The sequence below is a fragment of the Procambarus clarkii genome, chromosome 50 (genome assembly GCF_040958095.1).
Source record: "Procambarus clarkii isolate CNS0578487 chromosome 50, FALCON_Pclarkii_2.0, whole genome shotgun sequence".
NCBI classification, from domain to species: domain Eukaryota; kingdom Metazoa; phylum Arthropoda; class Malacostraca; order Decapoda; family Cambaridae; genus Procambarus; species Procambarus clarkii.
The window spans coordinates 32,053,041-32,125,129 of NC_091199.1; the positions used below are offsets into that span (position 1 = coordinate 32,053,041).

A 72,089-nucleotide genomic window follows, 5' to 3' on the forward strand; every position below is an offset into this window, starting at 1 on the left:
CCGCCATAGATTTCTCTCGACACGCTGACACAGATGTGGCAGAGCCGTGGCGTCTCCAGGCTCAGCGGCACGTGATCCTGTAGGCGATGAGGGGCAGCGCCCCGCAGCTCTACGCAACAAGGCTACGTCACGCAAGGCTCAACATGTAGTAGTGTGGACGCAGGAATTGTCACTGGGGTCTCGCGGTTGGAGATCCCGTGGATATGTAAGAGGAGACGTTGAACGTGGGATGAAATGTGAACTATTACACTAACATAATTCAGGAGGCCTGGTCAGAGCCGGACCGCGGGGACGTTGATCCTCGAGAGGTAAAAGGGAGATAAGGTAGTCAGTTCTGAGAGCTCTTAACACCCGCAAATAACACGCGGGACCGCAAAGGTCCATTTGATTTATGCTTGGGTGTCTGAATTGAGGATGATGAGAGGTTTGAACAGAGTTTTAGTGCATGTCTCTAGGCATGCAAGGTGCCGCTCACAAACCTACCTGGTGCTCCCTTGCCCAACCTGGTGCTCTGTGCTCAATCCCCAAAATCTCGGCAGTTGAAGCCCCCATACGCAGGTGTGAACCATGTCTGTTGAACGCACGTGGTTCACAGATAGTGGCTTCGTTAGTGTGTGTTAACTCCTGTCTCTACAGTCCATGGCTAGGCTCTAATGTTTGATATCATTGTACTTCGGGAGTGTCCCTACAGGTTATTGGTGTGCTGATTCTTTGTGATCTAGTGACCTTGGTGTTCACTATGTAACTGAGCCAGGATGACTATATCCCTGGAAACACAAACCGAAACTATCTCTATTTTCCGCTTGATACAACTTGTAATAAAGTTGTTAAATCTTGGCTTAACGTGTTTATGACGTATTAGAACGTTGTTACAACTTGCTATATTGGTTATTATAACTGGTTAGGAGGTGTTAAAACTTGTTCGAACGTTGTACCAACGTCGTAGTTTCGGTGTGTGTTTGGCGGGATAACACATAGACGACATACGAGGACAGGATAGAAGTTGGAATAGAGGGATCGAACGCCGACCTGTAAGAGGCGATTCTGTCTGAAATTTTAGAAAAAGTGTGTGATTTGATTGATTATACCGGTGTGAAATATTTGTTTATAATAAGTTGATATTAATATTCCACGTACATGTCAAGGTGCCACGTCAAGGTGACCACATGCTGTTTAGTAAGCTGTGTAATGGCTTTAAGTCGTCCGGTGCATGGTCGACAGCATCTCTGCATGCAACCCGTTCTCGCAAATTTAATAAGTCAATATTGACTTATTAAATATGTGCATAGGTGACATACTTAACATAATAGATACCCTTAAAAAGATTCATAGAAAACACCGACCTTACCTAACCTTGTTAGTATCTTAAGATAAGCATCTTATTGCTTCGTATTTACAATTATTACCTAACCTATAATAGGTATAGGTTAAGTAATAATTGTAATTACGAAGCAATAAGATGCTTATATTAATATACTAACAAGGTTAGGTAAGGTCGGTGTTTTCTATGAATCTTTTTAGGGGTATCTGTTATGTTTAGTATATCACCTATGCACGTAGTTAATAAGTCAATATTGACTTTACGAATTTGCGAGAACGGGTTGCTGCATGTTATTGCTTCAAGTTATTCTTGTGTTGAGAGTCCAGCCAATGACGGCAGGAGACGGAGGAGAAGGGTTGGTTGGTGGATGGTGTGTGTGTGTGTGTGTGTGTGGAGGCATCCTCCTGCTTTCTTATTATCTAATCTATACAATTAGGCTGCGCGGCGGGGTCACAGGCACTGGCAGTGTGTTTCACAGCGCTATCTCCAACAGTCTTCTGTATCTGTTTGTTCCGTGTCCTGACACTCCTACATCCCCCTCTCCCTCATTCCCACCCCGCATTACTCTCATCCAACCCCCTCCACCCACACCCTACTCCATCCCGCACTCACTCGTCTGGATATATATATGTATCGTATTGTATCTAGTATTTTATAGATATTTGTAGGCCATTTATCAGTGTGTACTTGTTCACCTTGTGAACTTTCTCGTTTATTTTTATTTTTCTTCTGTTCTTGCTACTTGTTTCATCTGAATGTTGAGCCAGTTAGACCTTTTTTGTCCCATCGACTTGAGTCGTGACTTGTTTGAAGTTTTGTAATGTAGGCTGTGTGTGTGTGTGTGTGTGTGTGTGTGTGTGTGTGTGTGTGTGTGTGTGTGTGTGTGTGTGTGTGTGTGTGTGTGTGTGTGTGTACTCACCTAGTTGTGCTTGCGGGGGTTGAGCTCTGGCTCTTTGGTCCCGCCTCTCTACTGTCAATCAACTGATGTACAGATTCCAGAGCCTATTGGGCTCTATCATATCTACATTTGAAACTGTGTATGGAGTCAGCCTCCACCACATCACTGCCTAATGCATTCCACCTGTTAACTACCCTGACACTGGAAAAGTTCTTTCTAACGTCCCTGTGGCTCATTTGGGTACTCAGTCTCCACCTGTGTCCCCTTGTTCCCATACCTCCCGTGTTACAATTTATCTTTATCTTTACCCTAGTCAATTCCTCTGAGAATTTTATAGGTGGTAATCATGTCTTCCCTCAACTCTTCTGTCTTCGTGTCCTGAGGTTCAGTTCTAGTAATCAGTAATGTGTGTGGGCGCGCGCGCGGGGACATGCGTGCCCACTGTCGACCCAAATATAACTTGAATCTAATTCTATAATTGTAGATAGACGACCTTTGCAATCTAGTTCATTGCATATTCCTACTAAGCCTATTCTTACACCAAGAGAGGAGGCTGTTGTATCTCATATCTTTGTCTCATAATTCACATTGTCGAGGACAGGTAGCCTTTAACTTAGGCTTATCGAGCCCTTTATAAACAACTATTGACTTTCCCCAAACAAATTCAACCCCCACAACAGTTGCATAACTCCCGGGTACCTATTTTCTTGCTAGGCGAATAAAAGCATTGTGAAAATACCAATTTTTGTTCTGTTCTGTCCTACACAGGGATTGAACCCTCGTCCCTCGGTTGTGAACTGAGAGGGTAGACCACTGTGCTATAATACCCATTTACATCTTAACCTTCCACCCCCTCACCCGCACTCTAGTTCTGTTGGTATTGGGTGTAAACATCTCACTATGCTGCTTGCAACTGTGTTCCCAGTAGCTGAATCTAAAACAACAGGTTCTGATCTTGACCAGGCTTATGGTGTGGTGCTTGTGTGTGTTTACTATTTGTATCTGCAGAATCGAGTTACTAGCTCTTGGACCCCGCCTTTTTAACAATCGGTTGTCTAATGTACTGACTCCCGGCCTATTTTCTTCTATGGTATCTAATACTTCTCTCTCGCGTACATATCCCCCAGGATGTAGCCAGTAGCAGCTGCCCAACTCCCAGGTAGCCATTTGCTGCAAGGTGAAGAGGCATCAGGGAAAAGAAACTGCCAATTTGTTTCTGCTTCGACCGAGAATCGAACCCGGGCCTTTAGGACTACGATCCCAGAGAGTCGTCTGCGAGGACCTCGAGTATGCATGCAGTATATGCGTGTGTGTGTACTATTTATGAATATATAAAACACCTTCGGCCTCACACGCATGGGGGGGTCCACAGTTCAAGTCTCCTACAGCCCAGGTGAATGGTGTGAATATATGTAATTTTGAGGATGCATGTGTTGGTGCTACACCACCACCACAACACAACACACGGGTGCACTGTCACAGCCACTTTCACCCTCCTCTGGTCTTTGTGAATACATTGGTCCCGTCACTCAATATTCCCAGTGTGACACAGTACAACTTTCTACAAACGTGGTAGGCGAGGGTTCACGCGGGCGATTGCTCTCTTGTTTATGATTGTGCACGGAGAGGAATTGTTCTTGGGTCTTCACCTTCACAGTGCAGTATAGGCCTATGCAAATTACTGGTAGTTTGTTATCTTGTAATTGTTAGTAATCAACGTGTAACTGTGTACTGGAGTGAACGATATGGAAGAAAATGCAAGATTGAACCTGTGAAGAGCAGAGGTGCCATAGGCACAATCAGAGAGCACTGTATAAACATCAGGGGTCCGCGGTTGTTCAACGTCCTCCCAGCGAGCATAAGAAATATTGCCGGAACAACCGTGGACATCTTCAAGAGAAAACTGGACGGTTTTCTAAGAGAAGTTCCGGATCAGCCGGGCTGTGGTGGGTACGTGGCCCTGCGGGCCGCTCCAAGCAACAGCCTGGTGGACCAAACTCTCACAAGTCGAGCCTGGCCTCGGGCCGGGCTTGGGGAGTAGAAGAACTCCCAGAACCCCATCAACCAGGTAATCAACCAGGTGCACGAAGGCAGACACGTGTGTCCTCCACAACTACATAAGTCAAGGTTGAAGTGCTTGCAGGTCATTTGGCTTCCTTAGGGCTGGTACAGTTCTCCTCCCCCCCCCCCTTCTACAGGCCAACTACTGGTGACCTCCCCAGGATGCAACCCCACAATAGTTACCTAACTCCCGGATACCTGTTTGCTGCTAGGGGAACAGTGACATCAGATGAAAGGAAACTTGTCCAACTGTTTACATATTGAAGAAAGAACATTAAATATTAAAGAGAGATTGTGGGAACAGCCGTGGACATCTTCAAGAGGAAACTAGCGAGTTTTCTTCAAGAAGTGCCGGACCAACCGGGCTGTGGTGGATATGTGCACCTGCGGGCCGCTACAAGCAACAGCCTGTTGGACCTAGCTCTCAAGTCTCGCCTGGGTGTCAAACCCAAGATCCTTGGTTGTGAGCCGAGGACATTGACTGCTGCGCTACTGGTCCAATGTGGCACTATTCTCGTGAATAGTGGCACTCCCTCGTGCCACTAGCCCAGGCGGATGGAAGTGGTTTCCTTTGACGTGAGACACTCCTAACCCTTCCGCTGCGGAGGACGCACGCGAGCGTTATCAGGATTTTCCCGGGAGAGCGCTGACCGCGCCCGTGAGCTCCGAGACCCAGTCCCTACAAGATCACAATATCTAAGAGTAACACCATTGTAGCATCCAACGTTCAACCAATGATACTGTGCCCCCCTGGAGGCGTAAAGAACATTATAGATAAAGTTGACAAATGTTTTATCACATTGTCAAGGAATACAGCTTGTGTGGTTGTGCCCGTGAATGCTGGATATGTCTGGAGGAGATCTTGGCGTTAACTGGATGAACTTGGGACGTTGATGGGTGTCCAGTTAAAGCTTCTGCCAAGAAAATCAGTTCACCCTCTAGACTCCCACAGCCACGGTTAGGAAGGATATTCACGTTTACTCCGTGTTCTTAGCAAACTCTTTAATTATCTATAATGACAATACTATTTTTCATGAGTGAATATTTGACGAATACATGGACTTTTGAGCGAAGAAAAGTGCATTATTTGAGAGCGGAAGTGCTAATTACTCTTGACACCCTGTTTCCTGGGGATGTGTAACAAAAAGGAGGCCTGGTCGAGGACCGAGCCGCCGGGACGCAAGGCCCCGAAATCATCTCAAGATAACTCCCCCCCCCCCCCCACACGCTGACACAGGCCCATTTGGACCAGCGGAACATGCATTCCTTAACCCCCCCCCCTTCCCCACGAATTTGTTAGAACGCAAATCGAAAGTATTGTAGCTTGATTTGTTTTCGTTAATTTACATACGTTGCAGGTTGCTAATCAGTGTGGCGAGAGACGTCCTCAGGATGTTGCACAAAAGTATCACAGACTAAAATGAGAAGCCATAACTTAAACCTACCAGACAGATGTATTGCCTAATTCAATTTAACAATACTAATATGCAACAAATTTCAAAGAAAGGCAAGAGAGTGGCGCGAAGTTTGCCCAAAGGGGAGGTGGAAATTGTCACAGTACACACTCACTCGCTCTCACTCATTCACTCACACTCACACTCACTCGGGTGTAATGTAAGCTAAAGTATGGCGGTAATGTCATGGTGGCGACGCAGCGCTGTCTCCTCCAGGTTACACAATGGTGAATGGCAGCGCAAAAAACGTTATTGGTGCGAAGACTGGTTTGTTGCGTGGCCTAACCCCCCTCTCCACCTTCCCCCTCTCCACCTTCCCCCTCTCCACCTTCCCCCTCTCCACCTTCCCCCTCTCCACCTTCCCCCTCTCCACCTTCCCCCTCTCCACCTTCCCTCTCTCCACCTTCCTCGCCTTCCCTCTCTCCGCTTCTTCTTACCTTTTAACCTTCCTCAATGTGCTATCTTCCTGGCTCCCTATCATCATCTTCCAGTTGGCCCCGGCTACCACCACCAGGCTAGACGTTACAGACCCGCTGCTCATTGCTGCCTCTTGTCTCTGCTGCTGGCTGGCTTTAACAGGGTCCACTTGTGATAACTTGGTCCAACAGGCTGTTGCTTGGAGCGGCCCGCAGGCCTACATACTCGCTACATCCCGGCTGGACCGGCACTTCTTGCGTGTGTTTATCTAATTGCTTCTTAAGAATATCCACTTTTGTTCCGACAATATTTCTTATACTTGCTGGAAGAGTATAAACAGCCGACCACCCCCTGATGTTTATACAGTGTTCTCTGTGCCTAAATCGCCTCTACTCCTCACTAGTTTTATTCTGCATTTCCTTCCCTAACTTTCGCTTCAGTATGTTATTTTACTGTGCAAATTTGGAACCTGACCTTCCAGTATCTTATATGATATTTCTCTCGTCTCCTTTCCAGAGACGGAGAGGGCTTTGAGACGGTGCCAGTAATTTAGGTGCTTTATCGTGTCTGTGCGTGCCGTATATGCGCTCCCTATTGTTTACGAAATTTCTCCTGCTCTGAAATGGGAAGCGAGTACCGAGCAGTATTCAAAGCGGGACAGCACCAGCGATATAAGTGGTAACATTGCGGGTGGGATCCCAGGGTGTGAACGTTCTCATAATCCATCCCATCATTTTCCTGGCTGCCGCTATATTTGCTGGGTTATGCTCACTGAACATCAGGTCGTCAGACCTCATACTTCCCACATATTTTACATGCTGTTTTACTTTCGTCAGGAAGTCTGAATTGTCTTGTGCTACCCTGACGCCTGACAGCTGGGTGGACAGCGCTTCGGATTCGTAGGCCCTAGGTTCCGGGTTCGATTCCCGGTGGAGGCGGAGACAAATGGGCAAAATGTTTCTTTCACCCTGGTGCCCCGGTTACCTAGCAGTAAATAGGTACCTGGTAGTTAGACAGCTGCTATGGGCTGCTTCCTGGGGGGGGGGGGGTTGTAACAAAAAGGAGGCCTGGTCGAGGACCGGGCCGCGGGGACGCTAAGCCCCGGAAGCACCTCAAGGCAAGGTATGTTTGCAACAGGTGTCTCCAGATGAAGGTGGGTGCATCTTGCTCGGAAGCTGAGTGATAGGGTGAGGGGGATCTAGTCTGTAGGCGCAAATACCTCAGAGTGTTGAGCACATCAGCCTTGATATTTACTATTCTTTTTCCGGGGGAGTGACGTTTAGCTTTTCCCTGGGGTGAGTGGCACCTAGTTTTTTTTTCCCCGGGGGGGGGGGGGGGGGGGAGTTTCTTTCCCGGTGAGAGGTGGAGCGGAAGTGGTGTGACCCAAAACTTTCTGCTTTGGGTCCATTTCATTTGCAAAATTTATTTTCATTTTTGTTTAAATACCAATAATGCAATTTTTGGCCGTAGTGCATATGAGCGAAAAGCGACGTAATTTGTAAGAGGACGGGCTGCTCCATGGGTGTGTGCGTGTTGTGGTGGGGGGGGAGGTGTCACGTGGTTACCGAGCCGCGGGTGGTGTCAGGTGACAGTGTCAAGTGATTGGTTGGTCTCTTGTGTAACCGTCCACTACCACCACCAACACCACCATTAAAACAAACTAAAAATACCTGTGAGTGGAAAGACCTCCATAGAGCATGTAGAACGTCTGCCTTGTTCAACTTGTCACTTGTACCCAGACGCAGACTTATAATGTGTCTTAAGTGTGTCTCAAGACACACTTAAGGTGGTGTCCGTATCTCGTACTTCAGATTCTGCATCTCCGCCTCCTCAGCTGTGGTTTTCATCCCGAATTTCCCTCTGCCGCGAGTATCCATGACTTGGTGTTACGTATCGTCTCCCTCGTCCACCTGCCTTTCGTCCATAATGATCCAGGCTAAGACATCATTCTACCAGTGTATAGATGCACTGACTTCTTCTGTCGTTCTTTTCTCAGACACATTGTCACGATGCTGTTGTCTGACAGCTCTAACTTGTAGATGTGTCTTCTGTATGATGGTCTCCTTCAGCAGACAAGACTCGAACGTGAAAGGAAGTTAACAGGAACTTGAATTCCCTTTCCTTGATAATTTAGCATTGAGGCGGGAGTTGAAGATGATGTCTGACGAAATGACGAAAAATGTATCTTGGGTTGTCGATCTTCAGTAAGCTTAGGGTATAATATAAAATAATATACACATAGAAAATATTAGAGGGGTCAGGTCCCAAATTTACACAGTAAAATAGCAACGTACTGGAGTGAACGATTTGGAAGAAAATGCAGAATAGAATCAGTGAAGAGCAGGGGTGCCATAGACACAATCAGAGAACACTGTATAAACATCAGAGGTCCGCGGTTATTCAACATCCTCCCAGCGAGCATAAGAAATATTGCCAGAACAACCGTGGACATTTTCAAGAGAAAACAAGATACTTTTCCTCAATAAGTGCCGGACCAACCGGGGCTGTGGCGGGTATGTGGGCCTGCGGACCGCTCCAAGCAACATCCTGTTGAACCAAGCTCAAACCTGGCCTCGGGCCGGGCTTGGGAAGTAGAACAACTCACAGAACCCCATCAAGAAGGCATCAAGCAGGCAGGCGCAAATACCTCAGAATTTTGAGCACATCAGCGTTGATATTTACTATTCTTTTTCCGGGGAGTGGCGTTTAGGCCTTCTGCAGTTACCTTTGTTCTCATGTTTAACTTTTCCTCGGGATTAGTGGGGGCCTCCCTCCCCCCCTTATGAGTGTCTTTACCGGTGAGAGGTGAAGCGGAAGTGGTGTGACCTAAAACTTGCTGCTTTGGGTCCATTTCATTTGGAAAATTAATTTTAATTATTTGGAAAATTCCAATAGTTTTCCACTCTTTGTGTCATTGATGAAAGTTCCGTCTCCCTTGCCCCCCAAGGCCTCTTGGGTGGACTCTGGAACACTCTGGTTTGGTGGTGGTTGGTTTAAGGCCTGTCAACCACACACACCGGTTGTTAATGCAATAATTTACTGACCAATCAGCAAGCATACATTTGTCCAGGACATGTTTAAGGACAAAAGTAAACTGCGTGTGTGTATATACCAAGAAGCAGGAATATTCTACTTCTTGGTATACACGTCTTGGTGTATGTGTTCCTATATACACCGTGGTGAAGGCAATCTGGTTTTCCGATATCTTCCCCCCACCCCCCACCCTCATAAACTGCTTACGTAATGACCCGAGTCACCTGACTACAACAGGGCTGGGTAAATGACCTATGACTTGCGACCTAACGACCTGCCTAGAATGGCTTTAATTACCCATTGCTTAGCTAGATGATGGCTTTAAACTACCCATTCCTTAGCTAGACGATGGCTTTAAACTACCCATTCCTTAGCTAGATGATGACTTTAAACTACCCATTCTTTAGCTAGATGGTGGCTTTAAACTACCCATTCTTTAGCTAGATGATGGCTTTAAACTACCCATTGCTTAACTAGATGATGCCTGAACTATCACCATGTTGAATGACAACTTGATGACCCCACTCGATAATGGTGAGCTCATTGGGTGTTGAGCAGTTGCTAGCCCACAAGCCGTCCGGGAGATCCATCTCATTTTCCTGAAATGAATGTACATGTAGTAACTATTTGACCGCAAGTACAAACATGTAGTGGTGGACCACCAGAAAGTTGACTTCTATTATTGCATTTGGACAAACCGGAAACTTTCTTTTAACCGCGACATACATAGATACAAGACCTAACCTGGCAAACCTTGGCCTTTATACACGCTGACGTAGGACTAATATAATGCATATGTGGTATACTAGGTCTAGGAACATTTAAACATTTGGTTTTAGTTTTTCTTTCGGACTCTGTCAAATTAATAGTACAAAAAGTGGTGTACCGGTGGACCGGTAAACACCTACCTAATGGTGCTTTAGCTCAAATAGTTACTTTTCTATCATTTCGGGAGGACGGGTTGTGTTCATGTCTCCATCACGACTTTTCCAGCGTCTGAACTGAAATGCTTTCACTTGACTATAATTTACGGAGGCCGATGTTCATTAGTTCGTGAAGCGCCCAAGCTGAAGTGCTTTAAAACCCACGAATGTACCCCATTCTTGACGTTGGTATTAATAGGTAACCAATTGATTTAAAGTGTGAAGGTCGAGCTGGCGAGCAATGGTCGTCCATTTATAATTGTGACTCGTAGGGTGGGGTAAGGGGGAGGGGGGTGCTGGTCTGGGGCTTCCAGTAGAGATTTTGTGGCTGCTCAGGGACCGGGCCGCGGGGACGTTGAGCCTTGAAATCAACGCAAGATAATTGCTATATAAAGCACACAGTAACTACAGCGGCATATGCCATGCTGACCAGTGTCCACTAAGCATTCAGAAATTTCGACATAACTTTTAGGTCCCCCCCCCCATATACAACCTATGAGATACCAATTCTTGAGTATGCAGCTCCAGCATGGAACCCTCGCATGCAAAAGCTCAAGATAAAACTAGAAAAGTTCGATATACATTCATTAAGGTTTATTTCAGAGCAGGAGAGCCTGAAGTACGGGGAAAGACCGAATCAATTGAATATAGAGGTGGCAGCATATTGGGAGACATGGTAGCAACGTACAAGATTCCAAGAATTGACAAAAAGTAGATAAAAGAAGCATTGCTTAAAGTTAGGAGCAGCAGAATGAGGAGTATGGATTGAAATCCCACACACAGATGTCTATAACAACTTATTCAGTGTTAATGGCTTGCAGTGGCCAATGTAGAATTATTTCCTGGCCGTGCAATTATTTCCGACATCTTCAACTAGTTCCGGCGCCTTCAATTATCTCTGGCGCCTACAATTATCTCTGGCGCCTACAATTATCTCTGGCGCCTACAATTATCTCCTGTTCCTACGATTGTTATTGTTGTGTTGCAGGTTTAATGGCGGGAAAATCTACACGTACATCGGGGAGGTGTGCGTCTCGGTCAACCCCTACAGGACGGTCACCTTCTACGGCAAGGACTATGTCAACCAGTACAAAGGTAAGTCACCCCTGTTAGGGGTGGAAGGGAAGGGGGTGGGGAAAGATAGGCGAGTTTTTTACCACAGACGTGGCCATACATTTACATTGGTTAATCAGCATATTTTTTTTTGTCTGTCTGTCATGGTTAGGGTTAGAGATCTGTTAAAATATATAGTTCAGTGCGAGTGGGAGGTATGCTGGATAAGGAAGTGGATAGGTATACATAGTTGGATAGGAAAGTGGGTAGATAGGTTGGATAGGGTTCGAGTAGGTCTACAAAACACATACAGGTTCTTCTCAACTGTAAAAGTTAATGCAACAATTAATTTCGGAAAAGATAGTGCTCTCGGAAAAGAGTTAAATTAAAAGCCACTTGAGTTTTCATAATTGTATTGCTGAGCCTGGCCTCAGGCCGGGCTTGAGTAGAAAAACAACTCCCAAAATTCCCTCCAGGGTATACTATGTTAGCTGTGGGCGTGTATTGCCTGTGGACGATATACATAGTGGTTCTATCGTAGCCTTCCCTGGTCAATACCTGGGCCAAGGTTTATCAAGCACTTACGAAAATTTTGCATCTTTCCCTTAATCATAGCGGCTTTGTTTATATTTATGAAACGGTATACGAGCTCCGAAGTAATACGAGATTGTTACAACAATAATAACCTTGAGTCGTGAAATTCCAAGCTTGTTAACTGCTTAATGGTTGTAAACAAAACGGGCATAATTAAGGAGAGCTATACAGGTATCGCCAGGGGTTGGGTCAGTCCTTGATGAATCCCGGGCCTGGCCTGTGAGGTTACTGGTCTTCATATACTGCGTGGTGGTGGTGGTGGCAGCGGCGAGGGGCACCCAACACTGCCACAAACTTCTCAAGTTCTCTCTTGCAAGATCTTACCGTAGTTCTTGTTAGGAGGCACTATAGTTACTGAAAGTGAAAGGTGCCCGAGAAGGATGGACAAATATAACTAAACACGAGGGTTATGTAATAGAATCGGTGCCTTAAGACGGAATAAGTTAAAGATAAAACAGGTAGTTTTTCCTAATGTACTTGTAATGCAAAGCACAGCTAATTAGAGGACTTTATGCGTACTGTAGGCTAATAGTTTTGAACCATCTGTAACAAGATCTATACGGGTAACTCTTGCAGTGGCCTATAATGAACACTAGACTCATGGTAATCCATTTTAGGATCCAGGTAGTACCAGGGTTCGTTCTCGACGCACACTCGAGAATTCCGGGTTCGAATCCCGGCTGGGACAGAAATGGCTGGGCACATTTCCTGTCTTCAATGCATCTGTTCACCTAGAAGTAAGGAGGTACTCAGGAGTTAGTCAGCTTATTGTAGGGTTGCATCCTGGGCGAGGTTAGTAATTTAGCCTTGGGGGAGGGGGGGGGTCTTTGATATAAGCCAAACGTGTATGAAAACACTCAGGCTTCCTGTCCCCTAACACAATGAACTATTAATATTATTATTTTGACTCGCCAGGTCGGGAGATCTTCGAGCGACCGCCGCACATCTTCGCCATCGCGGACGCGGCGTACAAGGCCATGAAGCGACGGGGCAAGGACACCTGCATAGTTATCTCTGGCGAGTCGGGCTCCGGCAAGACCGAGGCCTCCAAGATCATCATGAGATATATTGCTGCCGTTACCAATGTTGCCGGCCAGCAGGAGGTGGAGAGGTGAGAAAGGGAAGGAGACTGGCTTAAGGAAATTTAGGATATGGCTTGACCTAAGTACAAGAAACGGTTAAGACCATAGGAATTTGTAAGTGTTTTTAATATGCTGAGATATGACAGCCTTTCTTGATCAGTTATGATCAAAACATATCCTGTTAAGTTTAGGTATAATGTACACATTATACCTAATGCATTATCAAGCATTATCCTTTTGTATAATGTACACATTATGCAGTACATATATATTTTAAGTGTTCTTGGTTAAATCCCATCTTTGCCCTTATTTTAATTAAACAATACACTTGTCTATTGCTGTTGATTAAATTCATTAATCTACATTCATTTATTTTAGAGTGAAGAATGTTCTCCTGCAGTCGAATGCCATCCTTGAAGCGTTTGGTAATGCTAAAACCAACAGAAATGACAACTCGTCCCGATTTGGAAAATACATGGACATTAACTTTGACTTCAAGGGTGACCCAGTCGGCGGCCATGTCCAAAACTATCTTCTAGAGAAGTCTAGGGTTGTCTTACAGCAGCAAGGAGAGAGGAATTTTCACTCCTTTTATCAGGTAAGATATTTTTTGTCTCGCCTTTAATAATTATGTGAATACATGCAGTACATTTCAAAGATATGAATCGACATAATCGACTTGATAATGGTCCAGGACGGACTGAAACATTGTCGTCTATTCAGTTTCTAGTGTGTGGTTTGGTCAACACTTTCAAAGTACTCTTCTATAAAACACCAAATGCTAACCCTGTGTTTGCTTATATCTATACTGCTTTCCTACCTGCCAGCCAGCCTTTTACTGTGCCTGGTTTACTCATAAGTTCTTGGAACTTTAGGCAGGAGGAGGTATGGGGGGGGGGGTGTTTATGGTATAAAAGCATAAGAAACTGTAGTAGAAGAGTTGGCCCATTCAAGGCAACTTTTATTTACACCCACCCAAACTTATTCATATGCATGTCTAACTTTCACCTGAAACAATCCAGTCATACCATTTGTTAAATAAATCAACAATTATATTGCCTAATAAAATTTTACCTAGATTCTTTCTGTATCAAAATTTATCCAATTTGTATTCATTGTCTTGTGTTCTATTTGGGTTTATATATATAACACCTTATTAATATCCTCATTGTTACACCTCTTCATCCATTTGTATACTGTACTTCAACTATGGTACTTTCCAGAGAATTAATATCTTCATAAGAAAAGGTTTCTAATTCCTGGAATTAATTGTCATCCTTCTCTGTACTCGTTCAAGTGAATTTATGTACATTCTTTAGCATAGCTACAAAAACTAAACTACATATATTAAGACTTGGAAAATATGATTATCATATTTTCCAAGTTTTGGGATATTTGGGAAGAAATTTGGCTTAAATGGGCATGAATACTGCATATTGGAATGGAAAATGTTTGTACAGTAATTTGCATTTTTGTAAATGGGCTTAAATTGTGTTGTAAAGTTTGCAATTAGTAGTTGTACTAGTGATATAATTGGACAACATAAGAGTTTATCGTCTTTTACTAAAATGTCATGGTCATTAAGGTCTTTTGTCAACTATCTTTTCACATGTGACAGTCATAGGAAAGTATGTTAGTTGTATTGTGAGAAACATGTACCAAACCGTGTATTGTTTTCTATCAACTTGTGCAGGTTCTTTTCGGAGCAACAGATTCGGAGTTGTCACGCCTGAAACTGAAACGGGATGTCAATGCATATCACTTCATCCGTCAAGGTGGTACTCCCAGGGTAGACTCCATCGCTGACAAGGCTGACTACAAGACTTGCCAACAAGCATTTAAGACGTTAGGGTTCACACCTGACCAAATTGATGCTATTTGGCGAATCGTTAGCGCAATTTTACACTTGGTATGTATTGCTGGGCAAGTCTGAAAATGCAAGTCAGCATTTATGTTACTGTTTAAAGCCTTTTATCATCACTACCGCTGTTATTATTATTAACTAATATAATTCCTATTATCCACTCTCATGGGGCTGAGTGAGGTCCACCCCATAGAAAAAAGGAAGTAATGTACTGTAGCTAAAGATGGTCATAGATGTTGCAAAATAATGCTTGTTCATTCAAAATTTCTAACCTATATTGTATAGTTTTATGGATGAGCAAATACCATCACACTCCAACGCTCGACCATAACATGACCCATCATGTTTTGTATGACCAAGAGTGGCCTGACATTGCTCTTTGTGCAATGTTTTTCAACCTCATTCATTGTAATAAGCAATTTGCTTGCATACAGTACAGACATGCATTGTTGTATTTGTGTATGATTAGTGTTTGTACTTTTAAATTAATGTAATTACCTATGCTGTATTTTTTACTAGGTCAAATAGTTTTGGAGAACATAGTATAACATTTCATTAATAATTTGTTCTTTGTTGAAAGTTTCTTTGTTATTAAAGCTAACCTTACCTGGATCTTACTTGGAGGAGGTTCTAGGAATTCTTTTACACCCTGTGCCCAGCCTCGGGTGAGGCTCGACTTGAGACCTTGATCCAGTTGACTGTTGCTTGGAGCGACTCGCCGGCCGCTCCAAGCAACACTACAACATGGCGGTGGACCAACCGCTCCACTACAATGGTGGTTGGTCCAGCATATCTTGCCGGAAACTGTCTAATTTGATTATGCTACTTGAAACTACTGTTCTTCAAAACCATGAAACACTCCTAGTGAGAAATACAGCAAAGATAAATGATTACTTTAAATTGTATTAATAATTGTAATTCAATTATAGAAATCCAACAATATTATACCTGCATACATAAACTGTATGCACACACAAGTATACTGTGGTACAGAGCACCACTTGGTTTACGAACTTTAGTTATCCGAAACTTCCAGTTTCCCGATTGGGGTTGGGGAGTCATGTTACACGAACTAAGTTCGGGTAGAAAGTAGTCCGCCAAGCTTCATGCCGGCCGGGGTTGGGGTTATCCTACACGAACCAAGTTCGGGTAAGGAAGCGGTCAGACAAGCGTCGTGCCGGCCCGTGGTGGTGGGTGGGGGGGTGGGAGATGGTTAACTCAGTTTGCTCACTGACCGTTTCGGGCGCCGCCTGCTACCCTGTGACGTCACAGACTCACGGTCTATTGTTCCCATTGTTTGAATTTGTCACGAGACTGGAGTGTTCATTCCGTGACTTTGTTTTACATATCAGCACAATCAAGGAACATCCGTGCACCATATCGACTCCAAATGCACGCATTGTATCAGTGAAAGCATCTACAAGCGGGTTACATAAAAGAAAGAGGTCATGCAGTGATGACATTTGAGAAGAAAGTTGAAATAATTAAGAAGGTGGAGAGTGGTGTCCCGAGAAGTGTCGTGTGCGCTGAATATGGCATTAGTAAAAGTACTGTTTCTGGGGGGAGCCCCGTCGGCTCCCCGGACCTTTACCGGCTGATATGCTAATGTCAGACTTTGGCATCAGTCATGTGTATGGATTTCTAGGGCCTACCGTGGACCACGAGCCAGAACCTGGCCCCCTCAGAGAGGCAAGGGGAGCAATGGCCTATAGAAACCTCCGTGTGGTTGGAAGCATTCTATGTCTGCCATCGACCGGGTCAAGCATCCAGAAAGGTAAGCATTCCAAAACAAACCCCTATTCTGGTGAAAATTGCTACCTAAGCCGACCTAGTGGATACAACTCTTCAACAGAAAACAAGGAAACTAGTATGACGTCATACGTCACCGCGCCGCTGTCTGCGCAGCTCCCCCCTCCCCGGGAGGGGGAAGGGGAAGCCCCAGACCTCCCACGCCGGCTATCCACCCATCAGTTCTTCGGCTGATGCTATAGGCAATGGTTATGTGCTCCGGCTCCAGTGGTTGTTTCAGCACTGTACCTAGAGTGTGGTGTCTGTTTTCAAGGTGGTGCGTGAGCTGGGAGTGATTCTTCAGTACTCGGGCTGCGTGCGCCTAGGGTTCCCTTCCCTAGGTGCCCTGTAAGTACAGCCCTTGGGGCTTGGGGCCACCTTCCACAAGTTCCTTGGGTCCTGCCCCTACTTGGCCTTTTACTGCTTGGTTTTCGGCCGCTCTTTGTGTGCTCGGGTGTTCTGTCTCCCTTGTTCGCCTTAGAGTAAGGAGCAGTGTTTGCACTGGTGGGGCGCGGGGTACTGTGCAGCTTGTCTTTACCAATCATAGCGGCCGGCTCTGTTCCGCTTGGGTACGCTGTCCTCTTGCGGGGTTTTCTTTTTCTTTTTGTTTATCTACCTGGTGGGGGGGGGGGGTCTGCCTTCGATCTTGCCCCTTGTGTCCCTTGTGTTCTGAGTATTTTCTGGTGGTACCCCCTGCTAGGTCCCCGTGAGTGTACACGTCCCGGGGGTTCAGCTCTTAGAAAGTTGTTTGGTAGCTTTGGGTGCCGGTTAGCAGTACACTGCCTGGGATTACCTGAGCGCGAGTCCTCCTAAAGTAAACGCTCGGGACCCTGGGAAACCCCTGGGGGCGCGCGGGTCCGATGGATGTGACCACAGAGTCCCCCCCTCGCTTCCAGCGAGTTTGAGGGTTGCTCTCAACTTTTGTCTCTGGGTGACTCTCTGTTTTGCCTCCATCTGCTGCCTGTGGGGTCGGTGACACCTTTGACCCGGAGTCCTGCGAGTTTGGTTGCTCGTTGTGGCTCGGTTCCCCAGTTGTGCTAACAAAGCGGGTGCGGGCAGCAGGGGCGTTGCACTTGAGCCTTGGGGGTGGCAACGTTCTCGTGGTTTCCTCCCCGGGAGCCCCGGGGCTGCCCCGTTGTAGTTCGTTTTGGGACTTGGGGGTGTTGGTTGCTTCGGTTCCATCCACGCCCCCTTGTCTTTCCCCTGGTTCACCCTTCCTGCCTGCATCCGGTTCCTTACCGTCTGTAGGTTCGGAAAAAGAAAACCCCGCAAGAGGACAGCGTACCCAAGCGGAACAGAGCCGGCCGCTATGATTGGTAAAGACAAGCTGCACAGTACCCTGCGCCCCACCAGTGCAAAAACTGCCCCTTACTCTAAGGCGAACAAGGGAGACAGAACACCCGAGCACACAAAGAGCGGCCGAAAACCAAGCAGTAAACGACCAAGCAGGAGCAGGACCCAAGGAACTTGTGGAAGGTGGCCCCACGCCCCAAGGGCAGTACTTACAGGGCACCTAGGGAAGGGAACCCTAGGCGCATGCAGCCCGAGTACTGAAGAATCACTCCCGGCTCACGCACCACCTAGAAAACAGACACCACACTCTAGGTACAGTGCTGAAACAACCACTGGAGCCGGAGCACATAACCATTGCCTATAGCATCAGCCGAAGAACTGATGGGTGGATAGCCGGCGTGGGAGGTCTGGGGCTCCCCCTTGCCCCTCCCGGGGAGGGGGGAGCTGCACAGACAGCGGCGCGGTGACGTATGACGTCATACTAGTTTCCTTGTTTTCTGTTGAAGAGTTCTATCCACTAGTTCGGCTTTAGGTAGCAATTTTCACCAGAATAGGGGTTTGTTTTGGAATGCTTACCTTTCTGGATGCTTGACCCGGTCGATGGCAGACATAGAATGCTTCCAACCTCCTCTAATCTTACGTCTTACGTCCTCTAATTACTCAACACAAAGCTGCTATTAGGACAATATCCAATTCTGGCCCCAGACATCACTCGGTACCCCTACTTAAATCTCTGAATATGTTAGACATTAAGTCACTGCACATTCTCTCATGTGTATTATACATATATAAAACGCTAAACTATAATGCCAATCCTGATCTCAAAAGCTTCATAGAAGGTTGTATCAGAACCCATGAGCATCACACCAGAAATAAATACAGTTTTGATATTCCTAGAGTACGACTTAATCAAACTAGAAATGCTCTACAAATCAAGGGGCCCAGAATGTGGAATGACTTTCCCAACCATGTTAAAGACTGTACCTCTCTCAACCAGTTTAAGTTAAAAACGAAGCTATACCTAATAAATTCCCTGTAACCTACCTTACCCTTCTATTGTCAACCAATGTCTGTTTTTTTCTTTAAAGAGCGCTGTTTGTCGACATAATTGTATTTGTGCTGCTTTTTCATCTATGTTTTCATTTCTTGTTTTCATTCTACTCATTATGCTCAATTAGTATTAAGCTTGTCATTTAAGTTTATCATGCCCGAAACGCTTTGCGTAATAGTGGCTTTAGGCATTGTATGTACTAGCTATACCTATAAGTTAAACAATCCTTGTAAATATTTATTGTATGTATGTACCTTACCTAAATAAAATTGTATTGTATTGTATTGTATTGTATTGTAACCACACGGGGGTTTCTATAGGCCATTGCTCCCCTTGCCTCTCTGAGGGGGCCAGGTTCTGGCTCGTGGTCCCCGGTAGGCCCTAGAACTCCATACACATGACTGATGCCAAAGTCTGACATTAGCATATCAGCCGGTAAAGCTCCGGGTAGCCTCCGGGTCTCACCCAGAAAATGGCGTTTCATTACATTCAACGCTGCTTTTTTGATCTTCTTAAGGCTAAACCTATCATTTTTTACTATTTCTCTAGAAGTGAATGTGATAAAGAAATACGAAATAGGAAGGTAGTAAGTAAAGCAAAGGTGGAGAGTGTTGATAACGCAGTGTGGGAGTAGTACAAACAGAGACGTGAGGTTTGATGACGAAGAAGATAGTGGCAGGCTGGCTGCTCATGGAAAAGGCGCGTGAATTTCACCAAGCAATGAAAATTACTCAAAAGTGTGTATACAGTGATGGATGGCTCAGAAGTTTTAAAACCCTGCACTTTAATGAACCTAATGCTCAGGTTCATTAAAGTGCATGGTGAAAGACAATCTGCTGATATTGCTGGTGCTGATGAGTATGTAAGTAAATTTGCGGAGATGGTGCAGGAACAAAATTTATCTTCAGTGCAAACTTATAATGCTGATGAGACAGGTTTGTATTGGCGTATGCTTCCCACAGAAACGATGGCTCATAGTGGTGAGGACGATTAAGGTGGTTATAAACAGAACAAACAGAGAATTTCTTTGTTGTGCTGTGCAAATGCAGCTGGCATGCACAAATTAATATTACTTGCGATTGGAATTAGTAAAAACCCGAGGGCTTTAAAGTCAGCCAGTAATATATGTCGAGTGGTTTAATAAGAACTTTGTACCCGAGGTGAAGGAGCACCTGAAAAGTGTTGGTTTCCCACAAAACAGCAAAGTTGTGCTGCTGTTAGATAACAGTTCAACGCATCCACGAGGTGATGAGCTAGTAAATGGCAATATTATTGGAACGTTCTTGCCACCCAATACAACTTCAGTGATTCAACCCATGGATCAAGGAATAATTAAGAACCTTAAACACCACTACAAGAGGATGTTTGCCAGACGTCTTAATAATCAGCTTGGAACACTTAAGGACTTTTATAAAGTCTTCACAATAAAGTCAGCTATCTGGACTATTGCTAGTGCGTGGGATGAGGTAAAGCAGACAACACTAAGAAATGGTTGGAAAAACTTTGGCCCACGTCAAGTCTGTTTCCTGACGAAGATGACGAGGCAGATTTTGAAGGATTTGCGGTGAAGAAAGTTAGCGAGAAGAAAAAATTAAGAGAGGAACTCCTAGCCTATGTCAAGGGGATTTAGTCCCCTGAGCTGAGAGCAGAACTGGTAACTGAAACAATAGAAGATGACATCGATAGATGGATAGATTTTGATGAAGAAGCCCCAAACAATCGAAACATGACTAATGATGAAATTATAGAATTAGTATGTACAGCAAAAAAGCCAGACGAGTGCAATGAAGAAGATGGAGAGGAAGAGGAAGAGGATGAAGAAACGTTAAAGGAAAATTGTAATGTGGAAAAAATTCAGAATTTTTTTTAAGAAATTCTGGCATTTATGGACACGAGTAACAGCGAGTTTGAAATTAAGGACATGATGACTCAGTACAATTTGTATATGAAGTTTTTAAAAACAAGAGCCAAGGGAATGAAACAAATGTCAATTGCAGAGTCTTTTGCAATGGCTTCCAAGAAAGCTCGCATTGCATCACCTGCACCTGACTCATCGCATGTTGACCCAGTCAACCCAACAACTTCAGTCAACCCAAAAACTTCAGTCAAACCAACACCATCAACATCCACCACTACCTCTTCCATGTAAATAACTATGCTTCATCAACATCAGTCATCAACATAAGCAGATCAGAACTTCAATTATTGGTGAGTACAAACAAAATATGGTCGCATTTATGCTATGAACCTGTCGATTTTTCCCCTAGATTTTTTCACACATTTTTTTTATATTTTTCCTCCATTTCTCGTATACGAACTTACATGTTAACCGACGGGTCTCGTCCCCAAGGGGTTCGGAAACCAAGTGGTGCTCTGTACATACAATACTTCGTACATACATCTTCATTTAGTTAATAAAAATACATTGTGTATTGTCATTGTAATACAATATAAATACATCATCAGGGCAATATTGAATTCTCCTCTGGTGGAGACGAGACTCAGATCCAGAACCCCAAAGTTGTGCGGAACATTGCGGAGCTGTTGCACGTTTCTCCAGATGACGTGATTAAGGCACTGTGCCACAGGGTCATAGCGGCGCGGGGAGAGGTAATGGAGAAGCGTCATACAGAGAGTGAAGCCAACTTTGGTCGAGATGCCTTTGCTAAGGTAAGAATCTATACTGATTGGTGGGGACTTTGTGGTCAACTCCAAGTGTTAAATGGGGGACTACCTTATGCACTCAAATCCCCCCCAAGAGAGATTTTATTGTATTTTGATTTATATATATATAGTGTTTATTTTTCATGTACATAGTTGTTTAAGGGTTAATAGAGGAATGTGGCTTGTTGTTAACATTGTATTTGTCAAGTGTTTTCCTTGTTACTCGTTTCTTTTTAAAGGATCATCATGTTATGCAGCTATTGGCATAACTTTATATGAACTTCTTAACATTTTCATACTCTTATGGTTGTACATATTTTTATCATTAATATTTGGGCTATTGTACAATAAGTCTCTTTTTTTTTTTTTTTTTTTTATTCATATCACTTTTGATATCTTGTGCAGTGTCCCCCACACCGATTTATAATTGGAAGTACAGTGTGTCACCAAGCACACTCATGGAGCTGTACAGTCCACGTGAATGCAACACTCATGATAAGGTCTCTTCATTAGTCATAATTTTATTCCAACACTTCCTTCTCTTCATTATCAATTCCTCCTGTCATATATCTCGACCCACTCTTCTGTGCTCTTTAAGATGAGGTTAATTATTCCACCATTTTAAAACTTCTAATATTTACTATTTTCATGGCTATATGTCTGTTGATTGCTTTCCAAATTGTTAGCCATCCTTTCTTAATTCCTTGCACAGAACAAGAGAAGTGTGCAAGTAGTGTTACATTGTAGATGCAGTGTGGTGAGTATTACAAATGGCTACCACCAGTCTTCTGTCATTGTGGCATCCTATCAATTTATTCATATTCTGTTTATTTTCTTTCTAACATGTATATTGTAATCATTTCGCCTTTGGTGGGTCTTTCTCCAAGTACCATATATTGTTAGGTTAACTTTTTTAAATCTCATAACTTTCTTATCTGTGGTACTGGTCTCTTAGCAAACATGAGGACTTCTCTTTACTGCTTGTGCTTCACAAGGATGGGATTCGATGTGTACTGCGCGTTTTAGGGCTGACCTGATAAGAGCTATTTATGATGTTTCGAATGATTATTTATTTATGCCTCTAAATCCAATTCTTAACTCTCTCCAGTGTGTCATCAAAACTACAGCTCAGGCTGCGTGTAAAATAAGAAATTATTCTTGTTTTTTTATAGAATAGTTGATCTGTTCTCAAAAGTATGTAAATACTGTAGTTGTACCCTTATTCTGGCCTAGGCAGTGGTCAAAATTCCTTCTAGTATTTATTGGCATTATGTTTTCATGGGAGCCAGGCCCAAATAATAAATATGTATTTAAAAGTCAGAAATCTATGTGCAAAAGTCTAAAGAATATCCAAATATTGTGAAGACATTTGTAGTCTTAGGGAAGTATTACATTTATCACGTGACAATGCAGGACTAGGAGCTGAAGTTACCCTTACTCCAAATAATGTTGTGTCCTCCCATGACTACTGGGAGGTTATATTGGGCTTATTGTAACTATACAGGCACCTTTGATATTCAAATATTGATACAAAACAAAAAAAATCACGTGATGACTTCACTGCAGTAGAACTAGATGATCAACATATGTGACTGCACTTTGATGGTTAAGTTTGCCAATTATGCATAAATAGCTAATGATCTAAGCTTTAAAATGGCAATAAAACCAAATGTTATAAAATATTGGATTGACAAAGACTTGTTCAGGCCCCCCGTAAATTTTAATTTTTATCATTTGGTATTTCTTTTTAATGTAAATTAAAAATGTTTTACTCATTAGCATGAACACTGGCCTAAATGTCAATGCATTGCAGGCCATCTATGAAAGACTCTTCTCCTTTATTGTGGATGGAGTCAACAAGGCCATCGAGGTTCGTTACGAAGGCACAGCTGCTCGCTACAAATATAACACCGTCATTGGTGTGTTGGACATCTATGGTTTTGAGATCTTCGAACAGAACAGTTTTGAGCAGTTTTGTATCAACTATTGCAATGAAAAACTACAACAGCTCTTTATTGGTAAGTTTATATAATGAACAATTCAGATGAACCATGTTAAATACATTCATCATCTATAATTTGATTAGAATTAGCCTATTTATTGTTAGTTCTTGCAGAAGCCCTAGTTATGTTGGAGTTGCTCACAACCCCAGTTGAGAAATGCTGCTCTAATGGAAAACTCTTTACCATAAAACATTTTCCCTGTACCAATTACAATATAAACTTGAATTTTAACCTTCCCTGTTGATATACTCTTTCATTGCCTGTGCATTACAAATTTCTGTAATAGGACACTTGTAAAATATTAACATTTGCAAAATAAAGTATGCATTATCCCCAGAACTTGTACTGAAGCAAGAGCAAGAAGAGTACAAGAGGGAAGGCATTGCCTGGCAGAACATCGAATATTTCAACAATCAGATAATATGTGATTTGGTTGAGCAGTCACACAAGGGAATTATTTCAATCACAGACGAAGCCTGTCTCAATGTTGGTAAAGTCACAGACCAGGTAAAGTCACATAATATATTTTTATACTTGTGCTTTATCATCACTTTAAAGAATTAATGTATTTTTAATGATGCAATACTGTAGTATGTATTGTGCATTATAATATTGTTGAGAGTCAGAAGCTAGGAACTACATTATAGTTTTCAGTTTCATTGCTCATTTGATTGTGGTGTATACAAATACAGTAGATGTTATTTATCATGCAGGCTGGGTGGGTCACTGGTGGTCTCCTCAACTTGTGATTATAGGCGTTGCAACATTTTCATCACACTGCTCGGGAGACTGGTCCACTCATTAGTGGAAGCGAGACTCGGTTGGGAGGGGGTCATGCGAGCTATACTGTACTGTGTATGGGAATTGGTATGCATAATCATAGGTCTAATACAGTTTAAACTTTTTATTTTTCATAGTGTGTGTGTGTAGACTAAAAAAGTAATCAGTTTCTTCCAGTAGAGGTTTATTGTTCTGAGTAATGATTTGCTAGAGTTTTTATATCTAAATTAACTTAGCTTTCCAGTCCTTGTTGTGTTCTCTTCTTTATGGCATGTGCAGTTTGCTTGAAGGATTCCTTCTCCTGATGACTGCACATTTTCATATTCTCAGATGCTTCTTGAGGCCATGGAGAACAAATTAAAAGGCCACAAACACTTCACTACACGCAAACTCTCGCCAATGGACAAAGAGCTCAAACATGTGGAAGAATTCAGAATCAAGTGAGTAAAACTAAGACTTAATATGAACTTTACACTACACTACACTTAATATGAACATTGTGTGCATCAGAATGAGGCAAAGAAGAGCACAACTGAAATATTTTAACCGAGAAAGAGTATTTGTGCTCATTCTGGCTGTTCCGGGTAATACACCAATAAGCATTTTAGTAAATATAATGATGCACAGTCGAATCACTAATTTGGACATTCTTTTATGGTTGAAGATACTGTATGTAGATTAAAGAAATTTATTTCAAATTTCAAGATTTAAATGATACTGCCGAATGAATCTTAGGCATGCAAACAGGAAGCAAAGGTTGAATTACTATTTTGTGAGGGGCAAAATAATATAGTAGTTATGATTTCCTTTTCTTGCTAGTACTTCCTGCCAGATTATACAGTAGCTCAATTTATTTCAGTGTTCTCAGATCCAAAAACATCCGTACAAAGTCTCTTTGTCCATTTAGTTACCTTGCGGTGGTTCCGGGGGTTGAAAGTCCCTGTGATTGTCTCGTATTTTTTATTATATAATACCTGATTTTTAACTTTACAGACACTATGCAGGAGATGTGGTGTATAGCATCAATGGGTTCTTGGATAAGAACAAGGACACACTGTTCCAGGACTTCAAAAGATTGATGTACAGTTCGTCTGATCCTGTGATCTCCAATATGTGGCCAGAAGGTGCGCAGGACATCACTATGGTAGGTTTTGTGGGGAGCATCTAAGCTAAATTGAGTTAGAGGTGTAACCCTCAATGAAATCACAGGACCATGATGCACCTGTGAGAAAATATTGAGGCCATACAATGGCATTGATGCCCCATCCCTGGGGGAGTACAGTAATGTAATGTTGAAGGCCATGATGTATTCTAAGTGGTTTTAATTCAGTTTTATTGATCTTGTTGTCAGCTATGCACACTGTACTTGTTTTTGTTTATTAGGTGTTGACATGTGGGTGAGAGGGTGTAGTACGATTAATTTTTACACCAATTTATATCTGCTACCATGTTGAATAGCCTTTCAGGCTGGCTACCTTTTTTTGATCATTATTTATAGTATAATATTTCAAGACTGCATCTTTAGAATGGCATAAAACTTGAAACACTTGTGTATGGTAATAATGCAGAGCTCTGTATTAAGCAGTGTAGATCAAAAATGGCCTTTTTCTGACATACGAGACATCTTTGCCTCCATACAATGTTATGGCAATACTTGATAGATGATCTTTAAACTTACTGGTGACATTGCACTAAATGAGCTAAATATAAAAAAATAGAATAGTCTCAGTTGAAATGGTATTCTGAGTTTTTTTTACAATGACAATTAATTGCAATTATTTTTAGCATATTTGTGAATCACTAAATTGGTCACAAGATTTGCTTAAAATGTTTATACATATGGCTTAGGTTTATATTATATAATTCAATTTTGTCATGTACAGTATTTCCCATTAGGCATTTTGAGTAATACATTACCAAGTTTCATTTTAGTAAAATAATAAGTGTATTTGCAGGCCTGAATGTTGCACATGATTTTCAAGCCATGCAGAACACTTTATTTAATGAAGCACAAATTTACTTGCAGACAACAAAACGTCCCCAAACAGCAGGAACTCTCTTCAAAAATTCAATGGTTGCTCTAGTGAAAAATCTTGCCAGCAAGGAGCCATATTATATTCGCTGTATCAAACCCAACGACCAGAAGTCTCCTGTAATCTTCGACCAAGAGAGAGTCATTCACCAGGTGAGGTTGTATATTTGTGCTCTAGTTGCTCGTTACTCACTCGTGCATTTACCTGGATTTATCTAGAGTCAGTTCCGAGGGTACCTCTACTCCACAAGCACAACCTGGGGCCAGGCTTATACCGTAATAACAAGATCTGTGTATAGCTGTTACTTTTACATTTTATGCAATTTTGTACTAATGAAGGAAATGTGAACTGTGGAAGAGTATTGATGCATATGTTTCAGTTCTACAAGTTCACATGTGTTTGTAACTGATAACTGAAGGATACTAATGATTAATAAACAATCTTGCCTCTAACAGGTAAACTATCTTGGTCTAGTGGAGAACTTAAGAGTGCGAAGAGCTGGATTTGCATACAGGCAGAGTTATGATCGCTTCCTCAGGAGGTAAGTTTAATCAGTTATTCTAGTAAAGTATTTCATTAGCTATAAATTCAAATGTAAGCATAAAAAATAAGTGTTAGTGGCTTTTTAAGACTGCATTTAATGACCAAAATCTATACATAAACAACTCATTGTATCTTTTGATATATAAATTGGAATAAATAACTGCAGAAGGATGCTAGGATAATAAATAACATGCTATGGCAAATAAACCTGATAATGGTCCAGGACTGACCGAAACGTTGTCGTCGTCTCTTCACTTTCTAGTGTGTGGTTTGGTCAATATTTTCCAGTCATGTTATTGTGACTCATCTGCATGCTATAGCAAAATTTGGAAGATTTTAATGGCTGAAAATCTAGACAACAACAATTATTCTTGAGAGGACAAGACCACTAAAGTGTCTGGAGGCAGAGTTTAAGTGCTCGAAGCTTAAAACGTAATCTTGTGCCATGTTTGATTTTTCAACAAGCGTTATAGGAGAGCTTATTCAATTTGCTTAATAAATGTTACTTTTATATGTAGTTCATTGTCATGTATGTTTTGAAAGCTGATTCTTAAGGTATAAAATTCATATAGCTTAGCAAAAATAGGAATGGGGTCATATTTTTTGTTAATTTTGTTAATCTTTATATTGTTATATTTTATAATTGTTTGATTATTGTTTTTATGTAATGCTATTACTGTACTGTATTAATAGTAATCATACCTTCATGAATAATAGATGAAAATGGATTGACGTGTTTTGTTACAATTATGTTTCAGATACAAGATGATCTCTCAGTACACTTGGCCCAACTTCCATGGTGGTACAGACCGAGAGGGTACCAAGATCCTAGTAGAGGAGCAGGGCTTCACCAATGACGTCAAATACGGCAACACTAAACTCTTCATTCGCTCTCCCCAAACACTCTTCGCTTTGGAACAGGTATCGGTTATTTTTTAATAAAGAATAATTATTTTTGACAGGTCTGCTTGATATAATTTTATATTAACAAACTATTATATAATTGTTTTAATAATTGGGGACGACAGGATTAGATAATTTATTAGCGACGTTTTATTAGGCTACAACCGAAAGGTCCCCAGGATTGATTCTGACAGCAGGACAGAAGTGTTTATGTAGTTTCCTTTCACCTGATGTATCAGTTCATCTAACAAATACATATCTGAAGAGTTGGGCAACTTTTGTGGGCTCCATCCTGGAGAAGGTCAATAATTGGCCAAGGGGAGTCCTCAGTAATTACAGGCGGCCTGTCGCAGACTTCGGGAAGCCAACCCATGCTAAATATTCTCACTTGCTAACTATTGCACGTGTCCACCCAAATTATTTAGCCTGAACAAATATTGAATCAAGAATTTTCTGAATGGTAGCTGTAAATTTTTAAATATAGCCGTGTTAATGACAGTGTGAAGGTACTACACTGTAACTGTATAAACAAGTGAATGTGATATAGGCTGATTGGTTGTACATGAAAGAGAAATTACTGTAAAAAAGGAAGTTCTGATAATTTTCCCTGTTTTAGATTATTTCATTTTGAAACTTCCTAAACATGATACGTTAGTATAAATTTATTTCGTTATTATAACAATAATGGATTAGGACTGTAATGATTATCAGTGCTTGAAAAAATGTACTGTATATGGTTTAATTTATGCTTTAATAACTATGCTCTCTGAATTCTCTCTTATAGGGAAGAGCAAAACTGATCCCAGGAATCGTAATTTTCCTGCAAAAAATGTGGCGTGGAGCCATTTGTCGGATGCACTACAGACGCATGTGTGCGGCCATCACCATTCCTGCGACACTACAGGCTCTACAAGATGCGATCCTACATACTCGAGCTCAACAGAGTATTTAGGTGAGTCTTTTGGATTGAGTATTGGTGTGTTTGGCATTTATTGTATACTAAATACTGTTGGTTCAGATTGTCAAGTATCAAGTAATAAACGTTGCATTGGATTTTTAGAATACAAGTACAGTTTAAATATTTTAGGTCCTTGTTTTAGTACAGTGCCATTAAAAAAACAGCAGTATTTGATTTCATAATTGGGCAGTGGGGTCAGTTTTTTAAACATTGTATCAGATTTAATAGAATAGAATTGAATTCTATTCTATTAAATCTGATATAATGTTTTATGTAAATCTTATGTAAGGCCATAAGAGGAGGATAAGGAATGAAAACGTACAAAATACTATTGCAAGTTTGTTTCATCAGAAATGTGAGGCAAATGCAGGACTTCGGTAAGCATGTGCGATGGCCCGCCCCTCCCCTAGTGTTACGCTCGACAGTGTCTGATTTTCAGAGCATACACAGCCGGTGGAGGGCTCACATGATCCTCTCTAATATAGACAAGGCAGAATGGCCTCAACTTCGCATCAAGGTAATCTATTTATACTCATATTTGTTAAATTGGTGTAACTTGGGGTGGTGTGTGTTGATGCTTGACCCGTACTGGTTAGCCTAGGGTTACTGTAGGTCTGCAGATAACACGGTCAGCACCATTTTTCTCAATCATAAGTATATTTTACCATGTTCTTTGTTGTTAAAGTGAATCAAATATTTCTCAGTACAAGCGTGATTATGAGCACAAATTCCTGTTTTAGCAATTATTCACCTTTGGTATTTAAATTGATCAATTATTTTTTATCCTTAACGGTTCAGCTTTGTTTCACGCACACCTTTACCTTCTTCCTCGACTTCCGTAGCTTAATTTGTGTTCACATTCAGTTTGAACAGTGTTCTCACATACCTCAATTACATTTTAACATTAGTGAGATGGTAGCCCTCAGGTAATTAGTCTATATAACTCTCTTCACTCTTGATAAAAGAACTACATCATCTGTATCCATAATACTTGGTGTATATATATATGTATATAAAATCTACCATCAATTTCTTAAACAAATTTTGAATATGGCAGATAATCTTTTTATAAATACTTTTATGGGTTCAAATTTGCCTAAATATATAATAATTTTGGTTTATGACAGGTCATTGCTGGAGATGCTTTGATGGGTAAACGAGTAGATTGGGGTGTGAGGGAGAGCTGGGTGGGCAACTACTTGGCAACTACAAAAGAGAATCCTGAAGCTTCAACCTTTGAGTCTGCCGTCAGAAACATGCGTAACAAAGATGGATTCAGAGAGGTGAGTGTACGGGCTTCAAGCATACGAAATAGTGGTGGTATAAAACGGAGGGTGTGGTGGTGGGGAGTATTGAACAAGAGAAAGATGGAACAAGAGGAGTGTGTGGAAGATGGGGAGGGGGGGGTGTGGAAGAGGAGGAGGCAGGCTGGTGTGGAAGAGGAGGAGGGGGGTGTGGAAGAGGAGGAGAAGGAGGGGGTGTGGAAGAGGAGGAGGAGGGGGTGTGAAAAAGGTAGTGGTGAAAGAAGAGGAGGAGGATGATTGGGGGTGAAAGAGGAGGAGCAGGAGAGGGTGGAGATGTATGAGAACAAAAAAGTGGTGCACGTGTGTATGATAATATATACAGTACTGTATACATATAAATAAATACAGGATTGTGGGAGACTCTTTATTAAAGAGTCAATAGAATGTCTTAAGTAGCATCTTCTGCAGTGCATGTTGGAAGCATGGCTTGTGATAGTGAATGGCTTGGAATAAAGATGGGGATATCAGTATAGTAACGTGCATTATTGTGGCTCAATCGTTTAATATACAATGTGTGTTTTTTTTTTAGGTGTTGTTCTCCAGCTTGGTGAGAAAGATTAATAAAAAGGACAAGATGGCAGAGCGTGCAATTATGCTGACAGACAAACAGATTTACAAGTTGCACAGCAAGACTTTTAAGCCTCTCAGATCACCCATTCCCATTTTGGAGGTACAGTATCAGTGTGTTTTGTGGACAAAGGACAGGAGCTGCCAACAAATTGTTAGAGGAATTGCCAGTCAAGGAATTCAGTTTTAATTAGGCATCGTCTGTATCAATTAATACAAATGATGTTTTACTAGGTGAAGAGTTTCGTTAGTAAAACTTGGTTGGTCATGAAGGCTTGTCCTTGACTGATGTTCGTGTTGAACTGATGGCATTTAATACAGTTGTTGTTGTTTTGTACTGGTGCTCTTTTTAAATAGGTGTATATATATAATGCCTAAATTTAGCCATTAAAATTTTCATCTATTTTGTCAATATGTATCACCACTTTAATTATATCTTTCATTAAATTTGTTTACTAGCTAAAACTTTAACAATTTGTATGAGTTATGAATAAATCTTATAATGCTGGCTCTGACTTCTTAGTTTGATTTGTATTTTTTAGTAAGAAGCTTAATTCTACTTGGGTTGTTGCCCTGTTCCATTACAGGTGAGCGGAGTGAGCGTCAGTCCTGGTCAGGACCAGTTGGTGATTATCCACTTAAGAGGCGGCAACGATCTAGTTATCTCCCTCTCATCACAATCCAATGCTAATCGTGTTGGAGAATTAACAGGACTCCTCCTCAGACAGTATCAACTGTAAGTGAAAACCATACTGGCCCTTATTAGTTTGAATTGTTTAAACATATTTTCTAGAGGGGTCTTGCCCCTGTTCACTTTTTCCCATCACCACTCTTTCCCCCCCCCCCCCTGTCCAACCACTTGAGCTGGACGGTAGAGCGACGGTCTCGGCTTCATGCAGGTCGGCGTTCAATTCCCGACCGTCCAAGTGGTTGGACACCATTGCCTGCTCCCCCGTCCCATCCCAAATCCTTATCCTGACCCCTTCCAAGTGCTATATAGTTGTAATGGCTTGGCGCTTTCCCCCCTGATAGTTCCTTCCCTCCTTCCCCTCCCTTCCCCCCCTCCCCCTTAAAATCCCCCATATCTTTCCCTTTTCCCCCTCTTCTTCCCATCTCCCCTCTTCCAACTTCTTCCCCTCTCCTTCGCTCTTCACCCTCTCCCACCTTTAAAACTCTATGGAAAACACATCTCTGATCCAATTTCAGACTATGAAAATTGCAGAGGGGTCACTATGGATGCTGATATTTGTTAAAGGGTGTCACTGGAGCTGACTTCAACTTGCCTAATACACTAATCTATCCCCCATGTGGCATCTTGGAAAGTTGAGTGAGGCTAGCTGCAACCTTCTGGCCTCCTACTTTAAATATACTCAGACTAAGACATTCTTTTTCATAGACATTGATTAATTCAAATTAAAAATATGTTCATAAATATTTGTAGTTATAATTAATTTACACAAAATTGCAGTACATTTATTTATTTATAACAATTATGATCTCTCTTGAAATCATAAGTGATTTATATATTTTTTCTATGAAAATATGACTAGCATATTGTTGGGTGTCGATACAAAGATTTGCAATGTTTTTTGTCATGAATGTTTCTCTCCAACAGTCTTAACCGCTCAGAATTGCGTGTGGTAGTGGGTCCGACTCTGCAGTGCATGCTAGGCAGCAAGTCCCGAGTGGTGGTGGTTGAGGAGAGTGATGTTAGCACGTTTGCTGCATTTAGGTAAGTATACTTTTTTTCTTAAATATTTATAACTCTCCACAGCATGGAAGTTGGAAACTGGGTTATGATAATGTATAAATGTACAGTATATATAAGTGTAATCCTCACTCTAATGAATTCCTAGAGGGGGTCCGAATAGGTTATATTTGGTACAAATTGTTCAGTGTAATACACAAATGTTCCATTAAAATGAGGATTGTTCATCCAAACCATCGGTGAGGCCAAGCGTCCTGGGGGTGGCTTTGTTAATATCATCCACGACTGACCTAATCAGAGTGTGAACTATTGAACTTAAAAATCCACTTAAAAACTTTTAATCAAACTCAAATATGACATAATTTACAAAATTATATTGTAAAATAATATATACACAAAATATTCACAAAACAGTCAAAAGTGAATATTATTGTTATCCTGCGACATGTTGTCCTGCTACATGTTCATCATGGGGTCATGAATTTTAGTTCAAATATAAAATTTCAATATAAAACATAATTTTTGGTTAATACGGCAAACTATTGTACAAGTACTGTACTGTATTGTCACTCGACAAAAATTGGAAGATATACATAAAATTAAATTTAAGATATAAAGGTGGTTCCAAGCGTGTGTAGTCAGTACACACATACATACACCATTGCTGGTTGGTGACTTAGTCAGAGATGGTATTGTCAATTATTGCATTATCATCACTGTAATTTGCCTGATTTATTAGCTACATGTCTTACTGGAGCATTCATCATGCTGAAGATGTTAAATGAAAATGCATTTCAGCTTTTTTATCGAGTGTAAAAGTGACGACAATGGCTTGTGCTGTAAGCTACCTCCTGGCATGATGAAGCAGCCATCAGCTGATTAGCACACCAGAGGCAGGATGATAGTGGATGCCCCCAACCCCCTCCCTTCTTCCTTACCAGTTTGATAAGAAAATTCTATAATTTCACATGCTTGGTTTCAATACCTGCTTAATACATGCTTGTTGGAGTTTTGGGAGCTCTTCTTCTCCCCCTCTCCTCTTCTACTTCTACTTGATTTGTGAGAACTACTCTCAAGTTTATTTGTGATAATAATAATGATTTTATATCACAATAATCGATCACAATAATGTTATATCACAATAATCACAACGATCACAATAATGATCGTATATTTAATTTTCATACTAAATTTTGGGCAAATAATTGATCTATCATATGCTATATTAAAAATGAAGATTGCATAATAAAAAAATTTTGGTGAATATATTGAGACTGGTTAATGAGTAAATCCTTGTCATTATGTTAATATTAAGTTAATATATTAATATTAAGTTAATATATTGATCCCCTGTGTGCAGTTTTGTTTATTTTCAAATACAGTAGTATTGAAAAGACCTCATTTTATTTTGGCAAAAATATTATATTTTGCTTTTTAAGATTGCAAAAAGTGACACGGCATCTAGTACAATAAATGAACAGTTGCCAGCCAGGCTCCAACTCATCAAAAACATCATATTTACTTGGTTAATGCCAGACTGTATCCCAGCATTCAATACTGATGATTGCTTACAAAATGTTGGTAGCATTTGTAATAGTAATTCCTATTTTATGAGTACATGGCCATCATTTAATAAGTATAGTACATCTTTTCATATCTCTTTACAACAAAACTTAGTAATGCATGTATCTAATACTGTATCAGTATGTTTTGGAATTCCTATTTTGCTGTGTTTCACTTCATATAAATGTGTCTTTCTACAGTAGCTAGTGGGTATTTTAGTATTGGTTCTTTCAATAACAGGAAAGGTACCAAGCGTGGCGACATGGTGTACTCATGGCCGATCTCCCTCAACAAGGAACTTCCTCCACCAACCAAAACACACGGCAGACAACCTCCTCCGCCACCACCTTCTCGTTCTGCTGGAGCTAACAGCTATGGCAATGGGAATGGTTATGGCCATGGCAATGGAAGTGTTCCTGGCAATGGACACATCAAGGACAATGGCTACACAAGCACCAGCAACAGCTTCATTCATGGAAATGGAAATAGTCGTGTTTATGCAAATACTGGTAGATATTAGTTCCGATCAAAAGAATTAACTGATGTGCTTTAATAAATTATCGAAATAGAGATTTATTAGTTAGAGCAGAGATAGTGAATGCGTGCCTTACTTGATAGTGCTCGTAACATATTGTGTGCTAGAGATAATCAACTGATACAATTCTATATATTCTTGTATATTTTCTCTGCAACCATACAGATAATGGCAATGCATTTTTCACATTCATTAAGTAGTTTGCATTTAATATCATCACCATTCATTTCACATGTTAATAATAGTCATTCTTTTTAATTCATCTCATATCTCTTGATACCATAATCTGCTTTACTCTTTCTTGCTTCATAAACGTTTTAAGTAATGCCTTGTGAAATCTGTCTGGTACAATAGCTTATAAAATATTTAATAAAATTTCTACTAAATATTAATATGCAATACTTCCGTATCTTCAGATTTAAGGGTTTTAGGTACATATTATACTTGTTTTCCAGTGCTTTGTATATTATTATTTCTACTACATATCTGACTTTTTTGATTCTTAGTTTAAGAAGGCCATCCTATTTTTTATATAGGGTGAAGCTTTTCATGAGCATAATATTTTTCGAGACTTCAGCCGAGTTGTCATGGGTTTCATATGATGAGATCGTTAGTGACAGAGAGGCAGCATGAGCTATGGTATTCATGTTAAAGCTGAAGTTAAACCACTTGCTGGTTTTAATTTGTTTAGTTTTGTCTTGAAGGTTTGGTCACTATTCTTCTTCATATTAGCATGAATAAATAGCTTGTTGCCTTATTGTTCGACCATGATTCAACCTTTGGTTTGAAGATCAGAACATCTTTTCTTATGCTTCTGTTCATTGTGGGATAGTAACTTATAAATTAGAGCACCCTACCAATGAAAATGGAATATAATGGATTATAACAAGAAAAGGATAACCTGTACAGGTTGTGTATGTTGGGCAAGATATAGCATTAACTTGAATAAATTGTCATTAGTTGTCATATCAACTACTGTCAGTTGTCAAACTGTCATGTCATCCACTCATAACTGAGTAGATAGAGGTTCTGCCTCACACACATGAGGTCCATGGTTCAAGTCTCCTAAAGCCCAGGTGAATGAAATTAACTTATATATTATCAAATAATTTTATGGATTCAAATATTCTCTGAAGTTTGGATAAATAGAATGCTTCAGTTTTCCTGTTTATCACATACAAGATGTCTCGTTAAAATATATAACTGTAAATAAGTAAAATGATTTAAATATAATTAAGATTCTTATTCTGTCTTCATTTCTGATGCCTTGTTATTCCTGGGAAAACTTCTTCAATGGGAGTTAGGCTGTATACAGAAGAAAAGCTCCTTGTTATTCCTATCCAAACACAACCTTTTAGCTTTTTCTATTGCCCTCAGTGTTAGAATTTCTATTTGTGATTATTTTGTACTGTGCTTTTATCAAGAATGAGTCCGAAACAATTTATTTTTAAATAAAACAAATTGATTAATCTAGAACTAATCGACAGGGAGACCTATCACGTAATGAATGATGTGTGGAAATTTGAGGCTATCTCACTATAGATCGCAGTAAGTAATTGTTCAAAAGATTCTAATAAACTATAAAGTTGTAAATATGACTGACTGGTACTTCTGCCAAGATCTATCTGTAGCATTTTAGAGAGGCAACCATTGTATATAATTATGAGACTACAATATGTGGAAACTGCAGAAGAGGAAAATTTGTGTAATGTTCCTACAATCTTGATCAGATAATGTAGTGATGCTATAATAAGCTCATTCCAAGAGGTGTTCAGTCAAATTGCCTAGTTATCTTTATGTACTTGAGAATTTATCCTTGAAATATATCATACATATTTTATCAACTGGACAACATAGCCAGTTAATAACATGGTAGATGTTCATCCCTTAAAGAATAGCTTCATTATGGTGGTAGAGAAAGTACCTTTGCAACAAACTTGAAATTTATTTAGCCCTTTTAAAGATTAATTCATGAACATTGCACAATGATTTGAGACTGTAGAAGCACATTTTTTCAGATAATTAGTGGAAAAGCAATGTCTGAAGTTTTACTGCCATTGTGTTCAGAGTACCACTGAAGAAAGAAACTTGTTTCTACTAAACAACTAAAGTTTTGTTTTGTATTGTTTACTTTAGTTTCTTCCAACTAAAGAAGGCTGTTGGAAGAAACTACAGTAGTGGTGCAATCATGCGTTTCAGCTGAAACGCATGATTGTATACTGTATGGAACTGTATACTGTATGGAACTATATTTACTAGTTGTGCCATTGTATTGGGTGTGTAATTTGTTCTGAGTGTAGAGATATTTTGTATACTGTACATACATAGAAATAGTTATTGTCTAGAGTTTTCTTGCCATACAGCAAGAGTAATCCATTTTATTTCAAATATTATTGGGGTGGGGAGAGGGTTAGTATTTTTGTGATATACTCTGATAATTCTGTGCTCGTGCACTATTGACGTATATAGTTTATATTTTTGCAATAACAGTATATTTGATGATCAGTGAGGTATAGAAAGCATAATCAGTGTTTAGACAATTGTTGAGTATTTTTAGATATGATGTTAATTTTCTATATTGCCGTATTTTTATTTTCACGATTCATATCCAGGCTGTTAAATTATTTGATTTGTTAATTTTGAATAACTGCATTGTTTACAATAATGCTGCAAGTTCATAAATTAAATATAAAATGCATAAACAAACATTCACTGGCAAGTATACAACCAAATATATATGTAAATGTCAAATAATATAACATTATAACTGTTATACTTATAAGGCAAGCAAAGAAAGTCATCATTGCTTATGCTTGATTGCCTTAAGTAAATTGTATTATTTTGTTAACACTGTCCGTTATTTACATTAATGGTGCCAGTGATTTTTAAGTTATTTCTTCCGATGGCTAAACTTCTAATTTGAAATGCTTAACAAATATTACTTAAATCTTGTGTATTTTTTTTTTTTAACCACTTTAAAGCACATTTCAATATAAAGTAAGATTTTATTCTTGTTATTTGGCTAAGTTTTACCGTGTAGCTGGAGGAGATTACTGCCAGTTGCTGCTATTGCTTCACATGATGCACCCTGCAAGGGCATTACGATCCCTTGACAATTTGTTAACGAGACAATTTAAATTATTCTGCATTATGAGTACTGTAATAGTTTGTTGTAATTTTGTATATTACATGAATATTTATGAATAAAATGTGTACTTCCTTTTCCTCTGAATTGTTCCTATGTACTTGCAAGTCATTTTATGATGATTCTCGTAGTGTAATGGGTTAGGTAGTCTAAACCGGACCTCCTTTTGATACTGTAGCACATGTATGGTACATGCTCATATATATCTTCACAATGCAATGGGACTCTGATCATACTGAAACACATTTTACAGCTCTTGATCAAAATATTTTAATTTTATTTTTTTGGCAATTTAGGAATCAAAATGTGGACTAAAATGTGTTCCATATTCTCAACTAATAGAAAATAATTGTGGACAAATACGAGCTAAAAGTAATGAAGACTAAGGATTGCCCAAAAAAAGTTGAGATTATTAATTGATCTTGTGCTGCTATGGAGAGAAGTGTTATTTCAAGTTAGTTTATGCATGACCTGAAACATGTGTGATGTGTGTTTTATTGTCTGCAGTCAGGCTTCATACACATTTGCAAGTTTGAAGCTCACTTTAGTTAGTCCCGCTCCTGTGCCAGGTAAGTCCACAGTAAGCTTTTTGTTCCAAGTAGCAAATCTTAAACAACAACAACAGCTCAAATTTTTTCGAAATGGATTTCATAAATTTAATTCTTAGTGCTTCAATATGCTTAAAAATCATGAACATACGAACAAAAGTATGCAGAAGGCATGCGTTGAAACTTTCCTTTGTAAAATGAAACAGTATATGGATTAATTGTTCAACTATAAATAATCTTCTGTTGCAAGGTCATGAGATTCTCAACAGCTGTAACACTGCTTAGAGACAAACTACTGGTGCCATCAGAAGGCTGGTAAGTGCTGCTTCAACAAAAGATGCAAGTTATATATAAACTGGCACAGTAGAAGTTTTGCCAAGCTTGTCAAAGTTAAAATCTATTCCCTGAGTATAGGAAAAATGTCCCCAAAATTTAGTCACTTTTCAAAATTGCAGATGGTTACTAGAGACCTTAAATACTGACTTGAGGATTCAGTGTACTGTACCTGCAGGACTTTCAACTATTGCAAAGTTCTTTACTCGCAATCAGAAATGGTTTGGCACATTTCCATTCACCTAATGAACTGTTCACGTAGCAGTAAATGGGTACACATGAGTTGTCAACTGTTGTGAAGTTGTATCCTGGGAAGGATCAGTACTTTGACCTTAGGGACCTCGATACAAGCTTATCACACAGGCTGCTGCTTCCCCAACAAATTTAATAAATTTTGCATATGTGCACCATTGGTTGAACATCATGATAGTATGTGCATTTCTAAGGCTAAAGTGTGGCCATTATTATAAGTGACCTTAACGAACATTAAGACCACCCTGGGAATATTAGAACTTACCGGTAGCTAGCTTGGGAAGCACTATTGTAAAGTGATGAAAACTTAAGCTGGTTAATCATTTGCCTCTCAATAGAATCTTTAGTGAATATAATACCTTTGATATCACTCGCCTTATGTTCTGTCCTCACATTGATGTCTTGGGTGATGTTAAGTGTCATTTGAATATCTAGCAACATAGTGCAAGTCTCTTTAGCTTAATGTCTTCTCTTAATACATGGGCCGGTTAATAAATAAAAAAAAAGTTACTTTCTATAAAGACATCCCAGTATTATCTCAGTCTAATTAATATCTTGGCCCTTCACTGTTAATTTTCTTCTGATACTCTTTTTTTTTTTTTTTTTTTTTTTTTTTTTTTTCTCCCAATTACAGTATCAGGAGCAGACACTTGGGTTTACATATAGAAGTTCCCCCTAGAGCTTGACCAACATTTGACCATTCCATAGTATGCAACCCACAATAACTGCCTAACTCCTGAGAACCTAGTTCCTGATAGGCGTGAAGTGGTATCAGATCCAAGTAAATTTGCTAGAATATCTTGTCCTATTTGTGAATTGAACTCAGATGCGATTGGTTGTTCCCTCTGCACCACAGAACACAATGGACTGTTCTTTACTGTTAGTTGGGATAATTTTAAGAATTTATATACAGCCACAAAGGTCAGAATATGAATCGCTCCTAACCATGAGTGTTAAAAACCTGAAAAAAAGATAAGTTCCTTATTGTGCGCAAACTAATTATACTATATCAATCGGCACGAGCAGATTGTAACAGTTTACCATCAATAAATATTTCGTGCATCGTTTTCTTTTATTGTTAACCACAGAAAATGATATGAATTGTATTTTCTACATGAACTGAAGAATAGCATTTTTCTCCCCCCCCCCCCCCCCGAGTTTATCCCATTACATATGGCATCAGACACCTCTTACAGTATATAGCAATTATTGGTTTTGTTAATTTGTGTCCTTGGGTTAAATTAGAATATAATAAAGATTATCGATGGACGCAAAATGGTATATCGTTTAGCTCTATTGAATCCCCGTTAATTCGTTTTATCGGGAGACAGGCAGCCTGTGAATATATGTACGTTAGGCTTATATCGAGATTCCCTTAAAATCGAACTTCTTGACCTTTCCCAGGAGGCAACACCACAACAGTTTTTGAGATTGAGATATATACAAGAGTTGTTACATTCTTGTACAGCCACTAGTCGCATAGCGTTTCGGGCAAGTCCCTGGAATACGATCCCCTGCCGCGAAGAATCGATTTTTTCATCCAAGTACACATTTTACTGTTGCGTTAAACAGAGGCTACAGTTAAGGAATTGCGCCCAGTAAATACTCCCCGGCCAGGATACGAACCCATGACATAGCGCTCGCGGAACGCCAGGCAAGTGTCTTTACCACTACACCACGGAAACTGTAAACCAAATCCCGGATGCTGCTAGGTGAACAGAGTTATGAGGTGAGAGGAAACGTGCCCAACAACGTGCCGCGATAGCAGCCACATAGTAAGGACTGACAGTTTAAATGTGAGCTCAGTATACAGTATATCAATGAATGTGACCTTTTACGATCACATTCACTCCAAACATCTACCACTTACGGGCTATTCATGCTCGTGCCACCTTTTGGGTGGCTTAATCTTCATCAATCACTTGTAACTTCACAGTAACAAGGTTATCGCAAATAACCGAACTCGGTTATTAATATAACTAATGGTTATATTATTATTATAATAGTAATTATAATAATAATTGTTGTAATTACTCATTATTACTCCTGCTGGGTCATGAAGGAAGCGGGCCTCGGGTGCAAGAGGGCTGTGACGATCTGTCAGGAACCCGTAGGTGCGGGACCGGGCCGTCCACCTCCTGGGGCTCGTGCGGCCCCCCCAGGCCCTGCTTCAGGAAGCTGGGGTGGTTCATGCCCTTGCTGGGGTGGTTCTTCTCCGGCCCCGACTTCGGCGGTCTCCGGGTCTGGGGTCCCTGTGTCTTCTTTTACCAACTTCGAGGTTAACTCCGGAGCTGGAGCCCCTGGGGGGCAGTTCGTTGTTGCCTTCAACCTCGTTCTGACAGTTCCTGCGACGGCGCTGGAACCAATCGTATTGGCGTTTGTCTTTCCATTGGAGACTTTCGGCGCCGTGGAGAGGGAGAGGGGGGGGGGGGGCGCTGCATGGGTAACAGCTTCTCCCTCCATATCAACCTATCCTGGCTTTGCGCCCTGGAGAGGTCACTCCAGACCGACAACCAGAGCGCAACGCTACAGTCTCCCAAGACTGATGGATGCCTACTACTACCTGTTATCCAACTTGTACTCTAAGCCTTTCCTAGGGTGACACTCTGGCATGAGGGAAAATGTGGCCACGTCCTAATCATTAATTGTATTAAGGCCTAACACTAAGAAATGTAGATTCGTTATCCCAACACCGCCCGAAAAGCTACTGCGTGCTAGTGGCTTTACAATAATGCAAAACTTCGTCTTTGTACTCTCATGAACCCAATGTACCTTCTTGTATATAAATAATACATAAATAAATATTAAAAGCAGAGTTCAAATATTTGCAAGTGATTGATTGATGAAGATTAAGCCACTCAAGAGGAGGCACGGGCATGAATAGCCCGTAAAAGTTACAAGTTATTGTTGATGAAGATTAAAACTTTTGGAGTTACAAGTTGTTGATTTTCAAATTCAGCTCCTGGGACAACATTTCCATGAAGCTCGAGCTATGGGTAAGGTGCCTGTAAATTCCTTACACTTTGAGGGGTGTTAAAGGCTTAGTAGGTAGAGCAGCGGCCTACCGTTTATGTGGTCGACGGTTCGAAGCTCCAAGGTGAATGAAATGTGTGTGTGTATATATATACAACTGCATACATTTTGGATATATACTTCTAACAATTTTTACTCATACAATGAACTTGCAACAGTATGTGTCTGTTGTACTGTATTTTATATATTTTGTACAGTAAGTAATCATCAACAGAAGGCTCCAGCCCCGAAAGATTAATTAGCAAAATTTTGTGAAGACGACGATATATTTATTTACAAATTTATTCACAAAATAGGGATGTAATTATAAACAAAATATTTGCAATTCTTTAGACTATTTTCCTCTGTATGTCTACACTTTTTCTGGAACAAATGAGCATCGTTGAGTATCCCATGTTTACAAACTGGGAAGGTAATGAAGCAGTGTCTCCCACAGGCGGCACAGCGCCCAACAACTGCCTCCTCTACAGCCTTGACGGACACATGAAGAGGCTCTGTGAGTATCCAATAACGGCCACACACACACATACACACACCCTTCCGCCTGATAATGAACAAAGGAGGAGAAATGGTGAGAAATCTCTAGCGTGCTCCCTCTTAGGCCCAGGTCAGTAGCCATTCTCATTACGGGTCGAGTGACAACACCGTCAGTCATGTTTACTTCCTCGCGATTTCTACCAAGTCTTCATAAAGCTCTTTGTTGCATCATCTAAATGTTGATGGAAACCTCAAATAAATTTCCACGCTGATTTTAAAATTGTTTCCCGAGTGCGTAAGTGATATCAAGAGAGAGAGAGAGAAGTAAAATAAACAGTGGCGAGAACAATGGAAGCCTTGCGCCACAAGGAGACACACCAAATGACAGTCGACGATCGATTACGTCACAACATGGCATCGCGCGCACGTGATGTAACGATTGTTTGGTTAATGAGGCAAGGGAGAGAAGGGGGCAGAAACAGAGGGAGAGACAGACAGAAGCCCGAGGTATAAGGTATAAGATGCTTTTCTACAACCCGTCCTCAGACCAAGGCCATTCTATCCAGCGGTCGACCTCAAATACGCATTTATCGATTTTATTAACATGCTGTTCATTCAAAGCAGGAATTTTATCATATATAAATTAATGTTATCATATATTTAGTGTACTGTGCATATTTAGGCACTGGTTAGGTTAGGTGTTTAGGTTCTGTTGACGATTATTTGTATTTGTTGTACGTGGGTGAAGCATTTACTGCGTTGTGGTTCGAACAAAATTCGTTAATGAAGCACTTGTTCCGGAAGTGTTCGAACGAAATCACTTGTGAGTCGTGTGGAAACCGTTTTTCATTCATAAACAGCTGGGGGTTTGGCGGGTGCATGGAATCACTTTTGGGTCTTTGTTTGGAGGACCCACCAGAAATACCACCATTTTCAAGTCTCTGAGGACCTCCCAGCCGCACTCATACTTCAAGGCGTCCAGCAATGTTTTGATGCTGTTGTAATCCTCTTTGAGGTGCACTGAGTGATTCAGGGGAAGAGACGGGTCGTTGATCAAATTATGAAGCACCACAGCTTGAAGGCTCCTGGGTGCACTGTTAACGAAGAGGCGCAACTTGCAGGCAATTCCGATTGCCTCGAACAATTGGTAATCTTACCTTCTCTTACCGGCCAGTGTTTTTGTGTAGTGTTCGTAAGTGAAATGAGGTGGCCAGAGTTTGCCTTGATTCCCAGCAGGCATGCCGAATGTGGTTTGTAGGCCTCACAGATCCTAGCAGATGTTTCCACGGTGTACTTTGTCCCTCTTGATACGTTGGCCCCGGACATAGCAAAATGCATTTGTCGGATGCTTGCCATCTTAATGCTATCGCTGAAAAACACATTTGTATTCGCTCTGATATAGTTGATATAGTTCTCTCTCGGCATAACTATTGCACCTCTGCGTTTCAATAGGGCACTATGTTATATATATAGATTTATATATGAATATATATAGACAATATATTTTTATAATATACCACTCCTCACTATCACTCCCTTTCCTCGATGAACCCCTTCCCTCCCCTCTATCATTCCCTCTCCTATTATCATTCACTCCCCTCCCTTCAGTCACCCCCCCCCCTCCCCTTCCCACCGTCACCCCCCTCCTCATAGTCAGCGACTCCCTTTCCTAAGGCCTGAGGGCAAGTGTGTGCAAATGAACAGTTTCGAGTATTCCTCCTAGTCCCCCCCCCTGGTTCCCTGCCCCTCCTGCCCCCCCCCCCCACTGTCTTCCCTGCCCCCTCCCTGTCTTCCCTGCCCCCCTACCCTCAGGCTTTGATCCGCCGCTCCAATTTAGAGCTGTCAGGGCAAGGCCTACCCAGGGACGGAGAGGGGGGGAGGGGGGGGATGATGACACAAGGAGCATGACACTTGGCTACAGAGACTGGGCCGCGGGGACGTTGATCCTCGGGATCACCGCAAGGTAAGATAGTTGGGTAGTCGAGTCGTGGAATGACTCCAGGCTTTCGTGTCCTATCATTAAGGTCAGGCTGTGTTCAGCGACGATAGTAAGAATCTTTATTCATAAAGTAGATCGGGTCCCCGGCGTTGCCCGAGTCGACAGGTCTCCCCCCCCCCCTGGTCACACACTACCTTCCCCATTACGCCTCATCAACCATTGAGAAGAAACAGCAGAGGTAACATGATTGCAACGTCCAAAATACTGACGGAAACAGACAAGGTGGACAAGGATTCTCTTTTAAATTGAGAGAAAGTAGGAGAGGACATAAGTGAAAGCTGGAAATGAAAATTAATAGAAGGAATGTAAGGAAATACTCGTACCCAGTACGGATGGTCAACAAGTGGAATGCACTGAAAGTAGTAGTTATAGAAGCCACCTCCATCCACAACATTACGGCCAGATTCGACAAAGAATTTGAATATCATAATAGTTCAATTACACAACTATCACCTCCACCTCCACCTCCATCCACAACATTACGGCCAGATTCGACAAAGAATTTGAATATCATAATAGTTCAATTACGCAACTATCTGTCAGGTGCAGCACAAAGCCACCGGAAAAAAAATCGAAAAAGAATTTCAGAAGAAAAAGAATAGGAGAAAATGGAAGAATAGAAGATGAGGATCAAGAAGAAAAAAAGCTGAAGGAGGAACAGCTTCAGGAAACAAGCAGATTTAGTAGCCGCAAGCGGCAGGCGCAACAGAGCGTAGCCTCCATATTTGTAACCCGACACCGGCAGGTCTGAGCAGGGCGGCATAAGGCAGCTGTGGCTGACAACGGCCATTCCCGCGCTCGCTTCTCATTGGCTGGATCACCGTTTTTGTTTACATTTCTGGAGCGATGATTGACTGTAACACCTTCTAGCCCTTTATCTGTCAAAGAAATACAAATACATATGAACAAATCCACAAGGGCAGTGATGATGCATCACGCTATTGTGATTTCTGTGTGTAACAAATACATATATGTGCTCACCTTGTGCTTTCTGGGGGATTGAGCTTCGGCTCTTTCGTCACAGTACATAAAATATGGGAGCGTTATCTGTTGTTATCTTCATATATTTTAAAAGGTAATTATATAATATACTGTATATAATCACTTTGTATATAATTCAGATTGAATTATATACAATCTGAATCTCAATATGAGAGGAGGAGGATTATATGAGAGAATGTTTGTCTGTCCAAAGCTGGAGTACTCGTTCTCCAGCTTTGGTACCATTACCAAAGGTACAGTATAGCTGGAGTACCAGTTACCCCTCCAGCCTAGAGGGGGTACGCTTAGGACTAGCCTCACCCAAATTGGCAGACGGAATGGTCTGCGGTATGGGATGAACATAGGCGAATCAGATTCGCCTGAGTTTAAAAACGGGAACAGCATGCCGGGGTCACATTCAGGACCCCCTCCGACGAATTTTGTCCCTGCCTGCCAGTACACCTACGAAAATATTTAGAAAAAACTTTTCAAAACATTTTTTCTTATAGGAAATATTGACCATTATTCATTGATCCTGTGGGGAAAATTAACAGATATTTCCTGCTATTTAAATTAATGTTATAATCCCATTAAAACGCACTCATTAAACTCTGCCTCCTCCCACTATAGAAAACTGAAGACCAACCCCACAACTCAAAAGGGCAAACTATTATATCCTTTATGAATGTCATAATATAAAGACATGTTGGCGCTTGTATTTATTATGCAATTAGTAATATTGTAGGATTGAGAGAGATTGAAAGTGGTAAAGATAGAGACAAGGAAGCGGGAGAGGTGGAGGGGCAGTGCGTGACTAAGGTGGTGGCGGAGAAGGTGGGAAAAAGAGACTCATACATTTTCTCAGAGCAGCAGGAAATAGGGGAATGAGGGAAAGCGGGGGACAATATGAAGGAAAGGGGTGTGTGTGTGGGGGGGGGGGGAGGGAGGAGAAGGCCAGGGGCATGGAGACGAGAGAGTCACCGGGAAGGGGGGGGATAAGGGTTAGAAGAGTGACAGACTATTCCGGGCACCGCCGGTTATCCCCCCCCCCCCACTCACCCTAAGGATAGATGGCTGGATAGACTGATGAATGAATGAATTGATAGGCGGATAAATGGATAAGTAGATGGACGGATATATGGGAGACAGACCAGAGCAACGCTGGGTACCTCCACCAGTGGTACCCAGATAATATATATATATATATCGCTACTTTGGCGATATGAAAATATTGGCGATATTTTCGGTATGAAACGTCGTAATTTGAAACTGAAAATAGGTGCAGAGAGTCAGAATTCCGCTCAAAAATCACGCTCAGGAGTCAAATTTCCGACATTTCGGACATTTTGTAAACTGCGGGGGGGTTTGGGCGAAATATGACCCATCGCCGTTTACAGTAATTGGCATATTTTCGGAATGAAACGTCGTAATTTGAAACTGAAAATAGGTGCAGAGAGTCAGAATTCGGCTCAAAAATCATGCTCAGGAGTCAAATTTCCGACATTTCAGACATTTTGAAAACTGCAGGGGGGTTTGGCCAAAATATGACCCATCGCCGTTTACAGTAATTGGCATATTTTCGGTATGAAACGTCGTAATTTGAAGCTGAAAATAGGCACAGATAGTCAGAATACGGCTCAAAAATCACGCTCAGGAGTCAAATTTCCGACATTTCCGACATTTTGAAAACTGCAGGAGGGTTTGGGCAAAACATGACCCATCGCCGTTTTCAGTAATTGGCATATTTTCGGTATGAAACGTCGTAATTTGAAACTGAAAATAGGTGCAGAGAGTAAGAATTCGGCTCAAAAATCACGCTCAGGAGTCAAATTTCCGACATTTCGGACATTTTGAAAACTGCAGGGGGGTTTGGGCAAAATATGACCCATCGCTGTTTACAGTAATTGGCATATTTTCGGTATGAAACGTCGTAATTTGAAACTGAAAATAGGCGCAGAGAGTCAGAATACGGCTCAAAAATCACGCTCAGGAGTCAAATTTCCGATATTTCAGACATTTTGAAAACTGCAGGGGGGTTTGGGCAAAATATGACCCATTGCCGTTTTCAGTAATTGGCATACTTTCGGTATGAAACGTCGTAATTTGAAACTGAAAATAGGCGCAGAGAGTCAAGATTCGGCTCAAAAATCACGCTCAGGAGTCAAATTTCCGACATTTCAGACATTTTGAAAACTGCAGGAAGGGGGTTTGGGCAAAATATGACCCATCGCCGTTTACAGTAATTGGCATATTTTCGGTATGAAACGTCGTAATTTGAAACTGAAAATAGGTGCAGAGAGTCAGAATACGGCTCAAAAATCACGCTCACGAGTCAAATTTCCGACATTTCAGACATTTTGAAAACTGCAGGGGGGTTTGGGCAAAATATGACCCATCGCCGTTTTCAGTAACTGGCATATTTTCGGTATGAAACGTCGTAATTTGAAACTGAAAATAGGTGCAGAGATTCAGAATTCGGATAAAAAATCACGCTCAGGAGTCAAATTTCCGACATTTCAGACATTTTGAAAACTGCAGGGGGGTTTGGGCAAAATATGACCCCATCGCCGTTTACAGTAATTGGCATATTTTCGGTATGAAACGTCGTAATTTGAAACTGAAAATAGGCGCAGAGAGTCAGAATTCGGCTCAAAAGTCACGCTCAGGGGTCAAATTTCCGACTTTCAGACATTTTGAAAACTGCAGGGGGGGGGGGGGGGTTGGGCAAAATATGACCCATCGCCGTTTTCAGTAATTGGCATATTTTCGGTATGAAACGTCGTAATTTGAAACTGAAAATAGGTGCAGAGAGTCAGTATTCTGCTCAAAAATCACGCTCAGGAGTCAAATTTCCGACATTTCGGACATTTTGAAAACTGCAGGGGGGTTTGGGCAAAATATGACCCATCCCCGTTTACAGTAATTGGCATATTTTCGGTATGAAACGTCGTAATTTGAAACTGAAAATAGGCTCAGAGAGTCAGAATACGGCTCAAAAATCACGCTCAGGAGTCAAATTTCCGACGTTTCAGACATTTTGAAAACTGCAGGGGGGTTTGGGCAAAATATGACCCATCGCCGTTTTCAGTAATTGGCATTTTTTCGGTATGAAACGTAGTAATTTGAAACTGAAAATAGGTGCAGAGAGTCAGAATTCGGCTCAAAAATCATGCTCAGGAGTCAAATTTCCGACATTTCAGACATTTTGAAAACTGCAGGGGGGTTTGGGCAAAATATGACCCATCGCCGTTTACAGTAATTGGCATATTTTCGGTATGAAACGTCGTAATTTGAAACTGAAAATAGGCGCAGAGAGTCAGAATTCGGCTCAAAAATCACCCTCAGGAGTCAAATTTCCGACATTTCAGACATTTTGAAAACTGCAGGAGGGTTTGGGCAAAATATGACCCATCGCCGTTTTCAGTAATTGGCATATTTTCGGTATGAAACGTCGTAATTTGAAACTGAAAGTAGGTGCAGAGAGTCAGTATTCTGCTCAAAAATCACGCTCAGGAGTCAAATTTCCGACATTTCGGACATTTTGAAAACTGCAGGGGGGTTTGGGCAAAATATGACCCATCCCCGTTTACAGTAATTGGCATATTTTCGGTATGAAACGTCGTAATTTGAAACTGAAAAAAGGCTCAGAGAGTCAGAATACGGCTCAAAAATCACGCTCAGGAGTCAAATTTCCGACGTTTCAGACATTTTGAAAACTGCAGGGGGGTTTGGGCAAAATATGACCCATCGCCGTTTTCAGTAATTGGCATTTTTTCGGTATGAAACGTAGTAATTTGAAACTGAAAATAGGTGCAGAGAGTCAGAATTCGGCTCAAAAATCATGCTCAGGAGTCAAATTTCCGACATTTCAGACATTTTGAAAACTGCAGGGGGGTTTGGGCAAAATATGACCCATCGCCGTTTTCAGTAATTGGCATATTTTCGGTATGAAACGTCGTAATTTGAAACTGAAAATAGGTGCAGAGAGTCAGTATTCTGCTCAAAAATCACGCTCAGGAGTCAAATTTCCGACATTTCGGACATTTTGAAAACTGCAGGGGGGTTTGGGCAAAATATGACCCATCCCCGTTTACAGTAATTGGCATATTTTCGGTATGAAACGTCGTAATTTGAAACTGAAAATAGGCTCAGAGAGTCAGAATACGGCTCAAAAATCACGCTCAGGAGTCAAATTTCCGACGTTTCAGACATTTTGAAAACTGCAGGAAGGGGGTTTGGGCAAAATATGACCCATCGCCGTTTACAGTAATTGGCATTTTTTCGGTATGAAACGTAGTAATTTGAAACTGAAAATAGGTGCAGAGAGTCAGAATTCGGCTCAAAAATCATGCTCAGGAGTCAAATTTCCGACATTTCAGACATTATGAAAACTGCAGGGGGGTTTGGGCAAAATATGACCCATCGCCGTTTACAGTAATTGGCATATTTTCGGTATGAAACGTCGTAATTTGAAACTGAAAATAGGCGCAGAGAGTCAGAATTCGGGTCAAAAATCACCCTCAGGAGTCAAATTTCCGACATTTCAGACATTTTGAAAACTGCAGGAGGGTTTGGGCAAAATATGACCCATCGCCGTTTTCAGTAATTGGCATATTTTCGGTATGAAACGTCGTAATTTGAAACTGAAAATAGGTGCAGAGAGTCAGAATTCGGATAAAAAATCACGCTCAGGAGTCAAATTACCGACATTTCAGACATTTTGAAAACTGCAGGGGGGTTTGGGCAAAATATGACCCATCGCTGTTTACAGTAATTGGCATATTTTCGGTATGAAACGTCGTAATTTGAAACTGAAAATAGGCGCAGAGAGTCAGAATACGGCTCAAAAATCACGCTCAGGAGTCAAATTTCCGACATTTCAGACATTTTGAAAACTGCAGGGGGGTTTGGGCAAAATATGACCCATCGCCGTTTACAGTAATTGGTATATTTTCAGTATGAAACGTCGTAATTTGAAACTGAAAATAGGCGCAGAGAGTCAGGATTCGGCTCAAAAATCACGCTCAGGAGTCAAATTTCCGACATTTCGGACATTTTGAAAACTGCAGGGGTGGGGGGGGCGGGGTTGGGCAAAATATGACCCATCGCCGTTTACAGTAATATGCATATTTTTGGTATGAAACGTCGTAATTTGAAACTGAAAATAGGCGCAGAGAGTCAGAATACGGCTCCAAAATCATGCTCACGAGTCAAATTTCCGAAATTTCAGACATTTTGAAAACTAAAGGGGGGGGGGTTGGGCAAAATATGACCCATTGCCGTTTTCAGTAATTGGCATATTTTCGGTATGAAACGTCGTAATTTGAAACTGAAAATAGGTGCAGAGAGTCAGAATACGGCTGAAAAATCACGCTCAGGAGTCAAATTTCCGACATTTCAGACATTTTGAAAACTGCAGGGGGGTTTGGGCAAAATATGACCCATCGCCGTTTTCAGTAACTGGCATATTTTCGGTATGAAACGTCGTAATTTGAAACTGAAAATAGGCTCAGAGTGTCAGAATAAGGCTCAAAAATCACGCTCAGGAGTCAAATTTCCGACGTTTCAGACATTTTGAAAACTGCAGGGGGGTTTGGGCAAAATATGACCCATCGCCGTTTTCAGTAATTGGCATATTTTCGGTATGAAAGGTCGTAATTTGAAACTGAAAATAGGTGAAGAGAGTCTGAATTCGGCTCAAAAATCACGCTCAGAAGTCAAATTTCCGACATTTCAGACATTTTGAAAACTGCAGGGGGGTTTGGGCAAAATATGACCCATCGCAGTTTTCAGTAATTGGCATATTTTCGGTATAAAAAGTCGTAATTTGAAACTGAAAATAGGTGCAGAGAGTCCGAATTCGGATAAAAAATCACACTCAGGAGTCAAATTTCCGACATTTCAGACATTTTGAAAACTGCAGGGGGGTTTGGGCAAAATATGACCCATCGCCGTTTTCAGTAATTGGCATATTTTCGGTATGAAACGTCGTAATTTGAAACTGAAAATAGGTGCAGAGAGTCAGAATTCGGCTCAAAAATCACGCTCAGGAGTCAAATTTCCGACATTTCAGACATTTTGAAAACTGCAGGGGCGTTAGGGCAAAATATGACCCATCGCCGTTAACAGTAATTGGCCTATTTTCGGTATGAAACGTCGTAATTTGAAACTAAAAAGAGGCGCCGAGAGTCAGAATTCGGCTCAAAAATCATGCTCAGGAGTCAAATTTCCGACATTTCAGACATTTTGAAAACTGCAGGGGGGTTTGGGCAAAATATGACCCATCGCTGTTTTCAGTAATTGGCATATTTTCGGTATAAAAAGTCGTAATTTGAAACTGAAAATAGGTGCAGAGAGTCAGAATTCGGCTCAAAACTCATGCTCAGGAGTCAAATTTCCGACATTTCAGACATTTTAAAAACTGCAGGGGGGTTTGGGCAAAATATGACCCATCGCAGTTTTCAGTAATTGGCATATTTTCGGTATAAAAAGTCGTAATTTGAAACTGAAAAAAAGGTGCAGAGAGTCAGAATTCGGATAAAAAAACACGCTCAGGAGTCAAATTTCCGACATTTCAGACATTTTGAAAACTGCAGGGGGGTTTGGGCAAAATATGAGCCATCGCCGTTTTCAGTAATTGGCATATTTTAGGTATGAAACGTCGTAATTTGAAACTGAAAATAGGTGCATAGTGTCAGAATTCGGCTCAAAAATCATGCTCAGGAGTCAAATTTCCGACATTTCAGACATTTTAAAAACTGCAGGGGGGTTTGGGGAAAATATGACCCATCGCCGTTTTCAGTAATTGGCATATTTTCGGTATGAAACGTCGTAATTTGAAACTGAAAATAGGTGCAGAGAGTCAGAATTCGGCTCAAAAATCATGCTCAGGAGTCAAATTTCCGACATTTCAGACGTTTTGAAAACTGCAGGGGGGTTTGGGCAAAATATGACCCATCGCCGTTTTCAGTAATTGGCATTTTTCATTAATTGGTCGATTTTTGCCGCTAGCGGCCAAAAACCGCGCGATTTTCGCTGCTAGCGACCAAAAACCGCGCGATTTTTGCCACTAGTGGCCAAAAATCTGGCGATTTTTGCTGCTAGCGGCGAAAATCACCCGATTTTTTCCCTCCAGCGGCGAAATTCGCCATATTTTTACCCGCTAGCGGCCAAAAATCGCACGGTTTTTGGTCGCTAGCAGCGAAAATCGCGCGGTTTTTGGCCGCTAGCGGCAAAAATCGACCGACTTTCGCCGCTAGCGTCGAAAATAGGGGCTATTTTCGCCGTTAGCGCCCAAAAACGAGCGATTTTCGCCGTTAGTGGGCAAAAATCGCGCGATTTTCGCAGCTAGTGGCCAAAAAAGGGGCTATTTTCGCCGCTAGCGGCCAAAAAACGTGCGAATTTCGGCGCTACTGGCCAAAAATCGCGCGATTTTTGCCGGTAGCGGGCAAAAATCGGGCGAATTTCGCCGCTGGAGGGAAAAAATCGGGCGATTTTCGCCGCTAGCGGCCAAAATCGCTCGATTTTTGGCCGCTAGATGCGAAAATCGCGCTGTTTCTGGCCGCTAGCGGCGAAAATCGCTAGATTTTTGGCCGCTTGCGGCGAAATTCGCACGATTTTTGGCCGCTAGTGGCAAAAATCGAGCAATTTTTGGCCTTTACCTGCGAAAATCGCGCGATTTATGGCAGCCAGCTGCGAAAATCGCGCGATTTTTGGCCGCTAGCGGCGAAAATAGCCCCTTATTTGGCCGATAGCGGCCAAAAATCGTACGATTTTCGCATCTGGCGGGCAAAAATCACATGGTTTTTGGCCGCTAGCGGCGAAAATCGCGCTGTTTTCACCGCGAGCGGCCAAAAATCGTGCGAATTTCGCTGCTAGCGGCCAAAAATCGCGTGATTTTCGCGGCTAGTGGCCAAAAACCATGCGATTTTCGCAGCTGGCGGGCAAAAATCGCGCGATTTTCGCCGCTATTGGCCAAAAACCGCGCGATTTTCGCCGCTAGCGGCCAAAAACCGTGCAATTTTCGCCACTAGCGGCCAAAAATCGCGCGATTTTCGCCGCTATCGGCCAAAAACCGCGTGATTTTCAAAGGTAGCCTCCAAAAATCGGGCGATTTTTGCCGCTAACGGCCGAAAACCGCGCTATTTTCGACGCTAGCGGCCAGAAACCATGCGATTTTTGCAGCTGGCGGGCAAATATCGCGCGAATTTCGCCGCTACCTACCAAAAATCGACCGATTTTCGCAGCTAGCGGCCAAAAAAGGGTCTATTTTCGCCGCTAGCGGCCAAAAATGGGGCAATTTTCGCCGCTAGCGGCCAAAAATGGGGCAATTTTCGCCGCTAGCGGCTAAAAATCGTGCAAATTTTGCCGCTAGCGGCCAAAAATCGTGCGAATTTCGCCACTAGCGGCCAAAAATCGCGCGATTTTCGCCGCTAGCGGCCAGAAACTATTCGATTTTTGCAGCTTTCGGGCAAAAATAGCGCGATTTTCGCCGCTACCGGCCAAAAACCGCGCGATTTTCGCCGCTAGCGGCCAAAAACCATGTGATTTTCGCAGCTGGCGGGCAAAAATCGCGATTTTCACCGCTACCAGCCAAAAATAGCGCGATTTTCGCCGCTAGCGGCCAAAAACCGTGCGATTTTCGCCGCTAGCGGCCAAAAATCGGGCGATTTTTGCCGCTAACGGCCGAAAACAGCGCTATTTTCGACGCTAGCGGCCAGAAACCATGCGATTTTTGCAGCTGGCGGGCAAAAATCCTGCGAATTTCGCCGCTACCTGCCAAAAACCGCGCGGATTTCGCCGCTAGCGGCCAAAAACCATAAGATTTTCGCAGCTAGCGGGCAAAAATCGCGTGATTTTCGCCGTTACCGGCCATAAACCGCGTGATTTTTGCCGCTAGCGGCCAAAAACCGTGCGATTTTCACAGCTGGCGGGCAAAAATCGCGTGATTTTCGCCGCTACCGGCCAAAAACCGCGTGATTTTCGCAGCTAGCGGCCAAAAACCGTGCGATTTTCACAGCTGGCGGGCAAAAATCGCGCGATTTAAGCCGCTAGCGGCCAAAAATCGTGCAAATTTCGCCGCTAGCGGCCAAAAATCGTGCGAATTTCGCCGCTAGCGGCCAAAAAATGCGCGATTTTCGCCGCTAGCGGCCAGAAACTATGCGATTTTTGCAGCTGGCGGGCAAAAATAGCGCGATTTTCGCAGCTACCGGCCAAAAACCGCGCGATTTTCGCCGCTAGCGGCCAAAAACCGCGCGATTTTCGCCGCTAGCGGCCAAAAACCATGCGATTTTCGCAGCTGGCTGGCAAAAATTGCGATTTTCGCTGCTACCGGCCAAAAATAGCGTGATTTTCGCCGCTAGCGGCCAAAAACCGTGCGATTTTAGCCGCTAGCAGCCAAAAATCGGGCGATTTTTGCCGCTAACGGCCGATAACCGCGCTATTTTCGACGCTAGCGGCCAGAAACCATGCGATTTTTGCAGCTGGCGGGCAAAAATCGTGCGAATTTCGCCGCTACTTGCCAAAAATCGTCCGATTTTCGCCGCTAACGGCCGAAAAAGGGGTTATTTTCGCTGCTAGCGGCCAAAAATGGGGCGATTTTCGCCGGTAGCGGCCAAAAATCGTGCGAATTTCGCCGCTAGCGGTCAAAAAATGCGCGATTTTCACAGCTGGCGGCCAGAAACTATGCGATTTTTGCAGCTGGCGGGCAAAAATAGCGCGATTTTCGCCGCTACCGGCCAAAAACCGCGCGTTTTTCGCCGCTAGCGTCCAAAAACCATGCGATTTTTGCAGCTGGCAGGCAAAAATCGCGATTTTCGCCGCTACCGGCCAAAAATAGCGCGATTTTCGCCGCTAGCGGCCAAAAACCGTGCGGTTTTCGCCGCTAGCGACCAAAAATCGGGTGATTTTTGCCGCTAACGGCCAAAAACCGCGCTATTTTCGAAGCTAGCGGCCAGAAACCATGCGATTTTTGCAGGTGGCGGGCAAAAAATCACGCGAATTTTGCCGCTACCTGCCAAAAACCGCTCGATTTTCGCCGCTAGCGGCCAAAAACCATGCGATTTCCGCAGCTGGCGGGCAAAAATCGCGTGATTTTCGCCGCTACCGGCCAAAAACCGCATGATTTTCGCCGGTAGCGGCCAAAAACCGTGCGATTTTTACAGCTGGCGGGCAAAAATCGTGCGATTTACGCCGCTACCGGCCAAAAACCGCGCGTTTTTCGCCGCTAGCGGCCAAACACCATGCGATTTTCGCAGCTGGCGGGCAAAAATCGCGATTTTCGCCGCTACCGGCCAAAAATAGCGCGATTTTCGTCGATAGCAGCTAAAAACTGTGAGATTTTCGCCGCTAGCGGCCAAAAATCGTGCGACTTTGTCCGCTAGCGGCCAAAAATCGTGCGATTTTCGCCTCTAGCGGCCAGAAACTATGCGATATTTGCAGCTTGCGGGCAAAAATAGCGCGATTTTCGCCGCTAGCGGCCAAAAACCGTGCGAATTTCGCCGCTAGCGGCCAAAAATCGCGCGATTTTCGCCGCTAGCGCCCAGAAACTATGCGATTTTTACAGCTGGCGGGCAAAAATCGCGCGAATTTCGCTGCTACCTGCCAAAAACCGCGCGATTTTCGCCGCTAGCGGCCACAAGCCATGCGATTTTCGCAGCTGGCGGGCTAAAATCGCGTGATTTTCGCCGCTACCGGCCAAAAACTGGGTGATTGTCGCCGCTAGCGGCCAAAAACCGTGCGATTTTCACAGCTGGCGGGCAAAAATCGCGCGATTTAAGCCGCTACCGGCCAAAAATCTGCGATTTAAGCCGCTAGCGGCCAAAAATCGTGCAAATTTCGCCGCTAGCGGCCACAAATGGGGCGATTTTCGCCGCTAGCGGCCAAAAATCGTGCAAATTTCGCCGCTATTGGCCAAAAACCGTGCGATTTTCGCCGCTATCGGCCAAAAATCGGCGATTTTTGCCGCTAACGGCCAAAAACCGCGCTATTTTCGACGCTAGCGGCCAGAAACCATGCGATTTTCGCAGCTGGCGGGCAAAAATCGCGCGAATTTCGCCGCTACTTGCCAAAAATCGACCGATTTTCGCCGCTAGCGGCCAGAAAAGGGGCTATTTTCGCCGCTAGCGGCCAAAAATGGGGCGATTTTCGCCGCTAGCGGCCAAAAACCGTGCGATTTTCGCAGCTAGCGGGCAAAAATCGCGCGATTTTCGCCGCTAGCAACCAAAAATCGGGCATTTTTTGCCGCTAACGGCCGAATACCGCGCTATTTTCGCCGCTAGCGGCCAAAAATCGGACGATTTTCGCCGCTAGCAGCCAAAAATCGCCCGATTTTTGACCGCTAGCGGCAAACTAATCTGCAAACTACTTTACAAAGTAGCGAAAGTAGCCCAATTTTGGGCTACAATGTAGCGAATGTAGCCCAATTTTCGAGTTCAAAGTAGCCAAATTTTGGGCTACAAAGTAGCAAAAGTAGCTCAATTTTAGGCTACAAAGTAGCCCAATTTCGGGCTACAAAGTAGCGAAAGTAGCCCAATTTTGCGAAATTTTTGCGCAAATTTAGCGAAAGTAGCCCAATTTTGCGAAATTTTTGCGCAAATTTAGCGAAAGTAGCCCAATTTTGGCCTACAAAGTAGCCCAATTTTGGGCTACAAACTAGCGAAAGTAGCCCAATTTTGGGCTACAAAGTAGCGAAGTAGCCCAATTTTGGGCTACAAAGTAGCGAAAGTAGCCCAATTTTGGGCTACAAAGTAGCTATATATGATTATACACTGAGGCGCTGGAAAAGGAAGCTGGCAGCTCTAGGGTCTCTTGTTGTTTCAATTAGCCTAGAACCCAGTTCCTTAAAAAAAAAACTGGTGGCACTCTTATCCCCAGTCGCCGTGTGTCTCAGAAGCAATAGGGACAAAATTTTAATGGTGATCCAGTTCTCTGTAATTACAGGACTTGGCTGATTTCCTTTGAGTGGCAGCGCCACCTGGTTGTGCAACACTGAAGTTAATGTAGGTGTTAGCCCTGGTTGTTAGGCACCTGTAGTCCCATACCAACTGCTTGCTATTCTTTCACTTTACTGTTCTCAGCTGTGACAAATTTCACTACATAAAAAAGGAACAAGTGAGGAAGATATACCTCTTACTCCTCCTCCTTCCTGTACAACTAACTACACACAAAACCAATCTCTTGCAGCAGGATAAAGTCAAAACACAATCAAAGCTCAAATGTAATATATATTTTGTACTTTAGTTAAGACTTATACCTAAAATATGTATGACTTTATTAAGCACTTTAAACCATTTTTCTTAAAGAAAAAAATATATATCCTAGATCCTGGCAGCAATAAAGTTGAAGTAATACATAGAGAGAGAGAGAGTGGTAATACAATTATAATTTAAACACATGTAAGCATGTGTTTAGGCTTACAGTAAAAAAAATAGTTGCAATAAGTATGTCTTGAATTGAACGTCAGTCTTAATATTTGTAGTAATGATTGAAGTAATCACAACAGTTTTCAAATTATTGGTAAAATTATTGGTTTGTACTACAAAAGAAGTCCCTGTACTTGTCCTCCAACCTGGAGGGGTACTGTACGTGCTCCTCCAGGCTGGAGGGGTACTGTACGTGCTCCTCCGGGCTGGAGGGGTACCTGTACGTGCTCCTCCGGGCTGGAGGGGTACCTGTACGTGCTCCTCCAGGCTTTAGGAGTACCTGCACGTGCTCCTCCAGGCTGGAGGGGTACTGTACGTGCTCCTCCGGGCTGGACGGGTACCTGCACGTGCTCCTCCAGGCTGGAGGGGTACTGTACGTGCTCCTCCGGGCTGGAGGGGTACCTGTACGTGCTCCTCCAGGCTGGAGGGGTACCTGCACGTGCTCCTCCAGGCTGGAGGGGTACCTGCACGTGCTCCTCCAGGCTGGAGGGGTACCTGCACGTGCTCCTCCAGGCTGGAGGGGTACCTGCACGTGCTCCTCCAGGCTGGAGGGGTACCTGCACGTGCTCCTCCAGGCTGGAGGGGTACTGTACGTGCTCCTCCAGCCTTGAGGAGTACCTGTACTGCAACTAATAGAAACTCATTTCACCAGTGGAAATTACTAAAAGTAGGTACAGAATAATGAAATATCACTTATGATCAATCACAGCAATCATATAGAGGAGAGGGAAGGATACAGGGAATGAAGGAGGGAGATAGAGAGGGAGCGAGGGAGGAAGGGGAAGAAAGGAGAGGTGGGGAAAAAGTAATAGAACCAGGAGGCGGATTGAAATGCCTTATCTAGCATAATAGCCTTCAATATAGCTCTATTTTCCTATAGGAAAATAAGCACTGAAGATCTTGCAGGTATAGAATGTTCATCTTTCTTCACTCACACTACTACTTTATAATATAAAATATAATGTATATATAATATACTCATACATGCTTTTTACAAAAATAGTTTAGGCGAAACTTACAATTTCTCAAAGTTACGAAAGCTTTCTCGGTAAAACTGTCTCATTTCACCAAATTTGGCTGGCGAGGATTTGATGAAAACGAGCACTTGCCTTCCCATATGCGGGGATCTGACTGCTGAAAGCTCTCAATGTTTTCAAACTAATGGTACAACAGCTGGGTGTATTAAAATGGAAGTCAGGCAACTGCTTAACACCGGGACGCAGTTTTGGGCAGCTTGGAGCACAAGACCGCAACTTTTCAATATATTTCTTCAACTTCTCTACATTTTGACAGTATTCGTTATGAGGGAGTTTCTATGCGATGCCGCTTGATACACTCTTAAATTATGGGTTTTTGAGGTGATGATAATATACGTAATTGAGAGAGAGAGAGAGAGAGAGAAGGAGAGAGAGCGCACTGAGACTAGCAGAGGTTGAGTAGATCTATATCGCCAGTATAGTTAAAAAACACATTTAAATGCTCATCGAGCCGGCGTATGTGTAGGATCATCTGGTGATCTTCTTCATCTGGTGTTCGAGAGGAGAATCCATGAATTGGAGCCGATTTGGTTGATCAGAAAGTTCGGCATTAAGCTTGACGTTTAACAGCGATTGGCTGACAGGTTTACGGGCTGACGGATGATTGACGTCTGATGTCTGGAGTGTCAATCATTCCATTGGTCTGGCTAGTAGTTCACAGGGTTCTTCTCGAAGTAGAAGGGATCTGTCAAACAAGAACGCAAGTTGAACACATTTTAATACTAAAAAATATTCCCGTTATAATCGCCAATTTATAACTTATCACCATCCGTTCTCCTGGCCAAATGTTCACTCACTATGAAGCCGCTTCATAGAGGAACAATCATTAAATTAGTATAGAACCGAACAAACACCTTTTAGGTCTTTCAACACTGAAAAATCCTAAGAGATTCAACGATTAAAACTCGGGGTCATCATTTGCAATACTTAACCAACAAATACTAATACAATTAAACATTAAATTCTAAATTAATGGCCAAGTATAAGAGAGAAAAGTTGAGATGTTGTTCAACTACTGTAACCTTGACCCCCATCCCCCCACAAGCACTGACCTACCACTTTAACAAGACCAACACCTCCTCGTCCCTATAATCCACGAGCACAGACTCCTGGAATCCTGGAGCCGGTCGGCCGAGCGGACAGCACGCTGGACTTGTGATCCTGTGGTCCTGGGTTCGATCCCAGGCGCCGGCGAGAAACAATGGTCAGAGTTTCTTTCACCCTATGCCCCTGTTACCTAGCAGTAAAATAGGTACCTGGGTGTTAGTCAGCTGTCACGGGCTGCTTCCTGGGGTTGGAGGCCTGGTCGAGGACCGGGCCGCGGGGACACTAAAAAAAGCCCCGAAATCATCTCAAGATAACCTATCTCAAGACTGCAGCAAGGCCTGCCCCGTCCTGCCCTCTACAAGGGGGGTCGACTTACTGTTGCTGTGAGGGAGGTTGGCGTAGGCGCAGCACTGGCTGTACACGTCGCAGCAGCGCCTCTGCTTGTCAGCTCCCAGCAGACTACAGTACTTGGCCTTGCAGTGCATCGCGTCCACCTTCCTGATGCTGTCGGTAGAGACGAGAAATGAGGTCATGTTAAGCGAGTCTACGTGAGGTGATTAAGTGACGTGAGGGGGAGGTGGGGTGATATGTTGATGTGATGCGATATGTTGTGAGGTGATGTTAGAATATGTAATCTGTTTGGCAGCCGGATGCTGTATTTGGAAACTTTCCTTATCAAGACTACTCATATCCCAGTCGATAGAGCTACAGCCTCACGCACGTGGGGTCCACGTTCGAGACCCGCACAACCCAGGTGAAAGCCCCCTACAGGAGGTTAAAACCCCCCCACAGGAGATTTAAACCCCCCCACAGGAGGTTAAAACCCCCCCACAGGAGATTTAAACCCCCCACAGGAGGTTAAAACCCCCCCACAGGAGGTTAAAACCCCCCCACAGGAAGTTAAAACCCCCCCACAGGAGGTCAAAACCCCCCCCACAGGAGGTCAAAACCCCCCACAGGAGGTTAAAACCCCCCACAGGAGGTTAAAACCCCCCACAGGAGGTTAAAACCCCCCACAGGAGGTTAAAACCCCCCACAGGAGGTTAAAACCCCCCACAGGAGGTTAAAGCCCCCTACAAGAGTTTCAAGACCCCCACAGGAGGTTAAAAAAAAAAAACCCACGAGGTTAAAGCCCCCTACAGGAGTTTCAAGACCCCCACAGGAGGTTAAAGATCCCTACAGGAGGTTAAAGCCCCCTACAGGAGTTTCAAGACCCCCACAGGAGGTTAACCCCCCCCCACAGGAGGTTAAAGCCCCCTACAGGAGGTTAAAGCCCCCCACAGGAGGTCAAAACCCCCCCACAGGAGGTCAAAACCCCCCCCCACAGGAGGTCAAAACCCCCCCACAGGAGGTCAAAACCCCCCCACAGGAGGTCAAAACCCCCCACAGGAGGTCAAAACCCCCCCCACAGGAGGTTAAAACCCCCCCACAGGAGGTCAAAACCCCCCCACAGGAGGTCAAAACCCTCCACAGGAGGTTAAAACCCCCCACAGGAGGTCAAACCCCCCCCCACAGGAGGTCAAAAACCCCCCCACAGGAGGTCAAAACCCCCCCACAGGAGGTCAAAACCCCCCACAGGAGGTCAAAACCCCCCACAGGAGGTCAAAACCCCCCCCACAGGAGGTCAAAACCCCCCCACAGGAGGTTAAAACCCCCCACAGGAGGTCAAACCCCCCCCCCCCCCCCACAGGAGGTCAAAACCCCCCACAGGAGGTCAAAACCCCCCACAGGAGGTCAAAACCCCCCACAGGAGGTTAAAGCTCCCTACAGGAGGCACAACAGACGATGACCTCTCACGCACACGTCATTGTAGGTCCTCGGAGGTTGTTTAGAAGCGCCGGACGGTGGTCGAGGCTTGACCAGTGAGTAGCTAATGGGCGGCGGGCGCCTGGCTTGGGGCCTGGCTTGGGGCCTGGCTGTGGGCCTGGCTGTGGGCCTGGCTTGGGGCCTGGCTGTGGGCCTGGCTTGGGGCCTGGCTTGGGGCCTGGCTTGGGGCCTGGCTTGGGGCCTGGCTTGGGGCCTTGGGAGAGCTCCGGGTTGGGGCTGGTCCGCCTGAATGCGTGATGTCGAGGCTTCCTGGAGCGGCAAAGACCTGGAGGCCAGAAATGAAAGTTAGAATTAACGAACTTGGGTTGGATATATATACATGCGCCCACAGCAGACACTCCTCCCTCCCCCCTCCCCCCCTTCCCCTGTAGGTGTCTGCTGGGACACCAGAGTTAAGCAGATACAGGTAAACTCTCACCTTATTCCCAAGTGAACTTTATGATATACTGATCTAAATCAAAATATGGGATCAGTTAGTCTACAGGCGCACATGAGAATATTTTCTCCAACAACGAAATCTTGTTAACAAGAACGTGGTAACTGTTAATGAGACACCTTGATGGGGGATTTCTTGCTACTGCTGAAGGCTTTTGTGACGCCTCTGGAGGTTTTATCGGCACTAAGAACAGCTCTTGAGTATTTGACAGTGGTTCCTCGAAGGAGAACGGACCTGAAGATTAAAGAACAAAAATTATATTATAAATGTTAAAGGCATTATTTATATATTTTAAATAACTTAACCAAAGATAATAATAAATCATAATGTTTTCTATTTGCGACTGTTCTCTGACTTACCTGCTTTTTAATTAATACTAATATGACATGTTAAATTGTGCTGATATGTAAGTACAAATGTGACTTACCACGTCGATAGTCAATATTCAGCATGAAAATTCTGTACGTTTAATTTTCTAAACAAAAAAAGTTAAGAACATAAGACTGAAGGTAAATGCAGAAGGCCTATTGGCCCATACCAGGTAGTTCCTCTTTATCATTCCTTTATTCCTACCTTATCTCATTCATATACATGTCCAACCTACTCTTGAAACAATCAAGGAATCTTACTTTTATTATGTTACGCGGCAATTTGTTCCACACAAATCAACAACCCTGTTACCGAAGGCCTTAGTTAAGTGAGGGTGTTGGACTGGCTGAGGTGAGTGAATGGACCACGTCTTGACCGGAATCTTCGAACGTAATTAAGTTCATATAAGTACAAATGTGACTTATCCCGCTGCTAGTAAGTTAGTATTAAGTTAAACCTTGCGAGCCATGAGGATGAAGCTGATTTACGCGTGCGCAGGAGTCGAACTCTTCTCTCCGAGATAAAAAAAAAACCAGACAGACAGGTTGGCAGACAGGGAGATTAACGGACAGACACACATACATGTTGCATATATTCATGTAAATATATGCACGCTGTTGCACGGTCACCTGCATCAGTGGGCGAGAAGAGCTGAAATACCTGCCACGAGGCACGTAATACCCATCCCAGGAAGCTGATATATTAGTCAAGATATACTATTGATGCATTGGTCATGACATACTTTCCATGCAAATGCGATATAGCCCAAAAGGGCTTATATGCATCCTTTAAAGTGCTAATATATCCACCATAGGGCCGTTATACTCACCGTGGTGCCGATACACTCTCAGTGGAGCTTGGCATACCCGCCTTGGGACTGATATACTCACCCTGGGGGCTGACATACTCGACGTAGGCGCAGCAGCGGCGGTAGGTCACACAACAGCCCTTCCAGCGGGCAGGGGGCATGATCCCACAGAGTGAGGCGCGGCAGAACTCCTCTCCCCAGCTGTCCACAGCTCTGAGTACAAAGAAATTTGCGTGAGAGGGCATAGGAATGTATGATAAAACAGGAACAGGCATGACAAGGCATGGGAGGGCGTAGGAAGAACACGAGATGGTGTGAGAGAACATGAGAAAGCATGGTAAGAAAATAGAAAGGGTGGAAAGAGGGTATGAGAGGGGTGAAAGAGGGTTAATGGCATATAGAAGGAGAGAGAGAGAAAGGTAGTCGAGTAATCGACCGGATGACGCAAAGATTATTTTAATGGGAAAATGTTTTTTTTTTTAAATTGCCAATTTAAATGTGGATATTTCTCTGACACTTTATCATCAATTTTTTTGAACATTATACCAAACATTGTCTCATGTCTGTTCTCCTTTCTTCTCCTCTCCTCTGTCCTCTCTGTCTGTCTCTCTCTCTCTCCTTCCCCCTTTCTCTAACACGACACACACACACACACACACACACACACACTGGCGCGGATGGGATACGAGGTCAAGGAGCTGAGATACGAGGACAAGAAGGTGATATACGTGGAGAAGCAGCTGGAACATAAGGTCAAGGAACTGGGATACCAGGACACACACACACACACACACACACACACACACACACACACACACACACACACACACACACACACACACAGGTAGGGGCCTCGTAGCCTGGTGGATAGCGCGCAGGACTCTTAATTCTGTGGCGTGGGTTCGATTCCCGCACGAGGCAGAAACAAATGGGCAAAGTTTCTTTCACCCTAAGTGCCCCTGTTACCTAGCAGTAAATAGGTACCTGGGAGTTAGTCAGCTGTCACGGGCTGCTTCCTGGGGTGTGTGTGTGTGGTGTGGGTAAAAAAAAAAAAAAAAAAGGTAGTAAACAGTTGAGAGGCTGGGCCGAAAGAGCAAAGCTCAACCCCCGCAAAAACACAACTAGTAAACACACACACACACAGTTCCTTTACTCATTGAGTAGCGGCAAGACTCACCAGGCGAGCTCAGGCACTCACCATTAACCCTCACGAGAGCTCAGACACTCACCTTGCTGGCTGTAGGACCTGGAGGGAGGTGGTGATGGTGAGGATGGTGCCTATGACGCTACGCATGGTGTCTGCTGTGATGATAGTGAGAGAAGTGGTTAGTGAAGGTGACCTAAGGGGAGTACATGTATATACATACACACAGTTCCTCTAGTATATACATACATGTATGTACTAGAGGAAGTTCACGTTTATGTAAAACTAAATTTTGTTTATAAAATTATATGTTTTCCATTTACGTAAAATAATTAAACTCATAACGACTATTAAAACTATATAATTATCTAAAAAAAATCTCCGTGCAATGATTAGTGTTGTGGTTTACTCACTATTACGTCGTATGGATTAATCAGTGTGGATTAATATAACTTTCTGGAGTACTGGCGTATACCCACCGGCTTATGGTTAAATCCACATTGTTTCTCTTAAATCCACACAGGGGAGAGAGATTATCCTTATTATCCAACAAGAGGTTATTGACTCCAGACCCCAACACTGAGTGAGTGACTCCAGAGTGGTTTAGAGACGTTCAGGTTACCTTACCTTGAGGTGCTTCCGGGGCTTAGCGTCCCCGCGGCCCGGTCGTCGACCAGGCCTCCTTGGCCTGGTTAACGTAATTATCAGAACAAAACTATTTGACCAGAACAGCCGTACTTACGATACATGGAAGGGATACGAGGACCAGGTGCTGGGATACGAGGTCAAGGCGGTAGGATACGAGGACAAGGCGGTAGGATACGAGGTCAAGAAGGTGATATACGTGGACAAGGCGGTGGGATACGAGAACAAGGACCTGGGATAAGGAACTAGGTCACAAGGACGGTGTGAAGAAACTATGCCCAATCTTCAGGGATTGAACACCAACTCTTCATGAAGGGCGGCTGTCGCTGTACCCAACTGTCCAAATGAATGGAGTTTGGCGGAAACGAACGCACCTGATTTGGCAGAGATGCATACAAGAGAAGATGGTCGAGAGGAAGAACACGCAGCCAGGTAACGTGCGGACGAGTGAGTTGCGGACGAGCGAGTGTATTGCGGACGAGTGAGGGAGCAGCAGTATACACAACACACCGGATATCCACATCTGTGTGTGTGTGTGTGTGTGTGTGTGTGTGTGTGTGTGTGTGTGTGTGTGTGTGTGTGTGTGTGTGTATTTACTATTTGTGTCTGCAGAATCGAGCTATTATCTCTTGGACTCTCGATACAAGCCTAACGTGTATATGTATTTACTGTGTATATGTATATATGTATACACTGATCTTTTGTCCAGGTATCCAGTTCCTTCACACCGTTCTTGTGACCTAGTTCCTTGTCCTCGTATTCCAGGTCCTTGTCCTCGTATCCCAGGTCCTGTCGGGGACTGGCTGCCTGTCCCCCCGAAAAATTATTATTACGTAACGTGTATTCATCAAGTATTTCCACGACCACTTACGAAACATTTAGATCCTTTTTTTCGCCCCAAGCACTAAGAGGTTGAAGACATTTTGCTAAGAAAAAATGCATTGGCTATATATTGGGTTGCATTTCGCATCAGTTGTGTATGTACTCTTCAATATGGACTCGCCTAAATGTGCTTCTAGAGTCGTGCGATAGCTCCTGAGCCCAGTGTGTGTCACATCTGGCCGGATACACAAAAGTGTTCTAGCTGCGCTAATCTCTGGAGCATCCTGAACGGTTTACTCTTAATGGAAACTCTCTATATGGAGCTTACATTTAAACAGATCAATTTCTCCCCCTATTTAAACATATTTATAGCTCTCCTCCACATGTATGCTTTTGCTAAACCTTGAGAAACAGTGAAAAATGGCGATTTTGATCTGGTTTACTGGTAAGTATGGTGTATGTTGTGTAACTGGGACGGTTTACATGTGTGTGTGTGTGTGTGTGTGTGGGGGGGGGGGATCAGGGGACATCCGGCAGGGGATGTGATGCTTAAATGTTACAGGTTGGGGACAGATGTGTGTGTGTATGTGTGTATGTATGTGTATGTATGTGTATGTATGTGTATGTATGTGTGTGTATGTATGTGTGTGTATGTGTGTATGTATGTGTATGTGTGTGTGTATGTGTGTATGTGTATGTGTATGTATGTGTATGTGTATGTATGTGTATGTATGTGTATGTATGTGTATGTGTATATATGTATGTATGTGTGTATGTATGTGTGTGTGTGTATGTGTGTGTGTGTGTATGTGTATGTATGTGTATGTATGTGTATGTGTATGTGTATGTATGTGTATGTATGTGTATGTATGTGTATGTGTGTATGTATGTGTATATGTGTGTAAAACAACATTCCTCACCCCCCCCCACACTCCACCCCTCTCCCTCCCTTTCTCTCCCTTACAAGAATCCCCCCCCTCACACCCCCTCCACCAGAGCCCAGCCCACTCTGGTATTAATGACGACCACCTCTTCCATCGGTGCTCTGTGAGGGCGGCCGAGACCACCTTTGTAGCGGCAGGTCCCTGGCCAAACAGACGAGGGCAGAGCGCGAAGCCACTATTCTTCCTCACTCCTTGTAACTTCAAATATTTGAGGGGGGAGGGGGTGGTGGTGGATTCCCTGAGGGGCCCCAGCCGGGTGCAGCCCTCCATGGGGGCTCCCTAAGGGACTCCCTCTTCAGTCCTCATTTGCCGGGGGTAACCGAAGATAAACAGGTAACACACCGGAGGAAGTTGTGTTTCCTAGCGGTGTGTGTAGATCAGATCCATCCTCTATCGTGTTATGGACTGCAGTTGCCTTGTTCGAGTCCTAAGAGAGGACTGGTGGGGGGGTTTAGGAGTCGGTGTGTGTGTGTGTGTGTGTGTGTGTGTGTGTGTGTGTGTGTGTGTGTGTGTGTGTGTGTGTGTGTGTGTGTGTGTGTTGGTGTTAGTGGGTTGGGGGCAGGTCTAGTGAGGGGGTGAGGGGGGAAGGAGGGCTTGAGGTGATAGGAGAGGGGGATGTGGAGATGCGGATATGAGAATGTTTATGCTTTGATGGGGGGGGGGGGGGGGGGTTGTCATGACGTTGGTTAGGGGTGGGGAAGTGGTGGTGTGGGGGTAGTGGGGTGAAAGGGAGGGTGCTGTAGTGGAGTTGGTGGAGGTTCTAAGGGAGTTTGGGCGGGGTTCTTGGAGGCGAGTTTTGTTAGTTTCTGTACTTCAAAGAACAGCTTAATGGTAAGGGGGGGAGGGGGGGGGGGTTAGGTGTGTGTTAAACAAAGGAAGGGGTGGGGGGGGTGGGGGGGACAAGGTCGTTGTTCTGGAGAAAGGTAGTGGTGATTGTGGTGGGTTGTGGTAGTGATTGTGGTGGGGTTGTGGTGGTGATTGTGGGGGTTGTGGTGGTGATTGTGGTGGTGATTGTGGTGGTGATTGTGGTGGGGTTGTGGTGGGGTTGTGGTGGTGATTGTGGTGGGGTTGTGGTGGTGATTGGGGTAGAAGGGGTGATGGGCTGTGTGGTATCGATCGATAGTTGTAATCATAAAGATAGTATAAAAAGTAAAGACATATCCTCGGTAATATTTACAGCAAATAAAGTGTTAGCACTTATGGTATGAGTTAATGGTAAGATCCTGAGGTACAAGTCTCCACACGGGGTAAAATTAGCCTAACTATTCACTTAATACATTAAGGATGTATTAGTTTTTGCCCGTGATATATAAAGCTTTGTCATAAAAGTATGGTTTTAGCCCCTATTGAAACTTTCTAAGTCCCTTACAGAGAGAGAGAGAGAGAGAAGAGAGAAGAGAGGAGAGAGGAGAGAGAGAGAGAGAGAGAGAGAGAGAGAGAGAGAGAGAGAGAGAGAGAGAGAGGGAGGGGGGGGGGGGGGGGCAGGCACCAGAATTTACCCTTGTGAGACACCAACGTTAAAGACTTGAGAGGATGAGACAGCGTTACCGAAGGAAACTAAACAGCTGTGGTGCCTTAAATAGCTCTCAGCCAGTTCAGGACGCAGTGCTAACTCACAATGTTTTGACCTTGCGCGAGCAGTGTTGTCCTTAAGGTTTATGAAAATTTCAGTTATTTAAAATAGTTTAGAAACCATAGTTATTTACGATTAATGAAAGGTCTTTGGTTTTTAAAATTTGTAAAGAGCCTTACTCCTCACGACTGCAAAGGAATTGTCGTTAAAGACCTTTAGAACACATGCTATTTAAAGGCTCTGTTTTATAAGACTGTTAAATGACCGTTAGTTGTTTTAAGATTGTTAATTCCCTCCCCCCCCCCTCTCTCTCTCTCTCTCTCTCCCTCCCTCCCTCACCCTTCTACCCCCATTCCTCTACGACATCCCCCTCCCACGTACATTCAATGTTGACAAACATGGAAAGTCAGACCAAAGCAGAGCATCGTAAACAGTGAGGTCAGTCAGTCGGACACTCAACACATCCAGTGAATCATTTAATAATCTATGGATTCACGGTTGCCTTCCCACACACATTCCCCGCCCTCCCCTTCCCACACATACACCCACTCACCGTCCCATCACCCATATATCCATCCATCTATCCATCTATCCGCTCATCCGAACAGTTCCCCCGCCTTCCAACCGACTCATTCATTATCCACCTCCCCGGCTATCCTCTAATTCCATTCCAGGCCATACCTATCTTCCCATTCCTGGAGCCCTTTGAGCTTCCAGGAGCGTCTCTGGGGACGCCGTCTGGATCTTACCTGGACCCTTCTGGTGGGGCGGACACAGCTCCCTCAACGTCTTGGACAGGTTGGCCAAGACGGTCTCTGATGGCTGGTGTGCCTTCATCTTCCCTTATTCTATCTCATCTCCCTCTCTCTTCCTCCTATTGATCTTCCGTTTCACTAGCCTCCTCCTCCTCCTCCTCCTCCTCCTCCTCCTCCTCCTCCTCAGGAGATGAAGGAGGCTTCACTGCGTTGACTGTGGCTGGAGTTTTGCCACCATGGATTTGCTGATCGGCCTTTGATGTGCGGGTTAACTTTGTGGAGTAATTTCGGCCCGTGTTGGCTGGGCCAAGTTGGTTAACAGTTTTTTTTTTTTTAGTGATCTTGTTAAGATTTTTTTTGTATTGATCTTTTCAGAGTAAATTTGTATTTTTTTAATTTGTTCCATCTTTTCCTCCTCTTCTCGGTTTTGTCCATCATCGTGCCGTAGTGGCACGTAGCTGTTTTTCTTCGTTTTGTTGTGGGTTTGTATCCACCGAGTGGTGCTAACCTGGCTGTGCTTGTTCGGTTGAGCTCCAGTTCTTGGATTCGTTTATCAACCTTTAATTGTTTTCCAATGTGTGTGTGTGTGTGTGTGTGTGTGTGTGTGTGTGTATGTGTGTGTGTGTGTGTGTGTGTGTGTGTGTGTGTGTGTGTGTGTGTGTGTGTGTGTGTGTGTATTTACTCTGTCTGCAGAATAGAGCTATTAGCTCCTGGACCCCGTCATTCTAACCAATCTATTTCTCTCTAACACATACACACATATTCCCAGGAAGCAGCCCGTAGCAGCTGTCTAACTCCCAGGTACCTATTTACTACTAGGGGAGAAGGATCATCAGGGTGAAAGAAACTCTGCCCATTTGTTTCCGCCTCCGTCGGGAATCGAACCAGGACCCCTTAGGACTACGACCCCAGAGCGCTGTCCACTCAGCCACTAGTATGTGTGTACTCACCTAGCTGTACTTGCGGGGGATGAGCTTTGGCTCTCTGGTCCCGCCTTTGGTCCTGTGTGTGTGTGTGTGTGTGTGTATGTATGTGTGTGTGTGTGTGTGTGTGTGTGTGTGTGTGTGTGTGTGTGTGTGTGTGTGTGTGTGTATGTGTGTGTGTGTATGTGTGTGTGTGTGTGTATGTGTGTGTGTATGTGTGTGTGTATGTGTGTGTGTGTATGTGTATGTGTGTATGTACTCACCTAGTATGCGTGCGTGCGTGCGTGCGCGTGTAGCCCTCCATGTCTCTATCCAAACTCACTGTTTAATTAAGGTAATTTGGCTGATGACTCGTACATCCTGTACTTGCAAAGGTAAAAACTGTTTTTCTATTAGCAAACTGGGCTTAATTACCTTTTTTCAGGTTTTTGTCCACTCTTTTAGTGCCGGTCTCCATGCTATGCTGAGTAATGCTGCAGTATTGACAGCAGCCGCAAGAGCAACAACTACAACAGTAAAGCAGTAAATACAACACCACCACCCACCCACAATAACAACAACAACAGTAGAGCAGCAAATACAATAACACCACCACCCACAATAACAACAACAACAGTAAAGCAGCAAATACAATAACACCACCACCCACAACAACACCACCAAGCAAAAACATAAATACACTTCAACAACAACAACCTGGAGCAATAGCGCCATGCAATAATACAACCTGCCAACACCACCACTATCACCGAGCAACAATAACAAATACACCGTGCAATAACTACAACACCCTGCAATAACACAACAAAAAACATGAAATTCAAAGAAAAACAGCAAAAAAAGGGGGACCCGAGTGCAATACAAGGCCTAAAGAGAACTATATAAACTCATGAGATCCTTCCATAAAGTAATTGTGAAGAGATCTCACCTGAAGTCGTTCTGCTGCTACTGCTGCTGCTGCTGCTGCTGCTGCTGCTGTGTTTGACGTCCATGATGGGAAGGCCTGTTATCCTCTGGAGGGTAATTAAGAACCACGACAACAGCCTATTGACCAGCCGGCAACTATAATTCAGCCCTGAACAATGCCCAAGGCTAAACTCGCAGGGAAGCGGTGAACAAGTACTCACCTAATTGTACTCACCTAATTGTGCTTGCGGGGGTTGAGCTCTGGCTCTTTGGTCCCGCCTCTCAACCGTCAATCAACTGGTGTACAGATTCCTGAGCCTATTGGGCTCTATCATATCTACATTTGAAACTGTGAATGGAGTCAGCCTCCACCACATCACTTCCTAATGCATTCCATTTGCTAACTACTCTGACACTGAAAAAGTTCTTTCTAACGTCTCTGTGGCTCATTTGGGTACTCAGCTTCCACCTGTGTCCCCTTGTTCGCGTCCCACCAGTGTTGAAAAGTTCGTCCTTGTTTACCCGGTCGATTCCCCTGAGGATTTTGTAGGTTGTGATCATGTCCCCCCTTACTCTTCTGTCTTCCAGTGTCGTGAGGTGCATTTCCCGCAGCCTTTCCTCATAACTCATGCCTCTTAGTTCTGGGACTAGTCTAGTAGCATACCTTTGGACTTTTTCCAGCTTCGTCTTGTGCTTGACAAGGTACGGGCTCCATGCTGGGGCCGCATACTCCAGGATTGGTCTTACATATGTGGTGTACAAGATTCTGAATGATTCCTTACACAGGTTCCTGAACGCCGTTCTGATGTTAGCCAGCCTCGCATATGCCGCAGACGTTATTCTCTTTATGTGGGCTTCAGGAGACAGGTTTGGTGTGATATCAACTCCTAGATCTTTCTCTCTGTCTGTTTCATTAAGTACTTCATCTCCTATTCTGTATCCTGTGCCTGGCCTCCTGTTTCCACTGCCTAGTTTCATTACTTTGCATTTACTCGGGTTGAACTTCAACAGCCATTTGTTGGACCATTCACTCAGTCTATCCAGGTCATCTTGTAGCCTCCTACTATCATCCTCTGTTTCAATCCTCCTCATAATTTTTGCATCGTCGGCAAACATTGAGAGGAACGAATCTATACCCTCTGGGAGATCATTTACATATACCAGAAACAGTATAGGTCCAAGGACTGACCCCTGCGGGACTCCACTTGTGACGTCTCGCCAATCTGAGACCTCACCCCTCACACAGACTCGTTGTCTCCTGTTGCTTAGG

The 72,089-nt window shown here is 43.1% G+C and overlaps 2 protein-coding genes across 3 annotated transcripts; one reads left to right on the forward strand and one right to left on the reverse strand.

Annotated features, from left to right (window-relative positions):
- Positions 1-11,071: 11,071 nt before the first annotated feature.
- On the forward strand, positions 11,072-37,612 carry LOC123756799 (Unconventional myosin ID). The gene is given in 20 exon segments (XM_069303627.1): positions 11,072-11,202; positions 12,670-12,865; positions 13,215-13,434; positions 14,530-14,745; positions 21,299-21,502; positions 23,310-23,514; positions 23,837-24,006; positions 24,610-24,719; positions 25,273-25,423; positions 26,306-26,464; positions 26,768-26,853; positions 27,614-27,776; positions 28,543-28,647; positions 28,649-28,710; positions 29,068-29,233; positions 29,844-29,999; positions 30,550-30,690; positions 31,175-31,323; positions 32,203-32,319; positions 34,099-37,612. Coding segments are annotated over 19 exon segments (2,994 nt in total). The 5' UTR covers positions 11,072-11,202; positions 12,670-12,731; the 3' UTR covers positions 34,379-37,612.
- Positions 37,613-57,367: 19,755 nt separating this feature from the next.
- LOC123756800 (latent-transforming growth factor beta-binding protein 4) lies at positions 57,368-69,087 on the reverse strand. 2 transcript variants are annotated; one of them, XM_045740140.2, is made up of 7 exons: positions 68,985-69,087; positions 64,337-64,409; positions 63,190-63,320; positions 62,050-62,164; positions 61,469-61,759; positions 60,044-60,171; positions 57,368-59,305 (listed from the first exon to the last, which is right to left on the reverse strand). In XM_045740140.2, exons 1-7 carry the CDS (start codon positions 69,070-69,072, stop codon positions 59,268-59,270), a joined length of 864 nt encoding a protein of 287 aa, XP_045596096.2. In that variant the 5' UTR covers positions 69,073-69,087; the 3' UTR covers positions 57,368-59,267. The 2 variants fall into 2 exon arrangements, with proteins under 2 accessions (XP_045596096.2, XP_069159730.1); XM_069303629.1 differs by lacking the exon at positions 68,985-69,087 and adding an exon at positions 65,271-65,698.
- Positions 69,088-72,089: the final 3,002 nt, after the last annotated feature.

Coding starts and splice junctions, on each gene's coding strand:
- LOC123756800 (XM_045740140.2), bottom strand. CDS start 69,072: ATGAAGGCACACCAGCCATCAGAGACCGTCTTGGCCAACCTGTCCAAG. Junction 64,410..68,984: donor GCCCCACCAGAAGGGTCCAG/GTAAGATCCAGA, acceptor CTATCATCACAG/CAGACACCATGCGTAGCGTC. Junction 61,760..62,049: donor GCAAGAAATCCCCCATCAAG/GTGTCTCATTAA, acceptor TCTGGCCTCCAG/GTCTTTGCCGCTCCAGGAAG.